We start from the raw sequence: 72,089 nt of genomic DNA, 5'->3' as shown, positions 1-72,089 counted from the left end.
TTTCTAAAAGTTTTATGGCTTCATGACTTACATTTAGGTCTTTGATCCATTTTGAGTTTACTTTTCTGTATGGGGTTAGATAGTAACCCAGTTTCATTTTCCTACATGCAGTTGTCCAGTTTTGCCAACACCAGCTGTTGAAGAGGCTGTCATTTCCCCATTTTATATCCATGGCTCCTTTATCATATATTAATTGACCATATATGTTTGGGTTTATATCTGGACTCTCTATTCTGTTCCACGAGTGTATGGGTCTGTTCTTGTGCCAGTACCAAATTGTCTTGATTACTGTGGCTTTGTAGTAGAGCTTGAAGTCAGGGAGCATAATTCCCCCTGCTTTATTCTTCCTTCTCAGGATTGCTTTGGCTATTTGGGGTCTTTTGTGGTTCCATATGAATTTTAGAACTATTTGCCCTTGTTCATTGAAGAAGGCTCTAGGTATTTTGATAGGGATTGCATTGAATCTGTAGAATGCTTTAGGAAGTATGGCCATTTTGACAACATTAATTTTTCCCAGCCAAGAGCATGGAATGAATTTCCATTTATTAGTGTGCTCTTTAATTTCTCTTAAGAATGTCTTGCAGTTTTCAGGGTATAGGTCTTTCACTTCCTTGGTTAGGTTTATTCCTAGGTATTTTATTGGTTTTGATGCAATTATGAATGGAATTGTTTTCCTGATTTCTCTTTCTGCTAGTTCATTGTTGGTGTATAGGAATACAACAGATTTCTGTGTATGAATTTTGTATCCCGCAACTTTGCTGGATTCAGATATTAGATCTAGTAGTTTTGGAGTGGATTCTTTAGGAATTTTTATGTACAGAATCATGTCATCTGCAAACAGGGACAGTTTGGCTTCTTCCTTGCCAATCTGGATGCCTTTTATTTCTTTTTTGTTGTCTGATTGCCATGGCTAGGACCTCCAGAATTATGATGAATAGAAATGGGGAGAGTAGGCATCCTTGTCTTGTTCCCGATCTTAAAGGAAAAGCTTTCAGCTTCTCTCTGTTAAGTATAATGTTGTCTGTGGGTTTGTCATATATGGCCTATATTATGTTGAGGTACTTGCCCTCTATAACCGTTTTGTTGAGAGTTTTTGTCATGAATGGATGTTGAATTTTGTCAAATGCTTTTTCAGCCTCTGTGGAGATGATCATGTGGTTTTTGTCCTTCTTTTTGTTGATGTATTGAATGATGTTGATGGATATTCAAATGTTGTACCATCCTTGCATGCCTGGGATGAATCCCACTTGATCATGATGATGATCTTTTTGATGTATTTTTGAATTTGGTGTGCTAATATTTTGTTGAGTATTTGTTCATCTATGTTCATGAGGGATATTGGTCTGTAATTTTCTTTTTTTGTGGTGTCTTTGCCTGGTTTTGGTATTAGAGTGATGTTAGCCTTGTAGAATGAGTTTGGAAGTATTCCCCGCTCTTCTACTTTTTGGAAAACTTTAAGGAGGATGGGTATTAGGTCTTCACTAAATGTTTGATAAAATTCAGCAGTGAAACCATCTGGTCCAGGAATTTTGTTCTTAGATAGTTTTTTGATTACCAACTTAATTTCTTTGCTGGTAATTGGACTATTCAGATTTTCTGTTTCTTCCTGGGTCAGCTTTGGAAGGTTGTACTTTTCTAGAAAGTTGTCCAATTCTTCTAGTTTATCCAGTTTCTTACCATATAATTTTTCATAGTATTCTCTCATAAGTCTATGTATTTCTGTGGTGTCCATAGTGATTTTTCCTTTCTCATTTCTGATTCTGTTTATGTGTGTAGACCCTCTTTATTTCTTGATAAGTCTGGCTAGGGGTTTATCTATTTTGTTTATTTTCTCTAAGAACCAGCTCCTGCTTTCATTGATTCTTTCTATTGTTTTATTCTTCTCAGTTTTATTTATTTTTGCTTTATCTTTATTATGTCCCTCCTTCTACTGACCTTGGGCATCTTTTGCTCTTCCTTTTCTAGTTTCACTAATTATGAGTTTAGACTGTTTATTTGGGATTGTTGTTCTTTCCTGAGGTAGGCCTGTGTTGCAATATATTTCCCTCTTAGCACAGCCATCACTGCATCCCACAGATCTTCTGCTGTTGAATTATTGTTGTCATTTTTCTCCATATATTGCTTGATCTCTGTTTTTATTTGATCATTTATCCATTGATTATTCAGGAGCATGTTATTAAGCCTGCATGTGTTTGTGGGTTTTTCATTTTCTTTGTGTAATTTATTTCTAGTTTCATCCCTTTGTGATCTGAGAAGCTGGTTGGTAAAATTTCAGTCTTTTTTAATTTACTGAGTTTCTTTTTGTGACCTAGTATATGATCTATTCTTGAAAATGTTCCATGTGCACTTGAGAAGAATGTGTATCCTGTTGCTTTTGGATGGAGTGTTCTATAGATGTCCATTATGTCCATCTTTTCTAATATGTTTTTCAGTGCCTCTGTCTCTTTACTTATTTTCTGTCTGGTTGATCTGTTCTTTGGAATGAGTGGTGTGGTGAAGTCTCCTAAAATGAATGAATTGCATTCTATTTCCCCTTTTAATTCTGTGAGTATTTGTTTCACATATGTACATGATCCTATTTTGTGTGCATAGATATTTATAATAGTTATATACTTTTGTTGGACTGACCCTTTTATCATTATGTAATGTCCTTCTTTTTCTCTTGTTACTTTCTTTGTTTTGAAGTCTAATTTGTCTGGTACAAGTACTGCAACTCCTGCTCTTTTCTCACTATTAGTTGCATGAAATATCTTTTTACATCCCTTTACTTTCAGTCTGTGTATGTCTTTGGGTTTGAAGTGAGTCTCTTGTAAGCAGCATATAGATGGGTCTTGTTTTTTGTATCCATTCAGTGACTCTGTGTCTTGATTAGAGCATTCAGATCATTTACATTTAGGGTGATTATCAATAGATATGTACTTATTGCCATTGCAGGCTTTAGATTCATGGTTACCGAAGGTTCAAGGGTAATTCCCTTACTATCTAACAGTCTAATTTAACTCACTTCATATGCTATTACAAACACAACCTAAAGGTTCTTTTTTTTTTTGCCCCTTTTTTCTTCCTTCTCTATTCTTTGTATGTTATGAATCATATTCTGTACACTTTGTCTGTCCCTTGGGTGACACCTATTTAGCCTTAGGAATACTTCCATCTATAGGAGTCCCTCCAAAATGCACTGCAGATGTGGTTTGTGGGAGGTAAATTCTCTCAGCTTTTGCTTATCTGATAATTGTTTAATCCCTCCTTTAAATTTAAATGATGACCTTGCCAGGTAGAGTATTCTTGGTTCCAAGCCCTTCTGCTTCATTGCATTAAATATATCATGCCACTCCTTTCTGGCCTGTAAGGTTTCTGTTGAGAAGTCTGATGTTAGCCTGATGGGTTTTCCTTTGTATGTGATCTTTTTTCTCTCTCTTGCTGCTTTTAAAAGTCTGTCTTTACCCTTGATCTTTGTCATTTTAATTATTATATGTCTTGATGTTGTCTTCCTTGGGTCACTTGTGTTGGGAGATATGTGCACCTCCATTGCGTGAGAGACTATCTCCTTCCCCAGATTGAGGAAGTTTTCAGCAATTACCCCCTCAATGACACTTTCTATCCCTTTTTCTCTCTTCTTCTGCTACCCCTGTAAAGTGAATATTGTTCCATTTGGATTGGTCACACAGTTCTCTTAATATTCTTTCATTCTTAGGGATTCTTTTTTCTCTCTGTGCCTCAGCTTCTTTGTATTTCTCTTCTCTAATATCTATTCCATTTATCATCTCTTCTACTACATCTAATCTGCTTTTAAATCCCTCCATTGTAGGTTTCATTTCATATATGGAATTTCTTAAAAATTGAATCTCTGACTTAAATTCATTCCTGAGTTCTCGAGTATTTTTTTGTACCTCCATAAGCATGTTTATAATTTTTATTTTGAACTCTCTTTTAGGAAGATCGGTGAGTTCAGTTTCATTTGGCCCTTTTTCTGGGGTTTGTGAGATTTTTGTCTGAACCATGTTCTGTTGACATTTCATATTTCTGTGTGGTGCCCACTAGTGCCCAGAAGCTCCAGTCTCTGGAGCTGCTCAGCCCCTGGAGTGAGGTTGGGGGTCATAGGGGAGTGGAGCTGGTGCCTGGAGGGAAGAAAAATCTGTTTCTTGATTTCTGTCTGCAGTGCCTGTCTCCAGTGTCAGAGCCAGTATGCTGAGCAGATAGGTATAAGCCTCTGTGCTTTGCATCTCTGGCTTTTGTAGGCAGTGCCTCCCTCTGGCTTGCCTGATGCCAGCACAGTGACTGCCAGTTTGATAACCAGTACCAGCAGGCCAGGAGGAAGGTGCAGCAGGCTGCATGTCACAGTGGGGGGCCTTAGAGCTGAGTAGGCAGCCAGGGGAATGGAGTGCCTGAAGCTCCTTAAAGTTCCCAATCAGCTCGGCAGAGTGCACCCAGACAACCTTGTCCACCTCTCCCTTCTACCGTGCACCAAACTCTGTGCAATCCCACCCCTTCAGCAGCCCTCTTGCTGCTAGGAAGCCTCTCAAACTGTCTGCCTTTCCTCTGACACAGAGCGGCTGGATGTGGATCCCCTCCTCCAAAAACAGCCGGAATCTCTGTCTCTCAAGCACTCTGCCTGTCCCAGCTCCACCCTCCAGAGCACCGCACGATACAGGTTTCTGCTCACAAAGTATACCTCCAGGACCAGGTTTTCAGCAGTCCAGGCTTCCACCTTCCCCCTGCTCCATTTCTCTTCCTCCCGCCGGTGAGCTGGGGTGGGGGAAGGGCTTGGGTCCCTCCCGATTAAAGCTTTGTACGTTACCCTGTTTCGTGAGGTCTGCTCTTTTGTGAGGTCTGTATGCTGTCTTGTTCAGCCTTTCTTGATGCTGTTTTTAGGGTTAGTTGTATTAATGAACTATATTTTCATACTCTTTGTGATTTGAGGAGTTCTCTATCTCACCTCTCACGCCACCATCTTGAATCTTTTAAAATTATTTTTAACTAAAATATAATTGACCGATAACATATTAGTTTCAGGTGTGTAATACAATGATTCATTAATTGTATAAATTGTGAAATGATCACAATAATCCTAGTTAACATCCACCATCACACACAGTTAATTTTTTTTCTTGTGGTGAGAACTTGAAAGATTTATTCTTTTAGCAAGTTTCAAATGTACAACACAGTATTACTAACTACAGTCAACCATGCTATACATTACGTCTTCATGATGTATTTATTTTATAACTGGAAGCTTGTACCTTTTGGCGCCCATCACCTGTTTTACCCACCACATCCCCCACCCCATCTCTGGCAACCACTAATCTCTTCTCTGTGTCTGTGAGTTCTGTTTGGTGGGGAAGGGTTACTTTCACATATAAGCGAAATTCTATGGTATTAGTCTTTCTCTGTCTGACTTACTTCATGGACATGAGTATTGCTTAAGCTCACCTATAGTCCCAGTGTACAACAGGAGTTTGAGTGACTGTGCTAGAGATTGATTTCAGAAGTCAGGAAACGGTGACCAAGAATCAGTATTTTTAACAAGAGCTCCAGGTGATTCTTGCACACACAAAGTTTGGAAGTTATTAATTTGGTATTCAAGGATTTATTTCAAATTAGTTTAAGAGAGAACCATCCCTGTTTGACTATATAATATACAGTGCAGAAAATAGGATTCTCGTGAGGTTGCTGATTCTTTTTTTAGCACAAACTGCCTACTTTTAGTTGTCACAGACAACTGCATTTCATAAGGACAACTGCATTAAATACACACACACTATAGCATTTGTAACCTTAAATTGTGCAATAAGGACTAACACACAAACGACAACTTATTTTCTTAATAAGATTTATTGTTACTTTACAAATGTGGTGCAATCCTGCTTCTTTGAAAGGTAATTTTTTTTAGGGTGTGGGGTTAAAATTGCTCTTCCTGTTTTAAGCTTGCTATTCATCTCCACTGAACCCTTTAAAAATCAAGGTAGGTAGAACACTGATGGACAGTGACTACACTGGGGTATGGGTGGGGACATGATAATATGGGTAAATGTAGTAACCACACTGTTTTTTATGTGAAACCTTCATAAGAGTGTAAATCAATAACACCTTTAAAAAAATATTTAAAAAAATATCAAGGTGTAACAATTTGTTCCCAAGGAGAAAAAGTTCCACCCTTCTGTCCAGAAAACATAAACTGGAACACAATATATATTCCACTGACAACAGTGGAACATGTCTTAAACTGTATTGAAGAAGGCAGAGGGTTACTTGCTAAAATACCTCAATGATAACCTACACTATAGATACTAGAGTAGCTCTGTGGATTCCAGGAATTCTGAAGGATTCCAGGAATCCTTCACTATGATTTCTGCCATCATGTTCTGTAATCATTTTGCAGAATCCTAAGACCTTAGATCTGAGTTGGACCACAGAGACCTCTAGTCTGATGTAACTGCTATGTTTGAAAGAAAAGGAAACTGATGAACAAAGAAATGAACTGATTTGCCTCAAGTCACACAATGAGTCAGTGCCTGGCTTCCATGCCTTAGGACTCTCTGCACAGACTCTACATACCCATCCTTGTCTATCTTCTCTTCCAATCCACTCATCTTTCAGCTAGTTGTTATTAATCACTCCAAACTCTAGTAAGTTAGGGGAATCTAATATGCTTCTTATTCACTTCTGAGAAGTAAAAACATCAAATAGATAAAAATGCGCTAAGAGGATGGCACTTTTCTTGTGATGCAGAAAAATTTTAAAGTCTTTGTGATGTGTCTTTTGAATAGCTTTTCTTATCTTCCCATCCCCTTGAATCTTAAGATAAGTCATGAGCAAGTTTATTAAGCTGTGTTCTAGCCTTTAAAGAGATTTCACTTTCTTTTTGACCCTTGCTTTCTTATTTCTGCTCATCTCATTTCTGCTAAAGACTTTGTGATGTTAAAACTCTAAGAACAGGGTATGCATTCCTGTGAATGGCCTGTTTTGCAACTAGGTAAGAATTTCTCCAATTGGTATATATTCCTTGGTGTCCTAAGGTTCTCTATGAGAAATTAGAATTAATTTTATTTCATTTTGTGCTTTTTGGAAGGCAACCTTTTATCCCAGTAACCACATTTGAGTTTGTGTTCATAGTTTCATTTGGTCTCATCAAATGAAGGCCAAATATAACACAGGATGCCGCAGGAAGAAAAGTTTTGTAGTAGGTCGAGTAAAGAAAATGGGGGGATAATTGCATCATTAAGAACATCTGGTGATAGACTCCACAGTAATCAGACCAGATTTTTATCGTAATTGGATACTTTGCTGATTTGGATCCACTTCTTCACGCCAAACAACTTAAAACAGTGTAAAAAGTAGCACTAAGGGCAGGAAGCCCTATCTATACTTCTTTTCTATCATGTCCTAAAATCATCATGCAGAATTACTTCTGTGAAGTAATAAACATACCAAAATAGTTATACTCCCTTTTTTGAGCAATCATAAGATATTCCAACAGATTTCATAATTGTTATGATACTTATCCTTAAGTGACTAAGAGTCCTATACAGTTATCAAATGATATACTATAAAATTATTTATATATTGCTTGAGGGCAGTTTGTTTAAGCATGAGATTTGTTTATACAGACTTAGCAAATGGGGATAGCATACAACTTCTTAGTCAAAAGCTCGAGCTCTAGAGGTAGGATGCCTAGATCCAAATCCTAGTTCTCTAGAGTCTAGATCATTTTACTAAACAAGTTATTGTCTCTTAATTTCTTGTTCTATAAAAGGAGGAAAATAACCATTTCTGCATCATAGTGTTGTTATAAAGAATAAATTAGTGACACATGAAAAACACTTAGAATAGTGTTTGGTGTATACTAGATGGTCAAAAAACAGTGGTGGTAGTAGTAGTATTGGAGTTGAAATATAGAAAATTTTAAATCTGATTTTATATCTTTCTACCTTTTCTACCATTAAATCCAGCACTGTTGATTCAGGTTCAGTAAAACGGCATTATCTGTCACATGGAAAAATACTCTTGTTTAATTTAACTTAGAGATAAAGAAGGTGCTGCCTTCAGAGTTCAGCAAGCAAGTCAGGGATGGTCAATATGTTCCAGATTGAGTAAGGAATGTAAGGAAACATATTAAGAAACCAATGTTCATGCTAGTTTGATCTGAATGGTACACAGGATTATAAGGTACAAAATAGAATTAAGAAGGTAGTTTGTTTTATTTGTTCATTCAATACATATATTTAGTGAATATTCAGTATCTGGCATGGGAATATAAAAAAAAATGGATACTACCTGTCAACTAAACATATGAAAATATATAAACATAGCATTACAGTTTTCCCAGTGGGGGACCCAAGAGGAAATGGACCATGGGAGTGGCAGGTATAGCTCCACAAAAAGGGTGATTTGTCACTTGTTCTTGTAGGTTAGAAGGAGTTTCTTTTGTATGTGGAGATGAAGGTGGTAAAAGCATGTCAGGTCAAAGGAAAGGAGATAGTAGGAAAAGATAACCCTGAATTCCTTGGTTTGGATAAAAATGGTGGAAGGTGCCAATTGGAGCGAGACTTCAGACTTTATCAAGTAGGCAGTGGGAAGTAGTGATCAGAACTGAGAGAAATGAACCAAAGAGGGGAGAGGTCAACATTTCAAATAATAGATAATAATACCTTTCTTTAAGACAAAAGTTAGGAGGGAAGGTGAATATAAATTGAAGACTATTCTTTTCAGTGTCTTGGACACCATGAAATGAAGGGAATTGGCATGTTTAGGGGGTTAGGGCTTCAACATGTGCATGCAGTGGAGAGAAAAGTCAATAATAAACGGGTTAGGCTTGGAAAGGAAGAGGGGCAGAAAGGGAAAATGGATAAAGGAATGTTGCAAGAGAATAAAGAATAATGATGTTTCTCTGTTTTGGTGTTAAATTTAGACATACTAGGGAGGAGAGCTATGAAATAAATTCAGAGGAATTGCTATTTGGAAATCATGGAATTATCTATGTATTGTTTCCTAAATTTACCAGATTATAAGAATCAACTAGGATACATATTATTTTTAAATACAAGTTTCCTTGGAGATTCCGTTTCTCTAGGTCTGGTTTGGGAATCTAAAATTTTAACAAGCCTCTTGAGAGATTTATACAACTTCCAAGTGTGGGAAATTAAAAACACAGAGATAGGAATGAGTAAAAAGATTGGAAAGTAACATTGAAGGCTCAACAGAAAGATAATCTCACTGCATGATTTTCATAAACATTGTGTACTGCCAAGGGACTGGTGTATTTGGTGGGTGGAGCATATCTTGAACTGAGGATTGGCAAAAAGGTTGGGCTCAGGTCAAGGAGCCAAAAGAACCTGAGGCATTTGTGAGTGTACCGTTGAGATGTGGATCCATGCATTAAAGGATTCATAGTGTAAGGAGTAAAGCCAAGAAGGAAGAACAGGCTTGAGCAAGGAAGAAAGGTTAAGGGGCTATTGATCCTTACAAATAATGAGGGCTGTGTTTACGGGAGACTTTAAAGAGCAGGAGGTTATGGTAACACATCTCAGAGATCAAGGTTTTAGTAGTGTAGTGGATTCGTACTTTGTGTAGACATGAATGCCATGAAAAATGGTCTAACAGTTCTTTTGGCCTTACTGCCTTCCAGTCTATGATCTCTAGTGGTGGCAAGGTGCTCTTTTTAAAATGAAAGTTGGATCATATTTTTTCTGTGGCATCAAACACTTTCCTAACTCACCACCATCTAAGGTAATTCCACAACCCTTACCATGACATTTGGGGTCCTTTATTATTGCCTACAACCATTATATACTGTTAACACCATGCTGCCCATACAGATTATGTAGCTCCCTCTGCCAGGCCTACCTGGAAAAATGGAAAACCCATTTTTATTTTTAAAACCTCTTCAGGAATATTCTGACAAAATATTCCTCTTCCCAATGCACAACATGCATGTCACTCATCTTTTCCTTTTCTATTTTTATACTGTGCACATGCTTTTACTGTTGATCTTAACACTATAGGGTAAGGGTCAAAAACCAAATAGCTACAGAGGGTGTTTGTTGAATAGAAATGTCAGAAATAGGATGAAGAGCAGTTCACGCTTAGGTGCTTGTATTGTAAATAAGTCAACACCGACTAAACTGCTTTTTAAAACAATTAAACAAAAAATATCCAAGGCACATACAGTCCTCTTCTGCCACACTTCACAGAGCATAACTGAAATGAGAAGTGAGTGTTGGTAAGTAGTAAATAAGAAAAGCAGTTTAAATTTCAGGTGGAAGGCAGTTGTTTGTGTAAATAGTAGAATAACATGATTAGTTGTTTTAGGATAATGATGCATAGAGGGATTCCCTGCTTTGTGTGTGTCTCACTCAAAGAGGCTCACACAAAACAGAGATGGAGAATCATCAACCAGCAAGTTGCTGCAAGAGTGAACTTTGAACTGGGGTATAGAGACCTAGAGAATCCAGCTGTCGCTTTGTTGGCTTGCCTGTCCTCTTGGCCTTTATAATGCTGAAAAAGACAGGGTGACTTTTCCCAAAGTTTGTCAGTTTATGGATTGCTTGTGATCAGCCTGGCAGAGAGACTTTTAAGAGCTTATCCATGGAAGCAGATTTTGCAAGAGTGCTTTCAGCTGCATCAGCAAAAGACAACTTTATTATATATATTTCTATTGACTTACAAAATTTATCTGATAAGCTTCAGAGATATAGATCCAACTTCTTCTTGGACATCTCTTAGATAATATCACAGGCATTTTAAACTTAATATGGCTCAAAAAAGGGTCTATCAGTTCTCTCATCACCAAAAACAAAGACTAAAGATTGCTTTTCTTCATAATTCACTTAGCTGCCCAGTGCAGAACCTGTGACACTTTATTCTTCTCCTTTTTAGCTAATGAAACACCAAGTCTTATTGATTTCTCTCCAACAGTCTCTCGTGTTCACCCCCAATGGTATATTCTGTTTGCTTAAGTAACTCACAGATTAACTCCTGCTCTTTTCCAATCTGTTCTTCACATTGTAATCAAAACAGTCTTTCTAAAATGCAAACTGTAGCTTTATCTTTTTCTCTAGTTTTTATCCTCTTAGAACGGAGGTAAGAACTCCTTAATATGGTCAAGAAAGCCTTGCTTAATCTGTCTCATCTACCTCTCTAGTGTATTTTCTGCCATTCCTTCCCTCTCTTCTTACCTGACTGTTGGTCAACAAATACTTAGTGCCTACTGTGTGCCAAACAGTGGGGTGAACAAAACAGCCAATGGAAAGAGAAAAATTTTTTAAATCATATAAACATGGAATTACACATTGTGTTAAATGTCACGTAGGAAAACTAGAAGTCACATTGAAAGAGTATTACAAGTGCCTTAATTTAGATTGTTTATCCAGGGACCCCAATCCTGACACCTACAGCCATAGCTTTCCTGAAAAGAGCTGTGTTTCTGCATCTATGAAACTGATCCTTCCTTCTCCATCAATTCACTACCACCTGCTCATCTATGTCTCAGCCTGTATGGTACTGCATCCAAGAAGCCAGCTCTGAGACCCAAAACCAGGGTTCGGTGCTTCTCTGTCCTCTGCAGTTTTCTTATGCTTTGTATTGTAGTTGTTTACTTTTCTGTAGTCCTGTGATGTAGGGATTCTCTCTTTTCTTTTTCTGTGTCACATTGGATCCTTAACTTGTGGCTATCCTTAACTAAGTTAGGTCCTCAATAAACACTTCTTGGATCAATAAATGGAAGAATACTGCTGCCACTGGAAGAATGAGAGAAAATTTTAGGGAACTAATGTCATAAAAACTCTGCCCTTACTACCACCTCTAGAAGATTAAATGTTAAAATCTTTCTCTGTCCAATTTGCCCAAACATCAACCCTATTTGTTTTGACTGTTTGACGTATAATAGGTGCCTAACAATAGCAAGAGGGTATTAGTTGTGTAAAAGGACAGATCTAAAGGAGTTATTACTTAGGAACTAAAAACCATGTCTCTATTATAAATATAATCTTTTTCTGTCTTCAGCTATTGTATCTACTGACAACCATCAGCAGCTCCACCCTATCCATGAGGAATCAGCAAATTTAAGTCCTTATCATCTGTTTGATCACACATTAATCAATCTAAAGTATTGCAATAAGAACCCACTGCAATCTTAACATACCAGAGAAAAAACACAGAGGTAACTTTGTGAATGTGAGGAGGCACAACAGAGACAGGTAATAAGACTTAGGAAGGTGACTTCATAAATGGGCTCATGGGTGAGGTTCGTGCTTTGAGAAGGGGAGAATGAAGTTAATGATCTAATGACTTCATTTCTGAATCTAAGTGTGTCACAAATGTAAGTCATGTTACCCACTAAGAATAGATTAAACAAATCCATACAAATAAACCAGTTTCCATTTCCTTAACCTCACTTCGTTCATGGGGCCTGGTGAGCCCAGGGCTGCCCCAGTGACCTGTAGCCTTGATGATCTTCCAGAACCTTGTGGAACTCCATAGGTGATGACCCTCACTCTTTCACCCTTCCTCTTGCACTTTACTCCTGCGCAGAGTCCAGCGCAACTCTACGATGAGGTTAGGAGAAAAGACCTACTCATTCCTTCTTGCCCTACTGCTCAATGCATCTGGAAGACCTGTGATGTGGCTCCCAGAGTTCTGATTAATATACATGTAATTTCCTTCTAAGGAAAGTGGGAGACAAAAATATGAAAAGGTCAAGTTGAGCTTTGACAATGATATGTTCAATTTCAAAACTCAAAGGTGTTTTATAATAAGCATTTTGGATATACAATTATTGCTTAAAAAATTTATATCTGTGCTTTTATTCATGCTATTTCCTATAATCCTTTCTGTGCTCCTTCAGTAGCATCTCATTTTCTGTCTAAATCCTACCACTTAATCCACCTTGACTGTGAACTCTCGGATTTGTCCACAGCTACAAGTAACCTTTTCCTGCTTGATTAGATGTTAACTGCAGACACCAAGTGTCTACATCTGAGATTTCCTGTGGGTTAAGTTTCTTGAAGGCTTTGCACTTGTTGTTTACAAATATTTGCTGATTGAATAAATCAATGAACTATATATATGTTTAGATAGAGTTTTCTAGGACACTGCATTAAATCCTAGATTAAAAAATGTCAGCATTCTCTGTAACTTTCTGCTACATTGAGGAGCTTATATTTGGGTTTATAGTTTAGAGCACATCTCTGACTTCACAGCTTACCCCTGCTTCCCCTGTTTCTCCAACCATACTGGTAAACAGTTCTGTTTATTGAACTGATTACATTGGTTCCTACATTGGGTGATTTGTATTATCTATTTCTTGAGCCTGGAATTCTCTTCTTCCAAATCTTCTTTCTCTATATGACTGGAGTTTTATCACTTAGGTCTTAGGTCACATATCTCTTGCTCAGAGAATCCTCACTCAACTGCCTAAGCTAAATTGGCCCAGTTAGTCACACCACCATGTTTCTTTTTTTTTTTTAATACCATTTACTACTAACTGAATTGATATTGTCTATATATTTGTTTCCTGGTTTATTTTTCTCTTTTCATTAGATTAAAACCTCAGTGGGAGAAGAAATCTTGTTTGTTTTCACTGTTAGAAGGCTAGCTCCAAGAAGAACGTTTGAAAATGGAAGGTGCTCAATATATAACTAATGAATGAATAAATAACTTCCAAATAGAAGTACTTTTATATATATATTTTAGTGAAAAGCATCAGGCATACAAAAGCACATGGTTTTATTTGCTGAACTTCCACTGGGGTATGGCCTGGTGTGAATTCTCTGCCCTGTAGGACCTGAGCTGTGGCATCTGCAGCACCTTATTAAGTGTGTTGGTAACTCCTTAAAATCCAGGCAGGACCTTGATAAGACATGTATTCCCCTGCACCTAGCACCATTCAGGGTATTAAGTGAAAGAAATTGAGTGAGACATTAAATAAATGTAGCTTGATTCTCAAATTCTGAGTCCTTAGTACTTTACCTTAGTACTGACCCAGTTCTTCACAAAACTAGCTCCCTTGGAATAGCTACTCAGTAGGTTATGTGCTTTATATCCAATATCATATTAACTCCACTAATAACACTTTGAAAAAAGATTGTCATCCCTATTTTAAAGACAAGGCAAGTCGCAAGTGATTATTTTGGCACTGAACCCAGGTCTAATTTCCAAAATCCATAACTTTAACTTAATCAGTCACATTAGTTATTCTTACTAGACTAAAAAAATACTTAAGTGTATTTAACAGTCGTCTTATTTGAACACTATTATCTCAAACTTTGCTAACTATGAATTCTCTTCACAGCAAATAACTGGTATGCACACAAGTCTTTTTTAATCAAATGAGCAAATGTTTTGCTGTAATTCTAACTTGCTGTCATTTCCTTACAATTTAATATATAAAAGTTTTATATCTTTTTTTGATTGTAAAAAAATTAATATAGTCATTGAAAAAACATTCTACTAATAAAGAAAATATGGAGAAGAAAACACAGCTTAAAATCCCATCAAAAATACATATACAATTTTACATAAATGAAATCAAATTATATTTTGTTCTTTCACTTAAGATGTATATCATGCTACTACTTTTACAAAATTTTTTAGGAACTGTCATAGATTTTTGGATTTATGATCTCTGTTCAATGTATATTTTACAAATGGCACAAATTATTTTGAAAGTCTAGCAGACTAACCTATTCTGACATCATTCTGAAGTAGTTCAACTAATCTAACTCTACTAAAACCTCATTGGTTTAGTTATTTTCTTTTGCCAGGTTTGGGGTTTTCTGTGCTTTCGCTGTGGCATAAATATACAGAGAAATCTTGCACATGGGACTTAGATGCAGATTTATTTGCAAAGAATGCTCTCTCTTTTCTGCTTTCAAGTTTTGATAATGACATTTTCTCACCAAGGATGAAAATATTTGAAGGTGCCATTGGTCCCCCCTCCCTTATCCCAGCATCCTTTCTTTTTCATCCCATTTGCCACTATCCAATGCTAAATTTTTAAAATCTGAATCTGGGCTATTGCAATTCTTCTGTTTTTTTACCCGCTCCTAGCCTGTACTGTATATCATAATCATTATAAGACAAATCTTAAAATATCCAGCTTTTTTAAAGGATTAAACACAAACATCTTTATCAGACATTCTAAGCCTTCTACCATCTAAGCTTAACCTACTTTTTACCACCTCCCCACCTCATGGTTTCTACTTTATGTTCGGACTACTCTACACAAGTGTTCTTTGTTTATTTAGTATCCCTTCTAGGAAAAATGGTTTTCTGTTCCAAGTCCTTACTGTCCTTCACCACTCAAATACCATCTTCCCCAGAGGTCTTCTCTGGCTTCTCCATCAAATCTATTTCTACTTAATGCAAGTGTCTCCATATAATTCATTCTAAAATATATTTATTGAGTATTTACTATGTGCCAGACACTGTTCCAGGTACTGAGAATAAATCACAGAATAAAATGAATAAAATTCTCTGACCTCATGGGATTTGTGCTCTAATGGATAGATAGACAAGAAATATACATAATACACAAAAAATGTATGTAATGTGGTATAATGTGATAAATGTTATTTTTTTAATTGAGAGGAAAACAAAGGGAATCAGGACCATTCTTGTTTCTAGCAATTTTTACCAAATTGGTAAGTCTATCTGAGGAGTTGGGAAACTTTTTCTATAAACAGCCAGATAGTAAATATTTAAACCTCGTGGACCATAAGGTCTCTGCCGTAACTATTTAACTCTGACATTTTAGCACAAAAACAGCTTGGATTTCAATAAAACTCTATTTGTGAATGACAAAATTTGAATTTCATGTAATTTTTCATGTGTCACAGAAGTTCTTCACTTGAGTTATATATTTGTCAACTAAAAATGTAAATGCCATTCTTACCTTGTGGGCAGTACAAAAACAAGCAAGGGGCCAGATTTGGCCCATGGGTTGTAGTTTGCCATCTCCTGTGCAGACCATTGAAAGGTTGAGATTAGTAAAGACTTGAGAAAGATAAGGGAGTAAACACATGGATATGTAGTAAAGCATTCTAGGCAGATGGAACAGCAATTGTAAAGTTTCTGACACAAGGGCATGCCTGGCATGTTGGAGGAACAAACAGTAAGCCGGTATGACTGGAGCACGTTGAGTGAGAGAAAGAGGTAGGAGATGAGGGAGGGTGGCCACCTTAGGTGAGATTTAAGGACTTTGGTTTTTATTCTGAATGAAAAGTTGAGCCACTGGAAAACTTTGAGCAGAGGAGCAATATGAGTTATCTACAATCACAGATGACAACTATTGTTTCTTAGGCCTAGAAGAAAGAAACCTTAAAAGATTATCTTGTCCCAGCCTGTCAAATAGGATTAAACATAAAGCCAACTTTCCCTGGGTTACTTTGTGGGCAGAGGCTCTGAGACCATACCTTGGCTTAAGCCAGCAGCTTTGCTCTGACCAGTTAGCCATGCCTGCTCAGGGGTGAGGGCTATTTGGTAGCCATACGTTTGTGGTCCTTATCTAACTTTCACCTTTTTGCTGCTGAGACACACTGAGCTTCCAGCAGGTGGCCATTATCATCTAATTAATACTAGGCAGGACTTCTGATTCCCAGATCAGGGATCTTTATTGGATCTTGCACTTCCCTGTTTCAGTTTTTACACACAGGGCAGTGATCAGTACATATTTCTCCTGGAGAAGCTGAGAAGATGCTGAAGTTAAAAGTTGCATAGAGATAAGGATTGCCAATGTCCACTTTATTCCCTTCTATCTACAAAACCTTTACAGTTTCTAAAGCACTTTTGTCATTATCTTACTTGAACCTCAGGATGGTCCTATGAATCCTAAAAAATTATCCAGGACCCTAAACATAGAAGACCAGTCCCTCCAGGAAGCTCTTAACTTGAAGTACGTTTGGTTGTGATCTCTGAGAATTTTTTTTCAACAATTCCATCCATAGCATTTAGCTTAAAATTGTCACCAAAGTTACTTCATAATTGTTACTAAAGTACTTCTTAGTGCACTTGGAGCAAAAGTAGGAAGAGCCAAAGGTTCCAAAATGTTCAACGATAAACTTAAAACTGCCATTCTTTCTGTGCATTGTGGGGAAAAGGAGGAGGAGTTTGTGCTGAGCTACTGTGATGACTAATGAAATTTTTATTCTTTTCATTAAGAAGAGCTTTAACAATTAGGCTGTGTTATAATGAAATGTTCGTTTGTCCAAACTCTGATTCCTGGCCCGTCAATACCTCTTTGTGAGAGGTACATCCCTAAAATATGCCTTTGTCTTGGATGGAATGCAACCAGAGGCGTTCAGTGCAAGGACTCTCAGTAAAGCAGCCTGAAATGTACAATGGGGCTTCAGAAAAGTGAAAATTAAAATGTGTGTATATATATATATATACATATTATTTTCCTGTACCATGTGCTCTTCATTACCTGACTAAAAGATTGTCTGAAACAGTGAGAAATAAAACTTCGTGATTTAGTGTGATCATAGAGAATTGTTTAAAAATGAGAATTATAAGGGAAACATACTTTACACTCTCAGTATCAGTATAAAAGACATCTGGAATCTATCTTTTTTGTTGCATATTTTTAATGGATTTCAGTTCAAAACTAATGATTTTAAATAGCCCTTGCTTTCCTAGAAAAATTTTCAAGTTTATATTTTGGTAAGAAGTGTTCACTTTTTCCTCTTATTTTTCTAACGCACTGGAATCTGTTAGGATCCATTTTAAGTACTTTCTTGTTCTTGTTCTACTTCATCTGCTCTCATTAATATTTAATATTTAGGTAGGGCCAACCAAATGTTGGGTCTGTATAAACAGGACCTTAGTCACAGTGGGCTTGCATTACCAAAACGACAGGTAAGAACCTACATTTATGAAGAATGCACACAGTGCAGAGAATGGAAGCAATGTGATTAAAAACCTTAGGGATTTCCACCACCTATAAGTTGATAATGGTTCTTTTCAATGCCACTGATAGTGTTAGAGTAGGACATTTCACTGAGATGGCACAGAAGTGTGTAAGGAGCTGTCTGGCACCTGGAGATGGAGGAAATGAGGCCCAGGTGAGAGTGGCACCAGTGAGCTGCAGTGACGGCAAGAAGGATCCACAACACCCACTGCCCTTTCCACTGCTGCATGCCCGGCCATCGACCTGTGGGCGCCTGATGAGATTCTGCTCTCCTTCTACTGTCCTCATCTTCCATCCCATCTTAGAGCATCTAACGTGACACTAGAACACGTTACTTTCATGGATACTGCTTATGTTCTGTTTTCCTGTTCTCAGAATGTGTTCCTACTTTTTGTGCCTAGCCAGTTCCTAACACACACATGCATGCACACGCACACATGAATTCAGTGGAAGTCACCTACTCTGGAAAGCTTCTCTGGTACTTACAGTCTGAATTAAATGCCCCCCATTTGAACTCTTACTGTACTTTGGACACAGTTCTATTCTTACATGATTATCTGTACCTTTAACATATTGTTACATGTAGTTTTTGATGTTTTCTGTTTCTCTTAATAAGTTATCAGCTACTTCACAAAAAGGAGAATATTTTGTTAAAATGTATATAGACCACAATTCTTGGAGAGTCACAGGCATGCTCTAAATGTTTACTGAAATACTTATTGTTCTTCTTTCTGAAGAACAGAATAGTGAACACATTTCTCATTCCATTTTTTTCCCCTTTCAGAAAATTTTTTACTGTTATCAAGATGTTGTAGGTGAAAGGTAAATAACAATCCAGGTACTGTCTTTACAGAAGCTTATGTAAAATAGGACGTGATTCTAAAATGATACAATGATTTGTTGCCTTTATCAACACACAATATATGTTAGCAACATTACCCAAAAGAGTTAGTTGCAGTGAAAATTATAGTAGAACTATAATTTAGAACTAGCTTGTCTTAACAGGGTCTTTTGTAAAGCTCATGTAAAATATCATGCTAGAAGGAACTGATGTTAAATAGGGAACGTGTTTTATCTTCAAAGGTAATTTGCTCAATGACATTGATGGAGTAAGTAGTACCTGTGTGTAATAATTTATATGGTCCTGAGATGCTGTCAGCATCCGAACCTGTCATTTACCCTGCCTACTGTGATGTCAAAATCATCATGCATTCTTGTAGGCTAATATTGTACCTATTAGAAAAGATAACAAAGGAATGTTGTCATTTCTGACTTGTTAATGCCAGGGAGAGCTTCCTACTCACCGCTAAAAACTCTTTGTATGACTAGGAGCAGAAAACAGGTTGTGAATTAAGAAGAGAAATGAACAAAGCCACAAGAATCTGAGGTTTATTTTATCACAGCAGTAGCTGGAAAATATTTGTGGAACTTTGAGAGTCTTAGTTCCTTGGGGGGCTTAAATGGTCATCTATATAATAAAGGACTTGAAATGTTAAGCTTTATAGTTACAGGTTTCTAAGAGATACATACTAGCTAAATTTTTATAATAATTCAGAGAACATGAAATATCCACATGATACCATTAGAAGGTTCTTGGGGGTATACTTCAATACAGGCAAGGAGAAACAATTAAAGTTTATAATTTAGAGTTGAAGATAATGGGATTCTGTTTAGTATCTGTTAACTTCATCCATTTCACAATTTTGCTTAACACTGGTAAGAGAGAGAAAATGGGGAATTACAGAAAATTGAATGACAGGCACAAAGGTAGATGTCACTGAGAGCAATTAGAATCTTGAAAGATTTCTGGGATAGTACATCTGACTACCTGCAACTACAAAGGAAATGGGAAAAGAAAAGAAAAGAAATGCTAGTGGAGTTCAGATTTTATGAACACATTTCCCAGCTGCCTTAGGTTTTTAGTTATAAAAATCTGTACCGAAGAGTTGGCTTTACATAACATGTAATAACAATAATAATAGTTACTAACAGATATTAGTGGTATGATAGGCACTTGGCTAAGTACTCCTTTTATCCTCTCTGCCATCTTATCAGATACATATTTTAATTGGCATTCTACCAATAAGAAAATTGACGCATAGGAAGTTTCAATAACTTGCTCAAGTAAATGGTGAAGTGCTTTTTTTTTTTTTTTTAAATAATTACTTTTTATTGAAGGGTAGTTGATACACAGTATTACATTACATTAGTTTCAAGTGTACAACACAGTGGTAGAACATTTATATACATAATTCTAGGTTCCAGCTATCACCCTACCAAGCTGTTACAATATCTTGACTATATTCCTTATGCTATACATTACATCCCGGTTACTTATTTATTTTACCATTGGAAGTCTGTCCTTTTTTTTTTTTTTTTGTGAGGGCATCTCTCATATTTATTGATCAAATGGTTGTTAACGACAATAAAATTCTGTATAGGGGAGTCAATGCTCAATGCACAATCATTAATCCACCCCAAGCCTAATTTTCGTCAGTCTCCAATCTTCTGAGGCATAACAAACAAGTTCTTACATGTAGAACAAATTCTTACATAATGAATAAGTTACATAGTGAACAGTACAAGGGCAGTCATCACAGAAGCTTTCGGTTTTGCTCATGCATTATGAACTCTAAATAGTCGGTTCAAATATGAATACTCATTTGGTTTTTATACTTGATTTATATGTGGATACCACATTTCTCTCTTTATTATTATTATTTTTAATAAAATGCTGAAGTGGTAGGTAGATACAAGATAAAGGTAGAAAACATACTTTGGTGTTGTAAGAGAGCAAATGTAGATGATCAGGTGTGTGCCTGTAGACTATGTGTTAATCCAAGGTAGACCAGGGCAATAAAACATCCACGTATGCAGAAGATTTCTCTCAGAACAGGGGGGGTGAGGTTCTAAGCCTCACCTCTGTTGATCCCCAATTTCTCACCTGATGGCCCCCCTGCGACTGTGCCTGTCTTAGGTTGTTCCTCCCTTGAGGAATCTTACCCGTCTCTGGCTAACCAGTCATCTTCCGGGGCCATACAGGGAAATGTGAAGTTGGTAAGTGAGAGGGAAGCCGTATTGTTTGAAAAGGTTAGCTTTTTACTTCTTTGCATATTTATGCCCTGTGGCTTCTATGCCCAGCATTTGTCTTGAGGTATCTTTACCACTTGGAAGAATTATGATACTCGGTAAATTTGATATGAGGCACGAATTCTATTTAAGGGTTGTAATTAGGAAGGAAGAAGAAAAGCTATAGAAGTAGCAGGCGGAAGAAAACATGGGAAGGTTGATTATATCTTTGACATATCTTCTTGTAGAGTAACTTCAGCATGTATAGGTTTTAAGCTACTACTTAAATTGCGCACACACATTAACATAATAGGAGTATAGTTACATAACCAAAGCATATCTGTAATTACCAGCCATCTCCAGTGAAACCAAGAAAACCAGTTAGGCACCTTAGGCATTTGTGAAAACTTATCTATGATATGGTGGATATTGTCCAACTGAACTTGAACAGTCTGAGAGAAATCAGACAAATTAAAACAACCCATTCCTGGGGACTGTTCACATGCCATATGTTCTTTTAACAGTAAATAGTCTGTAGTTGTAAGATTTTGGAGCGCTACAATTTGCACTTCTCCAAATTCTTGGTTGAGTTCCAACAGTATAGATCCAGTCAAATTTGTTGTTTTACTGTATGCACAGGCCAGCTTAGATCTCCTTCCTCATTCCCATGGCAAGTTCAGGAACTGGTGGGATGAGTGCATCTACAGCTGTAGCAGTGCGTGGATCTTTATTGGGGTTTTTTGATGATCATCTTCTGGCATGAGTCTTCCAGAGAGTGCTGATGTTGGAAGTTCTTTTTCATATCGTATCTTAGTTCATTTTCGGGGTAGCCCAATTAGGCTTTGATCCTCTGTATAAACACAAACAGACCCTTTGCCTACACTTTTATATGCCCTTTATACCCTTGTGTAGAACTCGTTGGAGGTTACCACACAGGAACTGCCCTTTTTTTTTTTTTTTTTGCTTTGTTTTTGGTATCACTAATCTACACTTACATGATGAATATTATGTTTACTAGGCTCTCCCCTATACCAGGTGTCCCCTATAAACCCCTTTACAGTCACTGTCAATCAGCATAGCAAAATGTTGTAGCATCACTACTTGCCTTCTCTGTGTTGTACAGCCCTCCCTTTTCTCCTACCCCCCCATGCATGTTAATCTTAATACCCCCCTACTTCTCCCCCCCTTATCCCTCCCTACCCACCCATCCTCCCCAGTCCCTTTCCCTTTGGTACCTGTTAGTCCATTCTTGAGTTCTGTGATTCTGCTGCTGTTTTGTTCCTTCAGTTTTTCCTTTGTTCTTATATTCCACAGATAAGTGAAATCATTTGGTATTTCTCTTTCTCCGCTTGGCTTGTTTCACTGAGCATAATACCCTCCAGCTCCATCCATGTTGCTGCAAATGATTGGATTTGCCCTTTTCTTATGGCTGAGTAGTATTCCATTGTGTATATGTACCACATCTTCTTTATCCATTCATCTATTGATGGACATTTAGGTTGCTTCCAATTCTTGGCTATTGTAAATAGTGCTGCAATAAACATAGGGGTTCATCTGTCTTTCTCAAACTTGATTGCTGCGTTCTTAGGGTAAATTCCTAGGAGTGGAATTCCTGGGTCAAATGGTAAGTCTGTTTTGAGCATTTTGATGTACCTCCATACTGCTTTCCACAATTGTTGAACTAACTTACATTCCCACCAGCAGTGTAGGAAGGTTCCCCTTTCTCCACAGCCTCGCCAACATTTGTTGTTGTTTGTCTTTTGGATGGCAGCCATCCTTACTGGTGTGAGGTGATACCTCATTGTAGTTTTAATTTGCATTTCTCTGATAATTAGCGATGTGGAGCATCTTTTCATGTGTCTGTTGGCCATCTGTATTTCTTTTTTGGAGAACTGTCTGTTCAGTTCCTCTGCCCATTTTTTAATTGGGTTATTTGTTTTTTGTTTGTTGAGGCATGTGAGCTCCTTATATATTCTGGACGTCAAGCCTTTATCGGATGTGTCATTTTCAAATATATTCTCCCATACTGTAGGGATCCCTCTTGTTCTATTGATGGTGTCTTTTGCTGTACAGAAGCTTTTCAGCTTAATATAGTCCCACTTACTCATTTTTGCTGTTGTTTTCCTTGCCCGGGGAGATATGTTCAAGAAGAGGTCACTCATGTTTATGTCTAAGAGGTTTTTGCCTATGTTTTCTTCCAAGAGTTTAATGGTTTCATGGCTTACATTCAGGTCTTTGATCCATTTTGAGTTTACTTTTGTATATGGGGTTAGACAATGGTCCAGTTTCATTCTCCTACATGTAGCTGTCCAGGTTTGCCATCACCACCTGTTGAAGAGACAGTCATTTCGCCATTGTATGTCCATGGCTCCTTTATCAAATATTAATTGACCATATATGTCTGCATTAATGTCTGGATTCTCTAGTCTGTTCCATTGGTCTGTGGCTCTGCTCTTGTGCCAGTACCAAATTGTCTTGATTACTATGGCTTTATAGTAGAGCTTGAAGTTGGGGAGTGAGATCCCCCCTACTTTATTCTTCTTTCTCAGGATTGCTTTGGCTATTCGGGGTCTTTGGTGTTTCCATATGAATTTTTGAATTATTTGTTGCAGTTCATTGAAGAATGTTGCTGGTAGTTTCATAGGGATTGCATCAAATCTGTATATTGCTTTGGGCAGGATGGCCATTTTGACGATATTAATTCTTCCTAGCCACGAGCATGGGATGAGTTTCCATCTGTTAGTGTCCCCTTTAATTTCTCTTAAGAGTGACTTGTAGTTTTCAGAGTATAAGTCTTTCACTTCTTTGGTTAGGTTTATTCCTAGGTATTTTATTTTTTTTGATGCAACTGTGAATGGAGTTGTTTTCCTGATTTCTCTTTCTGTTGGTTCATTGTTAGTATATAGGAAAGCCACAGATTTCTGTGTGTTGATTTTGTATCCTGCAACTTTGCTGTATTCTGATATCAGTTCTAGTAGTTTTGGGGTGGAGTCTTTAGGGTTTTTTATGTACAGTATCATGTCATCTGCAAATAGTGACAGTTTAACTTCTTCTTTACCAATCTGGATTCCTTGTATTTCTTTATTTTATCTGATTGCCGTGGCTAGGAACTCCAGTACTATGTTAAATAACAGTGGAGAGAGTGGGCATCCCTGTCTAGTTCCCGATCTCAGCGGAAATGCTTTCAGCTTCTCGCTGTTCAATATAATGTTGGCTGTGGGTTTATCATAGATGGCCTTTATTATGTTGAGGTACTTGCCCTCTATTCCCATTTTGCTGAGAATTTTTAACATGAATGGATGTTGAACTTTGTAAAATGCTTTTTCAGCATCTATGGAGATGATCATGTGGTTTTTGTCTTTCTTTTTGTTGATGTGGTGGATGATGTTGATGGACTTTCGAATGTTGTACCATCCTTGCATCCCTGGGATGAATCCCACTTGGTCATGGTGTATGATCCTTGTATTGTATTTTTGAATTCCGTTTGCTAATATTTTGTTGAATATTTTTGCATCTACGTTCATCAGGGATATTGGTCTGTAGTTTTCTTTTTTGGTGGGGTCTTTGCCTGGTTTTGGTATTAGGGTGATGTTAGCTTCATAGAATGAGTTTGGGAGTATCCCCTCCTCCTCTATTTTTTGGAAAACTTTAAGGAGAATGGGTATTATGTCTTCCCTGTATGTCTGATAAAATTCCGAGGTAAATCCATCTGGCCCGGGGGTTTTGTTCTTTGGTAGTTTTTGATTACCGCTTCAATTTCGTTGCTGGTAATTGGTCTGTTTAGATTTTCTGTTTCTTCCTGGGTCAATCTTGGAAGGTTATATTTTTCTAGGAAGTTGTCCATTTCTCCTAGGTTTCCCAGCTTGTTAGCATATAGGTTTTCATAGTATTCTCCAATAATTCTTTGCATTTCTGTGGGGTCCATCGTGATTTTTCCTTTCTCGTTTCTGATACTGTTGATTTGTGTTGACTCTCTTTTCTTCTTAATAAGTCTGGCTAGAGGTTTATCTATTTTGTTTATTTTCTCGAAGAACCAGCTCTTGGTTTCATTGATTTTTGCTATTGTTTTATTCTTCTCAATTTTATTTATTTCTTCTCTGATCTTTATTATGTCCCTCCTTCTGCTGCTGACCTTAGGCTTCATCTGTTCTTCTTTTTCCAATTTCGATAATTGTGACATTAGACCATTCATTTGGGATTGCTCTTCCTTTTTTAAATATGCTTGGATTGCTATATACTTTCCTCTTAAGACTGCTTTTGCTGTGTCCCACAGAAGTTGGGGCTTAGTGTTGTTGTTGTCATTTGTTTCCATATATTGCTGGAACTCCATTTTGATTTGGTCATTGATCCATTGATTATTTAGGAGCGTGTTGTTAAGCCTCCATGTGTTTGTGAGCCTCTTTGCTTTCTTTGTACAGTTTATTTCTAGTTTTACGCCTTTGTGGTCTGAAAAGTTGGTTGGTAGGATTTCAATCTTTTGGAATTTACTGAGGCTCTTTTTGTGGCCTAGTATGTGGTCTATTCTGGAGAATGTTCCATGTGCACTTGAGAAGAATGTATATCCCGCTGCTTTTGGATGTAGAGTTCTATAGATGTCTATTAGGTCCATCTGCTCTACTGTGTTGTTCAGTGCTTCCATGTCCTTACTTATTTTCTGCCCAGTGGATCTATCCTTTGGGGTGAGTGGTGTCTTGAAGTCTCCTAGAATGAATGCATTGCAGTCTATATCCCCCTTTAGTTCTGTTAGTGTTTGTTTCACATATGCTGGTGCTCCTGTTTTTGGGTGCATATATATTTAGAATGGTTATATCCTCTTGTTTGACAGAGCCCTTTATCATTATGTAGTGTCCTTCTTTATCTCTTGTTACCTTCTTTGTTTTGAAGTCTATTTTGTCTGATATTAGTACTGCAACCCCTGCTTTCTTCTCACTGTTGTTTGCTTGAAATATGTTTTTCCATCCCTTGACTTTTAGTCTGTACATGTCTTTGGGTTTGAGGTGTGTTTCTTGTAAGCAGCATTTGATGGGTCTTGCTTACTTATACATTCTGTTACTCTGTGTCTTTTGATTGGTGCATTCATCCCATTAACATTTAGGGTGACTATTGAAAGATATGTACTTATTGCCATTGCAGGCCTTAAGTTCGTGGTTACCAAAGGTTCAAGGTTAGCCTCTTTAGTATCTTACTGCCTAACTTAGCTCGCTTATTGAGCTGTTATATACACTGTCTGGAGATTCTTTTCTTCTCTCCCTTCTTCTTCCTCCTCCTCGATTCTTCATATGTTGGGTGTTTTGTTCTGTGCTCTTTCTAGGAGTGCTCCCATCTAGAGCAGTCCCTGTAAGATGTTCTGTAGAGGTGGTTTGTGGAAAGCAAATTCCCTCAGCTTTTGTTTGTCTTGGAATTGTTTAATCCCACCGTCATATTTGAATGATAGTCGTTCTGGATACAGTATCCTTAGTTCAAGGCCCTTCTGTTTCATTGTATTAAATATATCATGCCATTCTCTTCTGGCCTGTAGGGTTTCTGTTGAGAAATCTGATGTTAGCCTGATGGGTTTCCCTTTATAGGTGACCTTTTTCTCTCTAGCTGCCTTTAACACTCTTTCCTTGTCCTTGGTCTTTGCCATTTTAATTATTATGTGTCTTGGTGTTGCCCTTCTTGGATCCTTTCTGTTGGGGGTTCTGTGTATTTCCGTGGTCTGTTCGATTACTTCCTCCCCCAGTGTGGGGAAGTTTTCAGCAATTATTTCTTCTACGATACTTTCCATCTCTTTTCCTCTCTCTTCTTCTTCTGGGACCCCTATAATACGGATATTGTTCCTTTTGGATTGGTCACACAGTTCTCTTAATATTGTTTCATTCCTGGAGATCCTTTTGTCTCTCTCTATGTCAGCTTCTATGCGTTCCTGTTCTCTGATTTGAATTCCATCAATGGCCTCTTGCATTCTATCCATTCTGCTTATAAACCCTTCCAGAGTTTGTTTCATTTCTGCGATCTCCTTTCTGGCATCTGTGATCTCCTTCCGGACTTCATCCCATTTCTCTTGCGTATTTCTCTGCATCTCTGTCAGCATGTTTATGATTCTTATTTTGAATTCTTTTTCAGGAAGACTGGTTAGGTCTGTCTCCTTCTCTGGTGTTGTCTCTGTGATCTTTGTCTGCCTGTAGCTTTGCCTTTTCATGGTGATAGGAATAGTCTGCAGAACTGGGACGAGTGACTGCTGGAAGGACTTCCCTTCTTGTTGGTTTGTGGCCCTCCTCTCCTGGGAGAACAGCGACCTCTAGTGGCTTGTGCTGCGCAGCTGCGCGCAGACAGGGTTTCTGCTTCCTGCCCGGCTGCTATGGAGTTAATCTCCGCTGTTGCTGTGGGCGTGGCCTGGCTTGGGCAGCTACTCCAAAATGGTGGAGTCGCGTTGGAGCAGGAGCTGCTGGGAGGCTATTTATCTTCGTAAGGGGCCTCCCTGCTCCCTGCAGCCCAGAGGTTTGGGTGCCCAGAGATCCCGGATTCCCTACCTCTGGATTAAGTGACCCGCCCTGCCCCTTTAAGACTTCCAAAAAGCACCCACCAAAACAAAACAACGACCACCAAAAAAAAAAAAAAAAAACAAAAAACATTTTTTAATTAAAAAAAAAAAAAGGTGGTCGTTCGTTTTTCTTTATTCTCCGGTGCCAGCCTCAGGCCTCTGCTCACTGGTCTTTCTGCCCTGTTTCCATAGTATTGGGGTCCCTATCCCTTTAAGACTTCCAAAAAGCGCTCGCCAAAACAAAACAGCAAAAAAGCAAAAAAAAAATGGTCGCGCACTTTTCTTATGTCCTCTGGCGCCCAGCCTCCAGTGCCTGCTCACTGTTCTTGCTGCCCTGTTTTCCTAGTATCGAGGGCCCTGCACTCTGGCCCGGATGGCTGGGGCTGGGTGTTCGGCAGCCCTGGGCTCCGTCTCCCTCCCGCTCTGCCTGCTCTTCTCCCGCCGGGAGCTGGGGGGAGGGGCGCTCGGCTCCCGCGGGGCCGGGGCTTGTATCTTACCCCCTTCGCGATGCGCTGGGTTCTCTCAGGTGCAGATGTGGTCTGGATATTGTCCTGTGTCCTCTGGACTTTATTCTAGGAAGGGTTGTCTTTGTTATATTTTCATAGATATATGTTGTTTTGGGAGGAGATTTCCGCTGCTCTACTCACGCCGCCATCTTCCGCCCCTCCCCTGAAGTGCTTTTTGAGGCCAGGGAGTCTGACTCCAAATAAGAGTTGAACTATTATCCATTAAGCTATACTACATTGATAAAAATTCTCTTAAAATAGATCAAGAATGTTCTTTAAATTCTCAATAGTGTTTTTAGAAGTGATAATTTTGGATTGATGTTAAGCATGTGGTGAGTCACTTTATCCCCAAGCCTGTAAATTCCTTCCTGTCGGTGCTGATAAGTATTCTTGGTCCTGACTGCTAACAGGGAAGGTAGCCTGGGATGGGGCGAGAGCGAAGGGCTCCTCCAGCTGCTTCTGTCCCACAGGTGCAGAGGCCCTCTCAAGATGCTTTCGCTCTCCAGCCCCAAAGCTCTCCCTATCCTAGTAAAAGCTAGTCAGACCAGGCCAAGTGGGCAGGCATCTCTATGCAGAAAAAGGAAATGAACATTATCTCTCTACTCCTCCATGCTCCCCAAGACTCCTTACACAGGATTTATGATCACACAGATGAAGACATTCTCTCCCTGATGGCAGAGATTTAGGTCCCTGGCAGGTAACTCAACTCCCAGAATGGGCTTAAGACTCAATTATTTCAAATATCCATTGACCACATTTCTTAGCTTTGTAGCAACACATATTTGTTTTTCTTTTGACAAAGGATAGAAAATAAAAATATCAAGGAATACCTAATTATTTTTAAATAACTCTTGAGAATAAAACTCACAAATAAAACACATTTTAAAATTTATTCTCTACCACAATAAAGTACTCATTTAAAATTCTTTGATTTTGTGCCAGTATGTTTTGGGGTGATCTCATGTCTATCATATTCACAGAATCATAGAATTATAGAGCTGAAAAACATACACATTCTAGTCCTGTGCCTAAAATCCAGAGAGATTGTGAGCTGCCATAATGTTATGATATGTAAGTCTTCCAGTTCCTGCTGCCATGTCCATTCCATTGTACCATATTTTCCTGGACTTTGACAACACAAAAAGTTAAATAGTGATAGGAGCTACCCCATAGTCTCTATTTGACCACTTGAGTTGTCAGATGTCACTGTGGCATTTTTAAAAACACAGTACCCTCCTATCAGTCACCTGTCATCCATCAATCATTTCTTAGAGTGAGATTAATTTTACATGACTTCATCAATACCCTTTGAGAAGCCATTCCTGCAAACTTTTCAGTTTCTATTTGGTTAGAGTCACTTTTACATATGCCCTTGCATCACATTACTGTTTATGTCCTATCTCACCACATTTCTATCTAACAGAGAATGACCATACCTATTATGTTATACAAACTCCCTCTTAGTGATTTAGTGTCCAATTTTACAAAATGTTCATCAGTCACCTTTTCTTGGATGAGCCATGTCTCCCTGAGTTTTTAAAATTACAATTATTTTTGGTGAATTTAATCTGTAAAACATCCTTCCATTTTCTTCCCAAGCAGGAATCTACTTACTTCCCCTATGCCCAGAGAGGTGCCTGAATGTGCATCTTAGATCCGGGCACTTGCCTGAATACATGTATTAAATGGCAAACTATAAATAGATAATTGCTTTGGCCATCTTGGCCACGGCCTATTTCACCATAACCCTAAATTAGTATTCTCATAGACTTACCAAAAGAGCTGTCTTGGTCAAAAGATCCTCTCTCTGGCTAGAGCTTCAAGAGGATGTTCTAGAGATTAATGGGGTTCCTATTTCTCAGAATGTTGCTTAAATTAACTAACATAGTGATGACATAGATAAGAGCCACACCTTAGTTTTATGTCAGGTAGCTCTCCCAGCAGCGTCAAATGCATGCCCAAATGAAATCAGAACCTGCTATGCAGTTGAGTTTAAGGGATTAGGAAAATGACTCTTTCTCTGGGATGTTTCTTCACCTGCTTATACTTCTGTCTAAAACCTAACCTCTAAATCTGATTATTTTGAGCTAAGCAATAGATTTGTGTTTATCACACTTGCCTTTAGAATATGCAATAGTGAATGAGGTAGTCATTAAATTAGCTATCTTGTTTGTTACTCCTTTTTCAATTCTATAGCTCATAGTAGCCTCTGACAGGTGACATAGCATAAGGGGGATGAATAAGAACTAACATGAGAACATGGGTTTCTGAGGTGTAAAATATGATGGAGAAGAGAATAAAGATAAGTGAGAAATGAAAAACTCCATAGACAGTTCTCATTTGAAAATTTGCTGAGGACGACCTGTGTTTGCCAGGGTTCTGGGACAGCTGGGAGCACCACCAAGATGCAGGCTTCCATCCAGAACCTGGAAGTCGGCATTGGGCATACAGTGCAGGTCCCCAAGTCAGGAAGATCCTGAATTTGCAGAAGCCATGACAGACTGGAAAAACTTTCCTCTTATCCCTTTGCCCTTGATCCAGTCCAAAGGAGCTGTTACATATTTTTCTTCTAAATGATTATTAAAAGAAATGTGTGCCTTTTGTTCTTTCTCAAGAAGAGCAGAGCCAGAAGTACCACACTCCCCGATTTCAAACTGTACCACAAAGTTTTGGTAATCAAAACAGTGTGACACTGGCACAGAAATAGGCACATAGGTCAATGGAACACAATAGAGAGCCCAGACATAACCCTATACTTACATGGTCAATTAATCTATGACAAGGGCAGCTAGAATATACCATTGGGAAAAGACAATTTCTTCAGCATATGGTACTGGGAAAATTGGACAACTACATGAAAAAGAATGAAAATGGGTCATTGTTTTACACCATACACAAAAATGAGCTGGATATGGATTAAAGACCTAAATGTACGACCTGAAACATAAAACCCCTAAAAGAAAACATAGGCAGTAGACTACTGGATATCAGCATTAGCAATTTTTTTTCTGGCTATGTGTCTCCAAATAAGGGAAACAAAAGCAAAATAAGTAAGTGGGACTACATCAAACTAAAAAGCTTCTGCACAACAAAGGAAGCTATCAGCAAAATGAAAAGGCAACCTAGCAATCGGACAATATATTTGCAAATTGCAAATTACATATCCAATAGGGATTAATATCCAAAATGTACAAAGAATTCATACCACTCAATACCAAAAAAAAAACACCCAAACACCCAAATAATCCAATTGAAAAATTAGCAGAGGATGTGAATAGACATTTTTCTAAAGAAGACATGCAGATGGCAAAGACACCTGAAAAGATGCTCAACATCACTAATCAGGGAAATGCAAATCAAAACCACAATGAGATATTATCACACTGCAGTCAGAATGGCAAGTATCCAAATGACAAGAAATAGCAACTGTTGGGGAGGATATGGAGAAAAGGGAAACCTCATGCACTGTTGGTAGGAATGTGAGGTAGTGCAGCTACTATGGAAAACAGTGAAGGTTCTTCAAAAATTTAAAAATAGAAGTGCCAACAACCCAGTAATTCTACTTCTGTGTATTTACCTGAAAACAAAAACACTAACTTGAAAAGATGTATGCATCCCTATGCTTATTGTGGCATTATTTACAATAGCCAAGATACAGATGCAAGGTAAGTGTCCGTCAATAGATCAATGGATGAAGAAGATGTGGTACATATATACAATGGAATATTACTCAGCCATAAAAAGAATGAAATCTTGTCATTTGTAACAACATTGATGGACCTACAACGTATTGTACTAAGTGAAATAAGTCAGAAAAAGTAAAAAACTGTATGATTTCACTTACATGTGGAATCTAAAAAATAAAACAAATGAAAAAATAAACAAATGAACAAAACAGAAAATTCATTTTTAAATATAGAGGACAAAGTTGTGGTTGCCATTGGGGAGGGGTAAATGGGGGCTAGGTGAAATCAGTGAAGGAGATTAAGAGGAAAGACTCCCAATTATAAAATAGATAAGTCATGAGGATAAAAAGTACAGCCGAGGTAATATGTTCAATAATATTGTAATAGCTTTGTATGTTGACAGATGGTAACTACACTTACTGTGGTGAACATACACAAATATATATAATTATCAAATCACTGTGTATACCCCTGGAACTAATATAATATTGTATGCCAAACTCTAATTCAATAAAAAAAAGATATACTCTTTGAAAGCTAATTAAGATAATTTGGGTTCTTATATATTTCATGCAGCCTTTATATGTGGCCACAAATGCATTTACATGAGTTGGACTTGCTCTCAAAAAGAGCATCCCACAAAGAAAGAAGCCCGAAGAAAGCTGAGTAGCTTAACAGCAGGTGACCTTGTACTTAGATGGTTCATTATAAAGGTGAAAACCACCAGCTAGCTGATCACTATCTACACCATAGTTGTAATAGAAAGAGATAAATTCCAACTGTAGGAATTATGTGAAATGTAAAGGAGAACATTTCATTAGTGGTCGGAGCTTACTGCAGCTTCCCCTCCTTGTGATCTGACAATGTATGACTTAAAAGGATGACACTGTGTAATCTTCCTCTGGAAAAATAATTCACTGACTTTTACTTTTAATCATTAACTTTCTAAACTACAAAGATAAGAATTGTTCCTGGTATTTTGTAATAAGTGAACTTATATTTTCAATGAAGGGATGTTAGCAAAGTACAGTGAAGCAACAGTTTATGAAAAAAAATGTATTTGTGTGTATGTGTGTGTGTCCAGTTCTTCCACATCTTCAAGCTAAGTATAAAAGCATAGAGTTGCTGACAGAGGTCCAATATATCCTTAGATAATCTCTGGATCAACAGAAGTCTAGAAATTCTGTGCTAGGAGAGTCCCTATCACACTTCCCTCAAAACTGACCCATAGTTTTATTCTAAGTTTAAAAGTGTGCCAGCTAATTATAATGGTGTTTGAATCCTAAGTGGTTATTAGAAAGATGTATTCTTGTTCCCCCTGGGGGCTCTGGAATGGTTGTCATCCTTCCGGATTCTACTAATGCCCTCCTCCACACACATATATCCCTTCTCCCAATCAAATTGGAATTAAAATGAAAATTTTCTTCCAAGTTTTCCATTTAATATGCTTCCCTTATTATTTTATCTTTATTTCACCCTTTTTCTTTATTTCATCTTTTTGTGGAATAAGAGCATTTGCTGTAGTTAGGAGGGTCAGCTACCTGCCACTGCCCCACCAGGAGTGTCAGAGTAGGATATCTTATATTACCAGAATTAGATATGATTCAAGTGATTAGGTTGATACTTTATTTATTTATTTATTTGCTTATGCTAATGATATCGGTTATAAACAAGCAAGATCCAGAATTAGTAGAGATCAGGAAAAGACTTTGCATTTTTTCATTTGTATGAAAAAAGTTGTTTAACTTGAGGACCTTTTATTTCAATGTGAAAATATGTTAGAATGCACTATAGGAGCACTATAATTGAATTGGACTTGATCAATGATGTTTGAATTTTATGACTGTTGTAAGAGCAGTAAAACTCCCTTGAAATAGTGATACTGTAAATAATTTTATTTAATTTACTGCATTCTTAAATTCTCTAGGCCTTAATACACTTGCTTCTACAACACTAAAACAATTGTTTTTAACTTAATTTTTGGTAATGGGGGTTTCTTAGATCTTCAACTGTTGTATTATAGCAGAACAGACTACAGAAAAAATTTAAATGTATTTTTTAAAATGACTGGATGATCTGGAAAAAAGTGACCATTTCACTATGGCCAATTGGATTTATAGGAGGCTGGAGAAAGTTCTTGTCTATTGAGCATGAGGTCAGTGTCAAAAATTTGAAGAGCAAAAAGTACTGCTGCTATAGTCCAGGGAGCATTTTTGTTGGGACAAACCTTGAGTCCAGCTAACAATAACATGCTTTTGGTTCAAATGATCCAGTCACTTAATAGTTTGAGAGTGTCTGTGCCATGACATCATTGAGAACTCTACTTAGAGAAAATAGAAAGGACCCTTCTAAAGGACAAAGAAGGCATAGCTTGAAGGAGAATTAATGAAGCCTGATTGTTCGTCAGGGGTGCCAGGCAGGAAATTCCCACTTACAGGCACATCTTTGAACTTCTTGAATCTTATCCACCCCTTGGCAATAACTTCTGACAGTAAATTAGGTCATTGGAAATTATCCTTTGGCTAATAGTTTTTTTCTCTTATGTGCACGGACATTAAAAAATATACATAGGTAGGTGGAGCAAAGATGGTGGTGTGAGTAGAGTAGAGGAAATCTCCTCCCAAAACCATAAAATTTTTTGAAAATACAACAAATACAATGACTCCAAAAAGAGAGACCAGAAACAGGACAACAGCCAGACTACATCTACACCTGAGAGAAACCAGCGGGTCTCGAAGGGGGTAAGATACTAGCCACCACCCAGTGGGACCTGAGTGCCCCTTACCCCAGCTCCCAGCGGGAGGAGAGGAGTTGGAGCAGGGAGGGAGAGGGATCCCAGGACTGCTAAACACCCAGCCCCAGCCATCCGCACCAGGAGTGCAGACACACAGTGCGTGGTGTGCTGGATACTAGGAAAACAGGATAGTAAGAACTGTGAGTGGGTCCCCACAGGCAGTACCCCTGGGACAAAAGAAAAGTGAGTGCCTTTTGAAAATCTTAAAAGGACAGGGACCCCAAAGCTGGATGGAAGCACCCTGGCACAATGAGCCCAGTAGCTGGGAATCCCAGGGAACTCCAGGTGCCCCAACCCCTGGGTGGCAGCACAGCTCGGAGGCCCCTCATGGTGATAAACAGCCTCTCACCCATTCCCCCTCCAGCGCAACCCCGCCACAGCAGCAGCGGCCACGCCCGTAGCAATGGGCAAGAGCTTCTTCCACAGAGGCCGGGCAAGAATCAGACACCCCGTCTGCACATAGCTGCCCAGCACAAGCCCCTAGGGGTCGCTGTTCTCCCAGGAGAGGAAGGCCACAACTAACAAGAAGGGACGTTCTCCCAGCCAACACATGTGCCAGCTCCCCACAACTACCTCTATCGCTATGAAAAGGCAGAAGAAATTGATCCATACCAGACTAACAGAGAAAACCCCTGAGAAGGAGCTTGGGGAGATAGACCTAACAAATCTTGCTGAAAAAGAATACAAAATAAAGGTCATAACCATGCTGATGGATTTTCAGAGAAATATGCAAGAGCTAAGGGATGAAGTCCGGAAGGAGATTACAGAAATGAAACATCTCTGGAAGGACTTAAGAGCAGATTGGATGAGGTGCAAGAGGCCATTAAACAGAAATCAGAGAACAGGAACACAGAGAAGCTGACACAAAGAGAGATAAAAGGATCTCCAGGAATGAAGCAATATTAACAGAACTGTGTGACCAATCCAAAAGGAACAATATATAGGAGTACCAGAAGAAGAAGAGAGATAAAAAGGGATAGTAAATGTATTTGAAGAAATAATTGCTGAAAACTTCCCCAAACTGGGGAAGGAAATAATCACTCAGACCATGGAAATATGCAGAACTCCCAACAGAAGGGACCCAAGGAGGACAACACCAAGACACATAATAATTAAACTGGCAAATATCAAGGACAACGACAGAGTTTTAAAGGCAGCTAGAGAGAGGAAAAAGGTCACCTACAAAGGAAAACCCATCAGGCTATCATCAGACTTCTCAACAGAAACCTTACAGGCCAGAAGAGAATAGTATGACATATTTAATTCAATGAAACAGAAGGGCCTTGAACCAAGGATACTGTATCCAGCACGATTATCATTTAAATATGAAGGAGGGATTAAACAATTCCCAGACAAGCAAAAGTTGAGGGAATTTGCCTCCCACAAACCACCTGTACAGGGTATTTTAGAGGGACTGCTCTAGATGGGAGCACTCCTAAGGCTAAATAAATGTCACCAGAGAAAATAAAATCACAGCAAAGAAAGCAGGCCAATCAAATACTAACTAAAGGCAAAAAATAAAATCAACTACCCACTAAAGCAGTTAAACGAAACACAAAAGAGCACAGAATAAAACACCCAACATATAAAGAATGGAGGAGGAGGAATAAGAAGGGAGAGAAATATAGAATTACCAGACAGTGTTTATAATAACTCAGTAAGTGAGTTAAGTAAGACAGTAAGAAACTAAAGAAGCTAACATTGAACCTTTGGTAACCACGAATCTAAAGCCTGCAATGACAATAAGTACATATCTTTCAATAATCACCCTAAATGTAAATGGACTGAATGCACCAATCAAAAGACACAGAGTAATAGAATGGATAAGAAAGCAAGACCCATCTCTCTGCTGCTTACAAGAGACTCACCTCAAACCCAAAGACATGCACAGACTAAAAGGCAAGGGATGGAAAGAGATATTTCATGCAAACAACAGGGAGAAAAAAGCAGGTGTTGCAGTACTAGTATCAGACAAAATAGACTTCAAAACAAAGAAAGTAACAAGAGGTAAAGAAGGACATTACATAATGATAAAGGCTCAGTCCAACAAGAGGATATAACCATTATAAATATATATGTACCCAACACAGGAGCACCAGCATATGTGAAACAAATACTAACAGAACTAAAGGAGGAAATAGAATGCAATGCATTCATTTTAGGAAACTTCAACACGCCACTCACTCCAAAGGACAGATCCACCAGACAGAAAATAAGTAAGGACACAGAGGCACTGAACAACACACTAGAACAGATGGACCTAATAGACATCTATAGAACTCTACATCCAGAAGAAACAGGATACACATTCTTCTCAAGTGCACATGGAACATTCTCCAGAATAGACCACATACTAGGCCACAAAAAGAGCCTCAGTAAATTCCAAAAGATTGAAATCCTACCAACCAACTTTTCAGACCACAAAGGTATAAAACTAGAAGTAAATTGTACAAAGAAAGCGAAAAGGCCCCCAAACACATGGAGGCTTAACAACATGCTCCTAAATAATCAATGGATCAATGACCAAATTAAAATAGAGATCAAGCAATATATGGAAACAAATGACAATAACAACGCAAAGCCCCAACTTCTGTGGAATGCAGCGAAAGCAATCTTAAGAGGAAAGTATATAGCAATCCAGGCATACATAAAGAAGGAAGAATAATCCCAAATGAACAGTCTAATGTCACAATTATTGAAATTGGAAAAAGAAGAACAAATGAGGCCTAAAGTCAGCAGAAGGAGGGACATTATAAAGATCAGAGAATAAATGAATAAAATTGAGAAGCATAAAACAATAGAAAAAAATCAATGAAACCAAGAGCTGGTTCTTTGAGGAAATACACAAAATAGATAAGCCTCCAGCCAGACTTACTAAGAGAAAAAGAGAATCAACACATATCAACAGAAAGGAAAAATCATGATGGACCCCACAGAAATACAATTATTAGAGAATACTATAAAAACCTGTATGCTAACAAGCTGGAAAACCTTGAACAAATGGACAACTTTCTAGAAAAATACAACCTTCCAAAACTGACCAAGGATAAACAGAAAATTGAAGCAATTCAATTATGAACAAAGAAATTGAAGCATAATCAAAAAACTACCCAAGAACAAAACCCCTGGGCCAGACAGATTTGCCTCAGAATTTTATCAGACCTACAGAGAAGACATAATACCCATTCTCCTTAAAGTTTTCCAAAAAATAGAAGAGGAGGGAATACTCCCAAACTCATTCTATGAAGCCAACATCACCCTAACACCAAAATCAGGCAAAGACCCCACCAAAAAAGAAAATTACAGACCAATATCTCTGATGAACATAGATGCAAAAATACTCAACAAAATATTAGCAAACAGAATTCAAAAATAATCAAAAGGATCATACACCATGACCAAGTGTGATTCATCCCAGGGATGCAAGGATGTTACGACATTCGAAAATCCATCAACATCATCCACCACATCTACAAAAAGAAGGACAAAAACCACATGATCATCTCCATAGATGCTGAAAAAGCATTTTGATGAAGGCCATATATGACAAACCCACAGTTAACGTCATGCTGAACAGCAAGAAGCTGAAAGCTTTTCCTATGAGATCAGGAACAAGACAGGTATGCCCACTCTCCCCACTGTTAAAGAACATAGCACTGGAGGTCCTAGCCATGGAAATTAGAAAAAACAAAGAAACACAAGGAATCCAGATTGGTAAAGAAGAAGTTAAACTGTCACTATTTGCAGATGACATAATAATGTACATAAAAAACCCTAAAGACTCCACTCCAAAATTTCTAGAACTAATATCAGAATTCAGCAAAGTTGCAGGATACAAAATTAAACACAGAAATCTGTGGCTTTCCTATACACTAACAATGAACCAATAGAAAGAGAAATCAGGAGAACAATTCCATCCAGAATTGCATCAAAAGAACAAAATACCTAGGAATAAACCTAACCAAGGAAGTGAAAGACCTATACCCTGAAAACTATAAGACACTCTTAAGAGAAATTAAAGAGGACACTAACAAATGGAAACTCATCCCATGCTCTTCCTAGCCAAGAAAATTACCAACAGCATTCTTCAATGAACTCTTGTTCAAAAATTCATATGGAAACACTAAAGACCCTGAATAGCCAAAGCAAACCTGAGAAGGAAGAATAAAGTGGGGGGGATCTCACTCCCCAACTTCAAGCTCTACTACAAAGCCACAGTAATCAAGACAATTTGGTACTGGCACAAGAACAGAGCCACAGATCAGTGAAACAGAATAGAGACTCCAGATGTTAACCCAAACATATATGGTCAATTAATATATGATTAAGGAGCCATGGACATATAATAGGGAAATGACAGTCTCTTCAACAGATGGTGCTGGCAAAACTGGACAGCTACATGTAAGGGAATGAAACTGGATCACTAACCCCATACACAAAAGTAAATTCAAAATGGATCAAAGACCTGAATGTAAGTCATGAAACCATAAAACTCCTAGAAAAAACATAGGCAAAAATCTCTTGGACATAAACATGAGTGACTTCTTCATGAACATTATCTCCTGGAGCAAGGAAAACAAAAGCAAAAATGAACAAGTGGGACTATGTCAAGCTGAAAAGCTTCTGTACAGCAAAGGACACCATCAATAGAACAAAAAGGTACCCTACAGTATGGGAGAATATATTAATAAATGACAGGTCCAATAAAGGCTTGACATTGAAAATATATAAAGAGCTCACACACCTCAACAAACAAAAAGCAAATAATCCAATTAAAAAATGGGCAGAGGAACTGAACAGACAGTTCTCCAAGGAAGAAATTCAGATGGCCAACAGACACATAAAAAGATGCTCCACATCACTAGTCATCAGAGAAATGCAAATTAAAACCACAATGAGATATAACCTCACACCAGTAAGGATGGCTGCCATCCAAAAGACAAACAAAAGCAAATGTCGGCGAGATTGTGGAGAAAGGGGAACCCCCCTACACTGCTGGCAGGTATGTAAATTAGTTCAACCACTATGGAAAGCAGTATGGAGGTTCCTCAAAAAGCTCAAAGTAGAAATATAATTTGACCCAGGAATTCCACTTCTAGAATTTTACCCTAAGAATTCAGCAGCCCAGTTTGAAAAGGACAGATGCACCCCTATGTTTATCACAGCACTATTTACAATAGCCAAGAAATGGAAGCAACCTAAGTGTCCATCAGTAGATGAATGGATTAAGAAGAGGTGGTACATATACACAATGAAATATTATTCAGCCATAAGAAGAAAACAAATCCTACCATTTGCAACAACATGGATGGAGCTAGAGGGTATTATGCTCAGTGAAATAAGCCAGGTGGAGGAAGACAAATACCAAATGATTTCACTCATATGTGGAGTATAAGAACAAAGAAAAACTGAAGGAACAAAACAGCAGCAGAATCACAGAACCCAAGAATGGACTAGCAGTTACCAAAGGGAAAGGGACTGGAGAGGATGGGAGGGAAGGGAGGGATAAGGGCGGGGAAAAAAGAAAGGGAGTATTACGATTAGCATGTATAATGTGGGCTGGGGCTCATGGGGAGGGCTGTGGAACACAGAGAACACAAGTAGTGATTCTACAACATCTTACTACGCTGATGTACAGTGACTGTAATGGGGTTTGTGGGGGGGACTTGGTGAAGGGGGGACCCTAGTAAACATAATGTAATTGTAGATTAATGATAAATAAATAAATAAATAAATGTGTGTATGTGTATATATATATATATATATATATATATATATATATATATATATATATATATGACATTTTCCCTTTTTAGAACATTATAGTGGGCATGCTACTCACTAGTCATAATCAATTATCTCCCTTCTTGCAAAGTGAATCCTAATATTACTTAGTGACCTGCATCTGAGCTATGTAGCTTAATGCTAGGTCCACTCCCAGTGTTAGTTTTTGGCTCACACAGACATGGACAACATTCATAATACTGAGATGTTAACAGTGATTTGCAGGGAGCTCGTGGTTAAGCTCCTCTTCACTGTTCTGGAAGCCACTCTCTCTACATTTGCTGTGTACAGATGTTCAAATATTTTCATTTGCACCTGTTGGCCATTCAAGAAGCAGGTAAGAGATTAATCTTGGAAGGAAAACAACGATGGAGGTCACAGCAGAGAGACAGAAAGTACCTGGTGCTTCATAATCTTCTTAGAGTGCCAGATCAGACAGACTCAAAGCCTGCCTCCCTTTGGATTTCAACTACAATAGCCAATGAACATTTTCCTACCATTTAAACTAGCCTCAACTTGTTTTATTACTCTGAAATCATCCTAGATAATACATATGGCCATAAAATATATTGGGTAAGCCTGGCTAAGGTGTGCAATTTGTGACCAGCAAACTTTTCCAAACTAGGGTACATAAGAAATGTTTTTGCATTTGAGTCAATAATGTTTTCTGGCTGGAACCATCAACATTTTTGACCCCACTTTTTTATTTTATAAACTGACACCTGAATAAATAAAACTACCTACAATTATTATTATAGTTTGTCCATCTATTGTTTTCCGGCGTTCCACATCTAGACTTCACCTCTCTTGGATAATGTTTCTTCTTGGTTATAGTGACTCAATAATGAATATTATTTATTCCAATAATAATGGCATTCTGATGCTAGGCAACTTTAGTATACTATTTAAATTATATTATCTTGACTGTGCTATATGATTTAGTGTTGGCATGCCTATCTCAAACTTCCTAATGACTTGGCAGTAACTAATATTTGAACGCTCAGGATGCACACAGTTTGAATGTAAGTACTACCTTGGATAACATAAATTTTCTCTAGGCACTATGGCCAAATTGGCACCATTCTTCATCTACATGATCCTTCAGAGTGTTCTGGTCTTCTTTTTTCCTTTTTGTTTTATATAAGAACAATTTCCCCCCCAAATCCTAAATACTTGACTTATATTGCTTTAATTCTATGTCAGTCTTGGGCTATATCCACTGGAGTCAAGTGTTTAACTGAACAGTATTCAGTTTAAGAGAGTCATTATAATTACACTGAAGAAAGCTTAGAAATTAACATAATCCCAATACTCAATGTAGACAGCTACCTTGTAAATTTCTTTCTCATAGGCTTATATATACCCACATAAAACCTAATACATAATCATGTATTTGGAATATATGCAATTTTGTACCCTGATGATTTCAACCAACATATATCATGTGATCTTTCTTAACTTCAGGAAAATAATCACAAACTTAATAGTAATCATCCATACAGAAGTGTCATTGGGTGTTTGGTGGTGGAAAAGTCATTCATTTTCTACTTTATATGATCGTTTTTTAAAATTGTGGATTATAGGTATGCTTATTTCCATATTTGCATTTTCTGAATTTTTCTATTAAAAAAGTAAGAAAGCACAATGAAACTGTTAAAGGTGCTACCAGGATAAACACACTCAGAACTAAACAAAATATATCTTCCATTTTGATATGACCTTCATACATATCCTTTAAATGGTCCATAAAATATTCAAATGATCCTATATACTAGAATTTAATCAGTAAGTTCTTAAGTTGAATAAATTATTTCACTATTACACTTAGTGCTACACTAAAGATGTACAAAACATTTATCTTATTTAGGGTAAATTTGAAGTGTAAATTCCCAGAGAAAGTATTGTTATGAAAAATTGTATGCCACATAAGAAGTTTCCAAATTAATTTCCAAAGGATACAGTGCCACCAGCAATAGAAAGTTTTATTGCAACATTTGTTAAGAAAAAAAAGGACAGGAATAAACATTTATGGGATATCTCTTTGCCTACTGCTTTTACAGATACTTTTCATGTTCCTTTGCTTGTTTATCCATTTATTGATGTAAAAATATCAAATGAATGTCAAATAAAAACAATATAGTGATAGTCTCTGGTGAGAAAAAAAGCAGAAATGATTCCTGTCTTCTTAACTTCTTACCACAATCTTAAGAAGAAAATATTTTTTACCCAGGTCTGCAGAAAAGAAAAAAGAAGCTCAAACAGACTAAGTATTTGTTAAGATCACCCAGCAAGCCAGGGATCTAAGATAAAAATCTAAACTGTTATCAACTTACTACATATGTTTTACATTTTCTTGATATCAAACAGGGTTGAAAATTTTTTCCTGTTTACTAATTGCACTTCTTCATGTGACAGTTGTTTGCTTATGTGTGTTAGTTACTTGTAACAAGGGTGATTTTGATGATTTTCTTACTAACTCATAGAATACTATTTATTCCAAAAATAATGTTTATTAATGTTCTCTGCAGGATCACACTCACTACCATCCATGTCTCTGATTAAGATCTTTTGATGTGAATTGAAATCTGCGGTTAGAGGAATTTACTAGAAATTAGGTTAATATTAGTTTCCAATTTATGTAAGGCACTGCATTACAAGTGAATGAAAATATTATATAAAACTGTATTAATGATTATCATATCAATGACTTCTGATATGATGACTAAACAGATATAAAAACTTAAGCGTTATTTTCTACTATTGCTGCTGTGGTTATTAGCTACTTTTTACTGAGCACTTACTAAATGCTATATACTACTATTGACCTGGAGATTCAGTGCAATCTCAAGAATCTAAATAAGTTTCTTTGTACTTGGCATATGACTATATAACTTATACAGAAATGCAATAAGTTGGTAAGACAGCTTACTCTAATGGATATCAACTCTTATTTGTAAAGCTATGTTAGTTAATGCAATATGGTTATTGGCACAAGAAAAGAAAACAGATCATGGGAACATAATAGAGAGTTGAGAAATTAACCCAGTCATTGGCACACAGTTGATTTATATCAAGGTAACACTGAAGCAAATTATACTGAAACAATTAGAATTCTGCCTCCACTTTACACCATATATAAAAAATCTATTTCAAGTGGATTGTAAATCTAAATGTGGAAGGTAAAATGAAGCTGCAAGATATCCAACTGACATACAAAGATATGAAAAGAAGATCAACCTCATTAGTATTCAGGAAAATGACTTTCTTAAAATGATTAGAGACAATTGTACACCCACCAAAATGGCTAAAAATTAATGAAACTATGATGCCAAATTCTAGCATGAATATGAAGCAAAGAAATTCCTTTACAGTGCTGGTGGAATTTTAAATTTGCACAACCACTTTAGGAAACTAATCATCAGTATCCGTTAAAATGGAATGTTAGCTTATTCCATGAACCAGCCATTACACTTACAGGTGTATGCTAACAATATAAACATGCACATGTGCACCAAAGACACACATGATCATGTATATACCAGTCTTTCTTATATAAGTAAAAATTGGAAAATCCAGAGCTCCATCAACATAAGAATATGTTATATTCATAGTATCGATACTAACAGCTATTAAAATGAAAAAAGTACTTAGAAGTGAAAACGAGGATGAATCTCATGAATATAATAAGGAGTAAAAGACATACTCAAATGAACACATACTATCTGACTTACAAAATATACAGAAATAAGGAAACTTGTTTGGTGGGAATGTGAATTGATGTAGCTACTAGGAAAAACAGTACATAGAGTCCTCAAAAAGTGAAAAAAGAAATACCATACTTCTATTTTTCTGCTGTGTATTTACTTAAAGTAATTCCACTTCTGGGTATTTACCTGAAGATAACAAAAACACTAATTTGAAAGGACAGATGCACCTCTATATTAATTGCAGCATTATTTACTAGCCAAGATGTGGAAGCAATCTAAGTGTCCATTAATAGATGAATGGATAAAGATGTGGTATATGTGTATATATATATATTATATTGAATATATATTATATGAATATATGAATATTACTCAGCCATAAAAAATGAAATCATGCCATACATTACAATATGGATCAACCTAGAGGGTATCATGCTAAGTGAAAGAAGAGATGAATATCATATGATTTCACTTACATGTGAAATCTGAAGGAAGGCAAATATCATATGATTTAACTTATTTGGAATCTAAGAAAGAGAGCAAACAAATGAAACAGAAATAGACTCATAAACATGGAGAACAGACTGGTGGTTGCCTTGGGTAAATGGGATGGAAAGATGGGTAAAATAGATGGAGGGCATAAAAAGGTACAAACTTCCAATTAAAAAACAAATCACAGGATGAAGAGGGAATATAGTCAATAATATTGTAATATCTTTGTGTGGTAACAGTTGGTAACTACACTTATTTTAAGCATTTTGTATTGTATGTAATTGTTGAATCCCTATGCTGTATATTTGAAACCAATATTTGTATTGACTATAGTTCAATTAAAAAAAGAACAAGAAAACTATGATATTCAAAAGCAGTGTATTAGTTATTCTTTTGAGAAAGGAAAGAGGTCATAATTGTGAGGGGCCTAATAGGGGATTCCAGGGTTCTTGTACTTAGTGATCTGAGTGATGACTGTACAGATACTCTTTGTGGTAATTTATGATTTAGACATTAATTTCATCCACTCTTAATAAGTATATCATAGTTCAATAAAAATGTCAAAAATGAAAATGAAGAAATATAATTGATAACAAAGGAATTTCTGCCAATTTTTATAAGTAATGGTAAAATGAAATAATAAATGGTAGCAAAAATATAAAGATTGGGAATAAATGAATTTCTCATTTTTTGCAGATTTTATTATTTTCTACATAGAAAACCCAAAGTAATTTATAGTCAAATTACCAGAGAGAACACTTAATAAAGTTGCTGAGTAATAAAGATTTGGATTAAATCTTTTATATCTGACTCTAAGTGCATGTCACAGTGACTAGGTGACAACTTTACAATGCATTTAATAAGCACTCAGGTATATAGTGAATGGATAGATGACTCATAGTTTTGACAAAAAGAGGATACTTTTCCTAATTTCTAAGCTAAGAAAGCATGTATTTATCTATTAAGTGGTCATTTCAAGTCACTAAATGTTTAAAAAAGGTTAGTAGGACACAGCACTGTATTTTACTATTTAAGACTGAAATGTGGTTCATCAAGAGCCATTGCACTCATTCTGATTCTTACTCAATGGAAATTTGATAATCTTGAAGTGGCTTTAATAGCTTGGCATCCTCATTGAAGTTGTACATCTTCTCAACTATTTCCTTGACAAGGTGAAACTATTGAAAGGCAATAGGGGAGTAGAATGGTTTCACAATGTATTCTCATTTGTGCAAAATTTGCATTGAGGTTGATGAACTACTTCTGAAATTATTTTCTCTTCTTTCCAAATTGTTTTTAGCTTATAACATTATTCCCTTAATAACTAGCCATCTAAGTGGGATGTTGGTTGCATTCTTTTAGCTTTTTCCTACCAGACCAAATTTGCTAATAACTCAATTGCCTGAATGCAAACTCTGGGTGGCTAGTTACTTCTATAAGATAAAGACATATTTCTTTACCCCTATAGTAACCACTCAGTTACAATGACATTCTGGAACCCTTGCTGTCCTTCTACTGTTACATAGGGCTAAATCTCTTGACTATAGAAGCAGGGGTAAAAATCCAAAACAGTATGTCAGCAGAGTATACTTTCTTCTAGACAGAAAAGATATATTTTATAATTTTTGTCATATTGGAAAAGTTGTATTTCACCAAAGAAAGAAATGACTGGTATAATTTGTTTCCAGGGCTCCCAAGTCAGTAATTTTCATTATAACAATATATTTAAAGTGATATTTTTTTGTCCATCCTCATGGATTCTCTCATTAAGAACCAGAGGGTTTATTGTGTAACAAATGACATGGTGTCTCCTGTTATGAATTAATAATTTGACTCCTCACTTTTGCCAGTTATCTGAAAAAAAGCAAATTGACTTTGAAACCTGGGGAATGGCAGGGCCAATGTTTTAATTCTTCTTCTTAATGATAGGATAACAGTTCCATCTCAATATCCATGCTTCATTTGTTCACTCTCAGACAAATCTGCTGAATCAAGTAAGATTCTAGAAAGTGCCCTGTACTATGAAAGTGAGTGATGATTTTTTAATCATTGAGACAAAGAGACATGAAACCAGGAGCTTATCTGCAGGATTTAATTTGAGTTGTTGATTTGGCCAGAGGATACAATGAAGAGTTTAACAGTCAATTTACAGAAAAATTGTTCAGAGCATGTATGTCTAGAAAGCTCTCAAAATCAACATAACACGCACAAAAGAGGTTTTTGTCTCCTCAGTATTTTACTAGACTCTCAAGTGGAACTCTCAACAGTTTAAAAAATTGAATGTTTATTTTCATTTACACATCTAGAAATGATGATTTTGTATTTGTTTTATGAAAACAAATAATTATTCAATATAAATTCCTGAAGAAGTAAAATTAGAAAACACAGTAAAGAAAATATAAGTAATTCACTCCAAACTTTTTAAATTCAAGAGAACCACATTTTTGTTAGGTTCCCATTCTGTGTTGTATGGGATGAAAGATGGTGCCTTCCCTAGAAATAAGAGAATTGACTTTTCAAGAAGTCAGAGTCAGTTCAAGAGGAACTTCTTGTGTGTGTGGCAATTAAAGCTTAGTCCTAAAATGAGTGAAAGAAACTCAGATAAGATTATTTCCTTTGATGTTTCATTCAGAAGCTTCTTTGGGAGGCAACCTCTGCACCAGCTTCTGGTCTCCCCAGTTTGGTGGTCTGCAGTAGTCATTCTGCCCAGCCCTCCTGTCACTCATTGCACTCCTGGTATACTTGATACCTGGTTGACTTCTCAGTTCTCAAAATATTAATCACAATACATATCTTCATGAGCTTAAATACAATTTTAACAGGTTTCTTTTGCTGTCCAAGGAGGATGTATAGTTGTAGATTAAACTTTTAACAAAGCTTTTTCCATCATACATGATGGACAACTAGCAAATCTTTATTTACTCATTCATTTACTCATTAAAATATTTATTGAGTGTCTACTATGTGCTACACCTTGTTCCAGTTGCTAAGGCTGCAAAGATAAGAAAAATAGGTCACAAGATTCTAACTTTTCAAAATCTTGTAAAAATTATCTGACTTTTAATATGCAAATAAAACTGAGACTGGACAGGATTTATTCCTTTAAGGCCAACTTCTCCTTGATTGTTTTTAAATCTTCATCATTCAAATATTTATTTAGGGAGTAGATCTCTTTTTTTAATCAATGTACTCAGGTATTTTTTCTAGAAAATTTTTTCCTTAAATTATATATTTGATTATGTTTTCTGTTTCAAGTTTTGGGACTCGTTCTTTAATAAATCCTAAGTTATAGTTCTCTTTTCTTTCAAAGCTACCATCTCTTTGATAGCTTGCATGCTTTGCTTTTAACATCTGTTTCCTACATTGTGTGAGAGTTTATCAAATTTGTTGATTCTATTCTCAGAATTTTTAATTCTGCTCTTTTGTATATCCAATATGGATTTTAGTCCCTCTTATTAAAATTACACATTTTGCTCTTCTATAATTTTTTCTTATGAAGTAGGCTCCCCTTGAATCTCATTTTTTTTTTACTTCCTGCCCTTCATTCACAGGAAACATGTTTTTTTTCAAACATCTTCCAAATAGTTTCTAAAAAGTTACTTTGTTTTCTATGATAGTTCATTTAAGAGATCTGCATTGTTTCAAAAGTGTTATATGATATTCCGTTTAGCTTATCCTATAAAAATGAGTATAAGTCTAAACATTTTGGTTGTTTTTCCTTGTATTTAGACCTGGTATTTTCCAATGGGGTCATGAATTCTCATTGGACTTGCATACTCTCTTACAATTGAAGTGTATTAAATACTCTTTTATGATCTGTAATTGGATGAAGGGATAGACCACAACCTATCCCATAGGCAGAAAAATCATTTGGCATCATCTTGAATTGATAATCTGAAAATACTTCTTCCATATTTATTTAATAAGGAGAGAGTTGGTATATACAAAGAGGTTTTATAAATCAAAACCATAATAGGCAGACCCTATTTGTTTTGCAGTCACTCAAGACAGGCCACGTAAATTCAAGAAGGTGACATTAGAGATGAGACAGAGAACTTCTTCTAAAACCACATGTATTACGAAAATATAACTAATACAACTAATCCTAAAAGAGCAACAGGAAAGAGGGCTGCACCAGACTGCACACACCTAGAGAAGAGAGCAGACCCCATGAAACAACAGGGCCCAGCACTGCTCCCCTGCAAACCCCGATGTCACTACAGGAGCTGAGCAGCTCCAGGGACTAGAGCTTCTGGGGACTAGAGGGTGCAACATACAAATATGAAACTTCAAAGGAACCTAGTCCAAACAAAAATCTTGGAAACAACAAAAAGGGCCAAATGAAACTGAACTCACCAATCTTGCTAAAAGAGAATTCAAAATAAAAATCATAAACATGCTCATGGAGGTACAAAAAATATTCAAGAACTCAGGGACAAATTTAGGATGGAGATTCAATCATTAAGAAATTCCATATCAGAAATAAAACATAAAATAGAGGGATTTCAAAGAAGACTAGATGTAGTAGAAGAGATGATAAATAGAATAGAAATTAGGGAAGAGGAATACAAAAAAGCTGAGGCACAGAAAAAAGTATCTCTAAGAATGAAAGAATATTGAGAGAACTGTGACCAATCCAAATGGAAAATATTCACATTATAGGGTTACCAGGAGAAGAAGAGAGAGAAGAAAGGATAGAAAGTGTGTTTAAGGAGATAATTGATGCAAACTTCCCCAACTGGGAAGGAGATAGTTTTTCAGGCCATGGAGATCTACAGATCTCCCAACACAAGGGAGCCAAGGAAGACAACATCAAGACATATAATAATTAAAATGGCAAAGATCAGGGATAATAACAGACATTTAAAAGCAGCTAGAGAGAGAAAAAAGATCACATACAAAGGAAAACAATCCAGCTAACATCAAACTTCTCAACAGAAACCTTACAGGCCAGAAGAGAATGGCATGATATATTTAATGCAATGAAGCATAAGGGCATCGAACCAAGAATACTCTACCCAGAAAGATTATCATTTAAATTTGAAGGAGAGATTAAACAATTTTCAGATAAGCAAAAGCTGAGAGAATTTTCCTCCCACAAATCACCTCTACAGTGCATTTTGGAGGGACTGTTATAGCTGGAAGTATTCTTAAGGTTAAATAGCTGTCACCACAGGAAATAAAAGCACAGCAAAGAAAGTAGAATAATTAATTCCTAAGCAGATGCAAAATCAAATAAACTATCACCAAAGTCAATCAAGGGATAGACACAGTACAGAATATAATAACCAATATACGGAGAATGGAGGAGGAAGAAAAAAGAGGGAAACAAAAGAACCTTTAGGTTGTGTTTGTAATAGCATACTAATGAGTAAACTTAGACTGTTAGATAGTAAGGGAATTAACCCATGAACCTTTGGTAACCACAAATCTAAAGCCTGCAAAGGCAATAAGTACATAACTATCAATAATCACCCTAAATGTAAATGGTCTGAATGCACCAATCAAAAGACATACAGTCACTGAATGGATAAAAAACAAGACCATCTATATGCTGCCTACAAGAAACTCACTTCAAACCCAAAGACATACACAGACTGAAAGTAAAGGGATGGAAAAAGATATTTCATGCAACTAATAAGGAGAAATAAGCAGGAGTTGCAGTACTTGTATCAGACAAAATAGACTTCAAAACAAAGAAAGTCACAAGAGACAAAGATGGACATTACATAATGATAAAGGGGTCAGTCCAACAAGAAGATACAACTATTATAAATATCTATACACCCAAAACAGGAGCACCTACATAAGTGAAAGAAATACTAACAGAATTAAAGGGGGAAATAGAATGCAATGCATTCATTTTAGGAGACTTCAACACACCACTCATTCCAAAGGACAGATCAACCAGACAGAAAATAAATAAAGAGTTAGAGGCTGTGAATAACATAATAGAAAAGATGGACCTAATGGACATCTACAGAACACTCCATCCAAAAGCAACAGGATACACATTCTTCTCAAGTGCACATGGAACATTTTCAAGAATAGATCATATACGAGGTCACAAAAAAAACTCAGTAAATTCAAAAAGATTAAAATTGTACCAACCAGCTTCTCAGATCACAAACGTATGAAACTAGAAATAAATTAAATGAAGAAAATGAAAAAGCCCACAAACACATGCAGGCTTAATTACATGCTTCTAAATAATCAATGGATCAATAACCAACTAAAAACAGAGATCAAGTGATAAATGGAGACAAATGACAACAATAATTCAACACCACAAAATCTGTGGGATGCAACGAAGGCCATGCTAAGAGAGATACCTTGCAATACAGGCCTACCTCAGGAAAGAAGAACAATCCCTAATAAACAGTCTAAACTAATAATTAAAGAAACTAGAAAAGGATGAACAAAACAGTCCCAGAGTCAGCAGAAGGAGGGATATAATAAAGATTAAAGCAGAAATAAATAAAATTGAGAAGAATAAAACAATAGAAAGAATCAATATAAGCAGGAGCTGGTTCTTTTGGAAAATAAACAAAATAGATATACCTCTAGGCAGACTTATCAAGAAAAAAAGAGAGTCTACACAACAGAATCAGAAATGAGAAAGGAAAAATCATGACACATAGCACAGAAATACAAAGAATTATGAGAGAATACTATGAAAAATTATATGGTAACAAACTGGATAATCTATAAGAAATGGACAACTTTCTAGAAAAATACAACCTTCCAAGGCTGACCCAGGAAAAAACAGAAAATCTAAATAGACAACTTACCAGCTTGATTACCAAAGAAATTGAACTGGTAATCAGAAAACTACCTAAGAACAACACCCCTGGACCAAACGGTTTAAACATCTGAATTTTATCAAACATTTAGTGAAGACCTAATACCCATCCTCCTTAAAGTTTCCAAACAGTAGAAGAGGAAGGAATACTACCAAACTCATTCTATGAGGCCAACATCACTCTAATACCAAAACCAGGCAAAGACATCACAAAAAGAAAATTACAGACCAATATCCTGATGAACATATATGCAAAAATACTCAACAAAATATTAGCAAACTAATCTTCAAAATATATCAAAAAGATCATCCATCATGATCAAGTGGGATTCATTCCAGGGATGCAAGGATGGTACAACATTCGAAAATCCATCAACATCATTCACAACATCAACAAAAAGAAGGACAAAAACCACATGATCATCTCCACAGAGGCTGAAAAATCATTCGACAAAATTCAACATCCATTCATGATAAAAACTCTCAACAAAATGGGTATAGAGGGCAAGTACCTCAACATAATAAGGACCATATATGACAAAACCACAGAGAACATTATACTTAATAGCGAGAAGATGAAAGCTTGTCCTCTCGCCCCACTCGCCCTACTTTTATTCAACATAGTTCTTGACGACCTAGCCAAGGCAATTGGACAATACAAAGAAATAAAAGGTATCCAGATTGGCAAGAAAGAAGTCAAACTGTCCCAGTTTGCAGATGACATGATATTGTACATAAAGACCCTAAAGAATCCACTCCAAAACTACTAGATCTAATATCTGAATTCAGCAAAGTTGTGGGATATAAAATTAATATGCAGAAATCTGTTGCATTCCTATACAATAATGATGTATAATTGATAAATAAATAAATAATGAACTAGCAGAAAGAGAAATCAGGAAAATCATTCCATTCACAGTTCCATCAAAAAGAATAAAATACCCAGGAATAAACCTAACCAAGGAAGTGAAAGACCTATACTCTGAAAACTACAAGACAATCATGAAAGAAATTAAAGAAGATACCAATAAATGGAAACACATCCTGTGCTCATGGATAGGAAGAGTTAATATTGTCAAAATGGCCATCCTGCCTAAAGCAATCTACAAATTCAATGCAATCCCTATCAAAATACTGAAAACATTCTTTTTTTTTTTTTTTTGAGAGGGCATCTCTCATATTTATTGATCAAATGGTTGTTAACAACAATAAAATTCTGTATAGGGGACTCAATGCACAATCATTAATCAACCCCAAGCCTAGTTCTCAACAGTCTCCAATCTTCTGAAGCATAACAAACAAGTTCTTACATGGTGAATAAGTTCTTACATGGTGAACAGTGCAAGGGCAGTCATCACAGAAACTTTCAGTTTTGATCACACATCATGAACTATAAACAATCAGGTCAATTAGGACTATTCATTTGATTTTTATACTTGATTTATATGTGAATCCCACATTTCTCCCTTATTATTGTTATTATTATTTTTATTTTTATTTTTAATAAAATGCTGAAGTGGTAGGTAGATGCAAGATAAAGGTAGAAAACATAGTTTACTGCTGTAAGAGGGCAAATGTAGATGATCAGGTCTGTGCCTATAGACTAAGTATTAATCCAAGCTAGACAAGGACAACAAAACATCCATGGACGCAGAAGATTTCTCTCAAAACAGGGGGGGTGAGGATCTAAGCCTCACCTCTGTTGATCCCCAATTTCTCACCTGATGGCCCCCCTGCGACTGTGCCTGTCTTAGGTTGTTCCTCCCTTGAGGAATCTTACCCGTCTCTGGCTAACCAGTCATCTTCCGGGGCCATACAGGGAAATGTAAAGTTGGTAAGTGAGAGAGAAGCAATATTGTTTGAAAAGGTTACCTTTTTACTTCTTTGCAGATTTATGCCCGGTGGCTTCTATGCCCAGCATTTGTCTTGAGGTATCTTTACCACTTGGAAGTATTATGATATTCGGTAATTTCGATATGAGGCATGAATTCTACTTAGGCCGACAGCATTCTTCAATGAACTAGAGCAAATAGTTCTAAAATTCATATGGAACCACAAAAGACCCCAAATAGCCTAAGCAATCCTGAGAAGGAAGAATAAATCAGAGGGAATTACACTCCCTGACTTCAAGCTCTACTGCAAAGCTACAGTAATCAAGACAACTGGGTTCTGGCACAAGAACAGACCCACAGACCAATGGAACAGACAGGAGAGCCCAGATATAAACCCAAGTGTATATGGTCAATTAATATACAAGAAAGGAGCCATGGATATACAATGGGGAAATGACAGCTTCTTCAACAGCTGGTGTTGGCAAAACTGGATAGCTAGATGCAAGAGAATGAAGCTTGATTATTGTCTATCCCCATACACAAAAGTAAAGTCAAAATGGATCAAAGACCTGAATGTAAGTCCTGAAACCATAAAACTCTTAGAAGACAACATAGGCGAAAGTCTCTTGAATATAAACATGAGCAACTTTTTCCTGAACACATCCCCTCGGGCAAGGGAAACAAAACAAAAAATGAACAAATGGAACTATATCATGCTAAAAACCTTCTGAACAGCAAAGGGCACTGTCAGCAGAACAAAAAGGCATCCTACAGTATGGGAGAATATATTTGTAAATGACATATCTGACAAGGGGTTAACATCCAAAATATATAAAGAACTCACATGCCTCAACACCCAAAAAGCAAAATTCAACATCCATTAATGATAAAAACTCTCAACAAAAGGGTTATAGAGAGCAAGTACCTCAATATAATAAAGGCCATATATGACAAACCCACAGCCAACATTAGACTTAACAGCGAGAAGCTGAAAGCTTTTCCTTTAAGATCAGGAACAAGACAAGGATGCCCATTCTCCCCGCATTTATTCAACATAGTTCTGGAGGTCCTAGCCATGGCAATCAGACAACACAAAGAAATAAAATGCATCCAGACTGGGAAGGAAGAAATCAAAATGTCCCAGTTTGCAGATGACATTATATTGTACATAAAAATCCCTAAAGAATCCACTCTAAAACTACTAGATCTAATATCTGAATTCAGCAAACTTGCAGGATACAAAATTAATACACAGAAATCTGTTGCATTCCTATACACTAATGAAGAACTAGCAGAAAGAGAAATTGGGAAAACAATTCCATTCACAATTGCATCAAAAAAGAATAAAATACCTAGGAATAAACCTAACCAAAGAAGTGAAAGACCTATACTCTGAAAACTACAACATACTCATGAAAGAAATTAAAGAAGACACCAATAAATGGAAACACATCCCATGCTAATGGGTAGGAAGAATTAATATTGTCAAAATGGCCATTCTGCCTAAAGCAATCTACAGATTCAATACAATCCCTATCAAAATACCAACAACATTCTTCAACAAACTCGAGCAAATAGTTCTAAAATTCATATGAAGCAACAAAAAACCCCAAATAGCCAAAACAATCCTGAGAAGGAAGAATAAAGCAGGGGGGATCTCACTTCCAAACTTCAAGCTCTACTACAAAGCCACAGTAATCAAGACAATTTGGTACTGGCACAAGAACAGACCCACAAACCAGTGGAACAGAACAGAGAATCCAGATATAAGCCCAAGCATATATGGTTAATTAATATACAATAAAGGAGCCATGGATATACAATGTGAAAATGACAGCCTCTTCAACTGCTGGTGTTGGCAAAACTAGACAGCTACATGCAAGAGATTGAAAGTGGATTATTGTCAAACCCCATACACAAAAGTAAACTCAAAATGGATCAAACACCTGAATGTAAAGATCATGAAACTATAAAACTCTTAGAAGAAACCATAGGCAAAAATCTCTTGAATATAAACATGAGCAACTTTTTCCTGAATGCATCTCCTCCGGCAAGGGATACAAAATAACAAATGAACAAATGGGAGTACATGATGCTAAAAAGCTTCTGTACAGCAAAGGACACTATCAGCAGAACAAAAGGGCATACTACAGTATGGAGAATTTATTTGTGAATGGCATATCTGACAAGGGGTTAACATCCAAAATATATAAAGAACTCACACTCCTCAACACCCAAAAAGCAAATAACCCTATTAAAAAATGGGCAGAGGATATGTTTATCACAGCACTGTTTACAATAGCCAAGAAATGGAAGCAAACCAAGTGTCCATCAGTAGATGAATGGATATAGAAAATGTGGTACATATACAGAATGGAATATTATTCAGTCACAGTAAGAAAACAAATCTACCATTTGCAACAACATGGATGGAGATAGAAGATATTATGCTCAGTGAAATAAGCCAGGCAGAGAAAGACAAGTGCCAAATGATTTCACTCATCTGTGGAGTATAAGAACAAAGCAAAAACTGAAGGAACAAAACAGCAGCAGACTCACAGAACCCAAGAAGGGACTAACAGTTGCCAAAGGGAAAGGGACTGGGGAGGATGGGTGGGAAGGGAGGGAGAAAGGGAATATGGTGCATTATTATTAGCACACATTATGCAGGGGGCCAGGCACGGGGAAGGCAGTACAGCACAGAGAAGACAAGTAGTGGCTCTATAGCATCTTACTTTGCTGATGGACAATGACTGTAATGGGGTATGTGGTGGGGAATTGACAATGGGGGAAACCTAGTAACCACAATGTTGCTCATGTGATTGTGTATTAATGATATCAAAATAAAAAGAAATGTAATAAAAAAATCAAAACCATAATAGTAATAAGAATATTACCATTTCTGCTTTGGCAGATGAAAGGTGAGATTACATGTTCCTGTGTTACAACTAGAATGTCCGTAGAGCCCTAATTGTACTGTTACTGTTTTCTTGCTTTTAATGCCCTTTATAGACTTGCATATTTTGCAGTCATTCAACTGGCCTTACCCTTTACCAGACTCTGGCCATCTTAGTGTTAACAGGAACCCATCTGGAGGGACCATGCTACACTCTGCTGTTTGCTCCCTGTAACGCCAGACAGAAAATATGTGGAAAGCCACTGCAATAAGGAACTCAGTCCTCTCAATGTTCTTTCCCTGGTACTTAGGTTAAAATGTACCATTTTGAGGACAAAAATTTTCCACTTACCAATCAGCATAGTCAGTTGGCAGCCAATTTGTTTAGACTTTTTCATCTACTTTTCCACCTTATCACTATTGATCTTCCTCAAGAATCTTGTTCTTTAGACAAACTGTGGTCTCTTTGCTTCTTGAACTTGCCTGGGATTACAAAAGGCATAAATTGGGGATTGGGGATTGGAAAGAAGAGAGAAGGGTACCTATGTTAAAGAAAAAAAATCAATGTCACTTGTTAAGATGGTAAGACCGACTTTTATTCAGGGTCATGTGATAGAAATAGGGACTGGTGAGAAGGAGTTTTACAGTGGGGGTGGAGACTGGTTCAATTCTAAATACAGCATGCGAAGTGGGAATTCATGGCCAAGGAACAAGGTCGGGGTCAGTGGATGGAAAATTATTAAGAGGAAACATTCCTGTTGGGGGGATTCTATGTAAACCTATCTAAAAGGATTCTTGTTGAAGACAAGCCAAGGTGATCAGTCACTTCCACTGGGTGATGGTGGAAGATGGGGAAACTGATCAGATATTAAGGGTGATCAGATTGAGTATGGAGGATCCTGGTTGAACTGATTTAACAGGGTTCCTGCAAAATTAGATGTTGTAAGAAAGTGCACAGATGGGCCCAAGTGATGGTTCAGGAGTTGACTAAAGTTTGGCCAAACAGAAAATATTTGTCACCTATATGATTATGTAATGCAAATTTAAAACAGTATATAATAATACCTGTTTCTTACAGGAAAGTTTGGAATTACAAATAATCTCACTGTCCAGAGAACATCATTTAACATTTTGGTTATGCTCTTTATAGCCACATAATGAGATACTACAAATAAAAGATTTTCATAAATAAACCATTTAAATAATTTGTAGTGAATATATTTATTTCCATATTAATTAGAATAATTTTTTCATTAATCTATTAATACCTACATTGTATTATAGTATATGAATGTGATAATTTACTTGATCAACCTCCTTCTGTTGGATGTTTAGTTGCTTGCAAATTTCCATTGTTACATATAATACTGTGATTAATATCTTTGAATTTACATATGTATTCACTTATAATAAATTCCTTGACACATGCAGAATTAAAAACCTCTGGAGAAAAATTGCCAAACTGCTTTTTGTAAAGACCACAACATTACTCGTAGTAGTAGGATTTTTTTAAAATATCCATTTCTCTCAACCAAGAATTAGGAGAAGTGCAAGTTGTAGCACTCCAAAATCTTACAACTAAAGACTATCTACTGTTAAAAGAACATATGGGATGTGAACAGTTCCCAGGAATGGGCTGTTTTAATTTGTCTGATTTCTCTCAGACTGTTCAAGTACAGTTGGACAATATCCATCATATCAGACAAATTTTCACAAATGCCTAGGGTGCCTAACTGGTTTTCTTGGCCTCACTGGAGATGGCTGGTAATTATAGATCTGCTTTGGTTATGTAACTTATTCCTATTATGTTAATGTATGTGTGCAATTTAATTAGTAGTTTAAACCTATACATACTTAAATTACTCTACAAGAAGATATATCAAAGAAATAATTAATCTCCCCATGTTTTCTCCCGTCTGCTACTTCTATAGCTTTTCTTCTTCCTTCCTAATTACAACCCTTAAACAGAATTCGTGCCTCATATCGAATTTACCAAGTATCATAATTCCTCCAAGTGGTAAAGATACCTCAAGACAAATGCTGAGCATAGAAGCCACAGGGCATAAATCTGCAAAGAAGTAAAAAGCTAACCTTTTCAAACAATATGGCTTCTCTCTCACTTACCAAATTTACATCTCCCTGTATGGCCCCGGAATATGACTGGTTAGCCAGAGATGGGTAAGATTCCTCAAGGGAGGAACAACCTAAGACAGGCACAGTCGCAGGGGGGCCATCAGGTGAGAAATTGGGGATCAACAGAGGTGAGGCTTAGAACCTCTCCCCACCTGTTTTGAGAGAAATCTTCTGCATCCATGGATGTTTTATTGCCCTTGTCTAGCTTGGATAACACATAGTCTACAGGCACACACCTGATCATCTACATTTGCTCTCTTACAACACTAAACTAAGTTTTCTACCTTTATCTTACATCTACCTACTACTTCAGCATTTTATTAAAAATAATAATAATAATAATAATAATAAAGGGAGAAATGTGGGATCCACATATAAATCAAGTATAAAAATCAAACGAATATTCATATTTGACCTGATTGTTCATGGTTCATAATGCGTGATCAAAACTGAAAGTTTCTGTGATGACTCCCCTTGCACTGTTCACCATGTAAGAACTTATTCACTATGTAAGAATTTGTTCACCATGTAAGAACTTGTTCATTATACTTTAGAAGATTGGAGACTGTTGAGAATTAGGCTTGGGGTTGATTAATGATTGTGCATTGAGTCCCCTATACAGAATTTTATTGTTGTTAACAACCATTTGATCAATAAATATAAGATATGCCCTCTCAAAAAAAAAATATCCATTTCTCAATGTCCTCATTAACTTTAGGCTTTAGGAATTATAAGTCTTTTAATCTTTGCTGATGTAGTGAGGACTACTCCCCCACCCCCCAAAAAAAACATTGCTTTAATTCACATTTGTTTAATTAATTGAGAAGCTGAAACTTCTCAACATTCTTGACTTTTTATATGTTCTGCATTCTAAGAAAAGATGAAGAAATTAGGGAAGAGAGAGAGATGAGACCTGGATACAGGGATCTTAATGAAGCAAGAACTGAATGTTGTCTGGTGATTTGTCCTGAAGATTTCCATGTGCCCACAGGCCCACTTGTATTGACTCTAGAAATAATGAAGAAATGGTTGGGAAATATATAAGATTCTCATGGTGAATTCCTCATTAAGTGTGTTGCTGTACCCATGTATTCTCTCTTCTCCTGCTTCTATTTAGTTTCCATCAATGTGGAAAGACCTACCGAGCAACTCTTGCCTGTCAAAATTCTGTTTAGTGTTTTTTATCTCATATGTCACCTCATTTGAGAAATAGAAAATTCTAAGTGAATAAGATCATTTTTCTCTGAATACTCATAATATACAATTTGTGTCTACTTAATGTCAGACACTCTACTAAGTACTAGAGTTATAAAGATTAAGAAATGTACAGTCTTTTCCCTTAAGGAACTCATAACCTGGGGATCAGCAGAGATATGGTTTTGCTTAGTTTTCTTTCTAGTTCTGTATGAAGAGTCATTAAAAAATTATATCCACTTCCATAACATTTGAACTTTGTTAAAATTCTTGAAAGAATTTTATCTTATCAAAAGGGAACAATTACATAAATTTTGTATATACTATTGCTCTTTAATTCTGTCTCCTTCATGGATGAAAGAATGGAAGACGAAAGGATAAGTGCGTAGATGGAACGGGCCTCACATGCTCTTCTATTAATCATGCATTCTCTGTTAAGCTGTAGGCATGGGAAAAGCTTGCTTCCACTCTCTCAGGGTTCCTGCCTGGGTCTGAAAACTAAACTGTCAAAGACAGATTAACAGAAGAAAAGTGTACAAATTTATTTAATATCAGTTTTACATGACACAGGAGTCTTTATAAGGAAATGTCTTTATACCAGGTTTCCTGAAGAGCGGAAAGTCATGGAAAGATGTGATAGGGCAAAGAGTCTGAGCTAAGTGTAGTAACCTGGGGGAAACTTCGCAAGGTTGATTCATTCGTATTCTTCTTGGTGTTCCCCCATCTTGGAGATAAGAATGCTCCTTTTCTCTGGGTACAAGGAAGGCATCTCACTCAGGGTGTCAGAAGGGCAGGGGGAAGGTCAGAGAGATCTTCCTACTACTACCTTTTGCTCAAACTTCTTCAGCTTAAGATACTCCCTATGCTGAGTTCCATATTTTAGGGTAGCAGATCCTGAACTTCATTAAGCAATATCTGCATTTAAAATAAGCTTGGTGGGTTACAATGCATAATACTAAACTGTTTACTCAAGCTTACTTCTGTATTATATGTTTTCCAATATGTGATCTAAAAAGTGTTTGAAGTAAAGTTCAAAAGAAGGCTACTTTAGGGAATAAATCCAACTATACTAAAAGTTAAAATTAATAGAAGATGTTTAAGAAATAGTTTCATTTGATCAAATCTTGCTTTTTATATTCATATTTTAAAGAAGAACATGTAACATCATTTGTAGTCACAGTGGATGCTGTAATGAAGGCAGCACTGAAATAAGACAAGAAAGTTTTACCTTGCAGAACCTGAGATAGAATTGGAGGTGAAAGATATTTATTAGGAATCAGTGCCTGCAAAAGAGAGGGACAGGACTGGGCAGACAAATAAGACAGTCTGGGAGGCAAGTGAGCCAAAGCTTCACCAATCCAGGGGGAGTTCTCCCAACCACATCAACAAATACATTAGGGTGAATGATTTAAACCTCCAATTATAAGGCAAAGATGGAGAGTCTATATGAAAAAAGGAATACCCCAGTCTATACTGTCCTCAAGAGATGCACTTTACCTATGAAAACACAGAAACCTTCAAAGTAAAAGGTTGGCAAACAAGATGATGGTATGGACCTATTAACATCAAAAAGGTAGGCTGCAGGACCCAGAGTGACACCAGAGATAAATAGGACATTTCATAATGATAAAATGGCCATTAATTAGAAAGACATAACCATTATACCAGACCTTTAAACACATGGAAAGAAAACTGAAGATGTAAAGGGAAAAATTATACAAACCTATAAACTTAGGTGGTGCTTTTAACATAGTTCTCTCAGCAAACAATAGAACAAATAAATCATAAGTAGGATTTAGAAGATTTGGTCAACATTAACAATCAATTTGATCTAATTAACTTTTATACACTAGTACACAACAAATTCAGTTACGCATTGGTTTTGGCTTCTGCATGAATGTTCACAAAGATAATAGGCTGGACAGTATAATCAGTCTCAATAAATTTAAGACTGAAACCCTAGAGAGTATGTTCCCATACCCCATACCCACAAAGGAATTAAACCAATAACAAGACTTCTGGGAAAGCACCAAATAATTGGAAATTCTACAACACACTTCTAAGTAGACCAAGGATCAAATAATAAATTGCAAAGAAATTAGAAAATATTTCTAATTGATTGATAATGAAAATACAGTGCACTGTAGAAAACAGTTTGGTGGGTCCTCAAAAATATAAATATTGAATAACCATAAGACCCAGCAATTCTATTCCTAGGCATATACCCCAAAGAACTGAAAAACAAAGGTACTCAAATGCACACTTGTACATGAATATCCACCATAGCATTATTCACAATAGCTAAAATGTGGAAACAACCCAAATGTCCATCAATTGATGAATGGATAAATAAAATGTGGTATATACAAACAATGGAATATTATTCAGCCATAAAAAAGAATTAAATAGTAATATGTGATAAAATATGAATGCATCTTGAAAACAGTATGCTAAGTGAATCCAGACACAAAATGTCATATATTGTATTTTATTTATATGAAATGCCCAGAATAGGTAAATCCACAGAGTCAGAAAGCAGCTTGGCAGTTGCAAGGGCCTTGGGGAATGACTGCTTTAAAGGTACAGGGGTTTCTTTCGTAGTGAAGAAAACTGTTTTTTCAACTTGAGAGAGGTTTTGGTCACATAATACAGATAATGTACTAAATGCCACTGAATTGTGCACTTCAAAATGGTTCATTTTATGTTATAGGAATTTCACCTCAACTTAAAAAGTTAAAAAACAGTGGACTACATATTTTCTTAAGAAACTATCCACATAGAAATAAAAAACCAACTGCAGAGTAAATGAACAAAACCACTTAGTTTCTTGAAATAATTAATAAAATCCATAATCTTTACAAGGACTGACCAAGAAATAAAAAGTAAAGAAAGACAAATCACCAATATAGGAATGAAAGAGTTAGTATCATTATAGAACTCACAGATACTAAGATCAGGGAATACTATAACAAACTTTTGTCAATAATTTTGGTATTTAGGGTGGAACAGAGAACTATGTTGACAAACATAATTTATCAAAGCAACAAAAGAGGAAATAGAACATCTGAATAGTTCTCTGTCTTTTAAAGAAATTGAATCCATTATCAAAACCTTCCCACAAAGGTATGGTTCCGTTGCTGAAATCTGTAAATCATTTAAGGAAAAAATAATGTCTAATGCAGTCTTTTTCAGAAAATAGTGGCAGAGATTATATATTTCAACTTTTTTTATGAGGATGACATAACCCTGATAATTAAAATGTGACAAAGACATTACAAGGAAATTTATAGACCCACTTGGCCTCATATAATTTGAAGAGGCTGCAGTATTACATCTGTTTGCATTTGGTAGATATTTTAAGGAATGAGGTGTTACAAATCATTCTCCTATAGTACAAATATTTTTTATTAAATATCACAGGAATGATCAATACCAGAAATAGGTATTCTGAATAGATTATAAGAGGAAAAACAGAAATACAGGTTGCTGTCTGTTGATCAGATATAACTAACATTGTGTAAGAGAGTAGCAAGAATTCTAGGGGCAGTCACATTGTTGTACAAACCATAGGCAGAGAACTTGATTTCAATACACACCATAAACAAACATAGGATCCCAAAAGCATTAATGTCTTCACAGCTTATTGGGTGTTCCTTTCCTTATTCTGCGGATGCTAATGAACAAGGTGAACCTTAGCAAACATTCCCATAATTGTGCTCCCACACATTTTATGCAGGTAAGCCTGAAACAAGAATAAGCGCCAGAGACCCAGTATATCACACTACTAAATCTTATCAGCAGAGCTCCAAATGGAAAAATAAGTGCATTTACTTAATATAGTGCCTGTTAGTGTCTAGACAATGACTTTTCCCCTTGATAAATACTTTTGAGAGTCCATTAAAGGAATTGCTGCATTAAGACAAACGTATTGTCAGCAGATTTTCCCTGTGAAGTTGGAAAACTTTATTTTTTCTTAATGATAGCTTACTAATTCTTATTATACATCTGAGTGTATTTGATGAGTAAAGGGGGAGTTGAAATAATGTTCATGACTCTTATGAAGATTGCTAATATTTCTTCATTGAATCAGCACTGCATTAAATCCTACTTATTACTTTAAACATCTCCCTTCAGAGTACACACTTCAGTTCTCTTAAATACTTCTATTTATGAAATATGTTTGTAAAATTTCTTCCAATGTGTCTACATTTTCTTTACCCTTAATGTAATGTTAAAGTGCATGCAGTTTTGCTGAATTAGTTAGGAACTATTTCCCTCTGTTGTGCCTTAGTTTATCTTCATATGTGGCCAAAGCAAGACACCTCTTTGGTGTCTTATCAAATTGCCAATGGAGAGGAAAATAAAGAAATGTCTGTATCTACACTGCTCATTCTGAAGCCTTTGAAGTCAATGGCCAGGATAACTAAAGCAAGTCACAGGCTGAGTCACTCTAGTGAGTTTATTAAAAAATTTATACTCTAATAACCAAAGCAATCCTGAGAAGGAAGAATAAAGCAGGGCGGATCTCACTTCCCAACTTCAAGCTCTGCTACAAAGCCCTAGTAATCAAGACAATTTGGTACTGTCACAAGAACAGACCCACAGATCAGTGGAACAGTATAGAGAGTCCAGATATTAACCCAAACATATGCGGTCAATTAATATACCATAAAGGAGCCATGGATATATAATGGGGAAATGACAGCCTCTTCAACAGCTGGTGTTGGCAAAACCGGACAGCTACATGTAAGAGAATAAAACTGGATCACTGTCTGACCCCATACACAAAAGTAAATTCAAAATGGATCAAAGATCTGAATGTAAGTCATGAAACCATAAAACTCTTAGAAAAAAACATAGGAAAAAATCTCTTGGACATAAACATGAGCAACTTCCCCTGGCAAGGGAAACAAAAGCAAAAATGAACAAGTCAGACTATGTCAAGCTGAAAAGCTTCTGTACAGCAAAGGACACCATCAGTAGAACAAAAAGACATCCTACAGTATGGGAGAATATATTCATAAATGACATATCCGATAAAGGATTGACATCCAAAATATATAAAGAACTCACACACCTCAACAAAGAAAAAGCAAATAATCCAATTAAAAAATGGGCAGAGGATCTGAACAGACACTTCTCTGAAGAAATTCAGATAGTCAACAGGCATATGAAATGATGCTCCACATCACTAGTTATCAGAGAAATGCAAATTTAAACCTCAATGAGATACCTCACACCAGTAAGGACGGCTACCATCCAAAAGACAAACAAAAACAAATGTTGGCGAGGTTGTGGAGAAAGGGGAACCCTCCTACACTGCTGGTGGGAACGTAAATTAGTCAACCACTATGGAAAGCAGTATGGAGGTTCCTCAAAAAGCTCAAAATAGAAATACCATTTGACCCAGGAATTCCACTTCTAGGAATTTACCCTAAGAGTGCAGCAGCCCAGTCTGAAAAAGACATATGCACCCCTATGTTTATCACAGCACTATTTACAATAGCCAAGAATTGGAAGCAACCTAAATGTCCATCAGTAGATGAATGGATAAAGAAGAGGTGGTACATATACACAATGGAATATTATTTAACCATAAGAAGAAAACAAATCCTACCATTTGCAGCAGCATGGATGGAGCTAGAGGGTATTATGCTCAGTGAAATACGCCAGGCAGAAAAAGACAAGTATCAAATGATTTCACTCACATGTGGAGTATAAGAGCAAAGAAAAAAAACTGAAGGAACAAAACAGCAGCAGAATCACAGAACCCAAGAATGGAATAACAGTTACCAAAGGGAAAGGGACTGGGGAGTATAGGTGGGAAGGGAGGGACAGGGGGGAAAAGGGGCATTATGATTATCAATGTAGGGGTGGGACATGGGGAGGGCTGTACAACACAGACAAGACAAGTAGTGATTCTATAGCATCTTACTACGCTGATGGACAGTGACTGTAATGGGGTATGTGTTTTTGGGGACTTGATGATGGGGGAAATCTAGTAACCATAGTGGGTGCTCATGTAATTGTAGATTAATGATACCAAAATAAAAAAAGCAAAAAATTTCATACTCTATTGAAAACACAAGGACTCAACTCCTTTATAGACTATTGAAGAAATCAGTGTCTGCATTGGTGTTATCAATTTAAGTAATATTTTTTCTTTCCTCATGTTCACCTATGCAGAAATCACTTTCTAATATGGTAACCTGTTCTTGCCACACTTCTTATTGCCACATAACATATTTCTTAAGCAAAATAAATTGCAACACATTTAGCATCTCATTTATAAGCTCACCTAAAATGTTTTTATTCTTACTCATCCTGTGGTCATGTCCTCTATCTTCTATCCTTGCACATGTTAGGCATGTCTGATCTTCCCCATGTTTCCTATGTAGCTGTGTGTATTCATGACTGCTGACATATGCAAACATGCCTGCACACGAACATAATGTATCATCGATTGTCATCTCTACTTATCCTTAAATGTTTCTAGTTTTATTCCTGTCTCAAAGCTAGGGGTGTTTTACTTAGATATTCTGGTCATGAGCTAGGCAAGTCTACTCTTTTTGAGTTACTCCTTTTCTCTGCGTCATCCCTCCTCCTCAGCTAGGTGCTTGTTGCACCTTTCCAAAAACATCACTTAATCCAGCTATCTTCTGCAACTTCTCTAAAGGCTTCTATATTCTCACTTCAGTTCTTCTCCTCAGTGTTTCCCTGCTCTTCCTTCTCCATTCCAGCCCCAATAAAGCCAAAGGTGATTTTGTACTTAAGAAGGATCTAGGTCGGGGGTTAGTAAACAAGATCCAGTGGGATTCAATCTGTAGCCTGTTCTTGTACAGTCCATGAGCTAGGAATAGTTTTTACACTTTTAAATAGTTGGAAAAATCAAAGGAAAAAAAATCAAAGGAAGATAACAGTTCATGACATGTGAAAATTATATGAAATTCAAATTTCCATGTCCATAAGGAAAGTTTTATTGGAATCTAGCATGCCCATTCATACATTTTGTGTATGGGTGCTTTTGCACTATAAAAGCAGAGTTGCAAAGTTGCAACAGAGATGGAATTGCCTATAAAGCGGAAATATGAATTATTTGTAGAAAAATATCTGCCAACCCCTGCTCTAGATCAGACCTCTAGGTACTACAAAAAATGGGGATTATTGTTCACAGAAATTAAATGATTTCCTAAAGGTCATGAGAATTTATTGCTGAACAAGAACAGGAATTTGATTCCTTCATTCACTGCCACTCTCTTCACTGTATCAGATGCAGCCATTCTGTTTAAAATATATAGTTAACCTTATAACTGAGAAACAAGAGGAAATAGAACTTCTCTTGAGGTCTCCTGCATTTCTAACATTAGTCAGTCACAAAGCACACTGTGTAAGAAGTCAATATTTAGATGACTACTGAAACAAAGATTATCATACAATGAATAATTAATTTGGTAGCAAAGATTTTTTTATACCTCCACTAACCAATGGGTTCAAAAAAACCAATGTCATTTCTGGTTAGGCAGAGTTACTGTAATAATCTACTTTATAATACTGCATTGCACACAGTATTTGTATATATACATATAGTCTTAGAAGAAAAAGAGAATAATCCTCTGGGATAATTTATCATCTTGCTTAAAAATGAAGAAAAGAAGTAAGTTCTGTTGCTGAGATGTTTCCCACATGCTCTACCCTTGTCAAGATAAGTAATCATTTGATCAAAATAGCAGCTGCCTGTGTGCCCCTGGCTGAGGAGCTGATCGATGAATTCTCATTAGTAGTTACAACTCTAGCACCGTCCTTTCTAGATGCCTTTTGACATCCTCTCCTTCATCATCTACCTCCTTCCTCTGACTTTGCTTGGGCAGCAACTGCTGTCTCAGGCATCTACAGACCTGGGCGCAGAAACAGGTCAAGAGAAGGGGTTGTCATAATTCCCTCTTCCTTCTTTCCCAGACAAAGGTAACTAGAAACTTCAAACAAAATTCTGTTAACTCCCTCTTTGTAACCATAATGCAAATTTCCGTTTCCCTCTTGGGTGAAAATACTTTTCCTACTCTGTTCGAGAAAGGGAGTATTATAAAGTAGATTATTTTAGTAAGCGAGACAGAGTCTTTTCCGAGTCCATCCTGTTGCAGCAACTGATTCTCCCACCAGTGAGCAATCCCGGCCTCTGACCACTGTCCTCCTGGGTGCCCCTGGCTGACCAGCTCCTCGGAGCAGTGACCTTACTGCTGCTTCAGCCTCAGTGGAGAGCGTGTAGGCGAGACATACTACTTACTACTATCTGCCTCCTTAATCCCCCCCAGTTCCACTGGCCAGTGTGTGGCTGTGTCCTGAGGATGCAGGCATAACCAGAAAGAGTAGGCACATAATAGGATCTGGTAGGAAAATCTACCTAAAACTGTACAGTAAATATGACTGTTTCCAGAGTGCAAGGAGAAGGCTCACTCCAGCATGATGTCTCCGCTGTGGACAGAGCCAGTTCATTGCCTTACTTCCCATCTCAAGGTCACTGTGCTTCACCACTTAAGGAGTAAATATCCTTTATATGAGATAAATGTCTTTTTTTAGATATTCAAAAAATAAATTTCCCTAATTTAACAAAATAACTACTATTAGCCATATAAATGATATCTACCTTGGGCCTTTTTTCCTTCTCATTGGGGTAATACATAGGATGAAGGGAAATAAAAAAGCATTAGCTGGGGCTTTGGCAAGAAATGCCTGATACTGAATCCCCAAAAGTATCATCAGACAGCCCGTTAATAAACTGAGTTCATTCTAGCTCACTGTAGTAAGCGAGACAGAGTCTTAGTAATAACTCAGAAGGAGGAAATTTAGATTTGGGAATCTAGGATCAAATGGTTTAGGGCAGATCTTTCAAGACAGGGAATTGATTAGGACTGGGCAATGCCCATGATACAACTGTTTAGGATTGGTGGATATAGGGAGGTGAGGGTTTTGAAGTGATAAGTAAACTGTTTGATAAACTCTCTCTTTACTTAGGTGAAAAGACTGTTATCTCTGGTAAATTGATTTGTATGAATTTCTTGAGGCCAATGATAAACTTATTTATTGGTTTAGTCTTATCTTTTCCTGGGAAAAGTTTTTTTGTTTTTTTTTTTTTTAGTTTAGTTTGGTGTTTATTTTTACCCCCAGAAGAAAGCCAACTAAGTTGTATTGACATAGTTTCACTTCTTGCTAAGAAGACCTCTAATACTCCCCAGTAGAAGGAAAAGCCAGGTGTGGTACTGACAGACCAAGTTTGTGGATTTGTGCTGTTTGCAATAATGTAAGCAAACATACACACAAACATATATATCTCCCTAGAGTAAACATTAACTTTCAGAGACAGTAGTACAGCCATGATAACAGAAAGGGAGGGAAATACTTTTCTCAGATAATACTATTTTTAGAGATTTTCCCTAATCACTATGATGACAGAGATTTACATTATTAACTAGATGAGTTTTATTCTCCACTTTAGATCAGTCCAAGAGAGTTTCTAGTTCATACCATTTCTAGCAGGGGTCATCTAGCTGAGTATCTTGTCAAAAACAGACCCATCTCCTTAAACTTCAAGCAAGAACTCTGAAATTAAAATTTCACTTCACTAAGGGCCAGGACAAATTCACTAATACTTGAAAGAGGAGGTTAAATAATAGTATCTTCTATTATATCTAAATTAGTCTTAGATATACAATTATTTGCAAATTATTTATTTATCTCTTCTCTGCTATATTTGTAAAAATGACTGTATCCTTGCTTAAAATAGTCTGAAATTGCACTTCAAACCCAGACTTCTCTGGAACTAAAATCTGAAATCTTAACTTGCCATGGTAAGATTGGAGTAGAAAAGGCAAACACAAGAAATGTTTTGAAGAGTTTTTTGATAATCAAGTAAGCAAACACAATGTGCTTGAGAGAAGAACTTCGAAAATTTATTGAAAAAAGGAAATATTTAAGCTAAATTTAATCAATTTGATACTAATTGCTATATGTTATTTTAGTTTCAATAAGATGCGAATGAGAATGTTAAAACTTCGGGGTGATGTTAGCAAGCCAATGTTGTTAGTTCATTCATTCAATAAACATTTATGTACTTAACTTTTTTCTTAGGCACTAGGGTAGGCTAGGGGTTTTTTAAAATGGGATAAACAAAGGGAGTCACATTATGAGACTGCCATGGATTTCACCACCCCACTATGTGCTAAGCATTTTACAATATTAAAACTTCACAACAGCCTGTGAAAAAATGCATTGTTATTATAAGTGAGGAAATGTATACCTATAAATGTCAGGAATGCAAAAGGCATCGCAAATAGTAAGCAGCCAAACCTGATTTGGAACCCAGCTCTTCTTGGCTCTGTTGCTACTTACAACACAGTAAGCTGACTCTCCCAAAACACAGATCAGAATTCTAGATTTCAGACAGCAGCTATCCGTAAATGATTCCAGGAACTGAAGCAGAATGAGAAAATGTGAGCAAAATTTAGGAAATGCAATCTAAGGGATGTTGAGGAAGGAAGCAAGTGTCAAAGCAGAGAAACCACCCAGCTGGCTGAGGTATCAACATGGAGAGGGGCTTAGGCTGAAATGCTAATAGCTGCTAACAATGAACATTACTTAACTGATCACTATGTACTGCTTTCTCTGCTGGTTATTTTATTTCTACGAATGCTCTCACTGGATCCTCAGAGCAAACTTAGAAAGGTATATGGTATTATCCCTAATTTATTATGGAGAGGATTTAGCCTTAGAGAGACTAACACACATGCCCAAGTGACAGATGGTAAGTAGAAAAAATTGCACTTCAAACCCAGACTTCTCTGGAACTAAAATCTGAAATCTTAACTTGCCATGGTAAGATTGGAGTAGAAAAGGCAAACACAATAAATGTTTTGAAGAGTTTTTTGATAATCAAGTAAGTAAACAGAATGTGCTTGAGAGAAGATTAAGCTAGACTCTGCCAGTGCCCAGAGTGAATCGGGGAAAAAGGCTGGACCCCAGCACAGAACGCCCATCTCCTCGTTATTACCCTCATCACTGCCACTGTCATCACCCCCAGTACCTGTGTTCTCATCTCCGTACTTCTTCCAATTGTCTTCTCTTTGGCCCCTTCTTTCAACATCTCCTTTGCTCCTAAACTGTTCCCTCTGTGTTGTGCAGCTAGTGGGCACGTAAGTATAAGTGGTGTCTAGGGACAATGTTACCAGTTTGCGTCTCACCCTGTATACATTTGCTCTTCTACAGATATTAGTGTCTTGTCACAACCAATGTAGATTGATGCCAAGAGAAATTAATCCCCTTTCCTCCCCACTCCCTCTCCAAACTCAGTAAGTTTCTGAATTACTGCTCTGTGATCAGAACCTCCCCTATATTCTCAGTATTTTCCCTGCAAATTTCCTCCAGCCTCTTGGCTTTAACTGAAACTTTGCAGTCTTCTGAAGGACCACCTCCTCTGCAGCCTGTCTCAAGTAGAGGCTTTGTTTCACTCTTCCACATCAGCCCACTTCTTCCCAATCCCTTATCCACTGAAAAATTTAATTCCTAGTCTACCAGTTTTGTATTCTATATCTACACTTCTGTCAACATTTTTATTAAATTCAAAATCCAGGAGGAAGATATACCCAACACCCTGGTAAATGCATTCTCTGACTGCCTCATTGTCAATGACGTTTACTGACATCTCCATCTTAACAAATCTTTGCCATTGTCATATGCTAGAAGATGCTTCTCCTCTAGAAACTACACCAACTACAAAATTTCAATTTTTCCCATTTTACTTTACAATCACCCTCTGTTCTTTTTCTATCTCACTTGACAAAGTACATTTACTACAATAATTCTTCAACTGCATCGAGGACCAATTTCTTTGCCCCGTGATTTTCTCATTATTAAACTAGCCCTTTCCCCATTAATCTTCTTAGCTGAATTTAGATTCTGTGGCCCTCATTACAATCACTTATTGTAAAAATTCCTTTGTAAATATGCTCAATTTTTCTATACCTTTTCCCTCTCTGGTAACTGTCCCACAAAATCAAACTTTTAATGAATCATTTACCTTTTAGTAGGAAGGCAAAATAAACCCATATAGCTGGAACGTGAAATCACACAGGTAAACTGACTAGCTTAACCTTAAAGGCATCATCTTGCATTTTATTTTATTATTTTTTTTCATCTTGCATTTTAAATGGGCAACTCCACATGGGCCACCATATTTCACTGAGGAAATGGAAACTGTCAACAGGAACTTCCTTATTCCTTCCCAACTAAATCCTTCAAAAGACCTTAATCTGTATCCATGTGTAACCTCTGGAGTGTTTTTTCCAGTACTGCGACAGGTTTTTAATTTTTTTTCTACAGCACTGCAAAAACTGAAATCATGCCACGTAGTGGTAAGGTTTACTTTGTTCCCAAGAACTTTACTATCAAGAACTGTTGTAGTTGAATGAATGAATGCCTTGATTAAAAGATTTCCTTGCAGTTTGAAGCAGTCATATGACTTAATTGGGTTCAGTGAAATACAGCCCTGTGTAGAATTTCCAGGAAGTCCCCATTTTGCTTTTCTCTTTTTCATTCTTATTTTTAAGCTGCAACAGATATGATGCCTAGAGCTTCTCTGTGCATCTTGGACCAAAGTAACTTTGCAAAGCCCTATGCGAGGATCACAGCAGAGAAAGAGAAAAGGCGAGGCCCTGTGGGTATGCTTCTACTGCCTAGATCCAGATTGTTCTTCATGAAGTGAAAATGAGCTTCTATTTTG

This window comes from Manis pentadactyla, chromosome 5 (genome assembly GCF_030020395.1).
Source record: "Manis pentadactyla isolate mManPen7 chromosome 5, mManPen7.hap1, whole genome shotgun sequence".
Classification (NCBI taxonomy): domain Eukaryota; kingdom Metazoa; phylum Chordata; class Mammalia; order Pholidota; family Manidae; genus Manis; species Manis pentadactyla.
Note: the sequence above shows the minus strand (reverse complement) of the source record.